At 39.2% G+C, this 72,089-nt stretch overlaps 3 protein-coding genes across 5 annotated transcripts; all 3 read left to right on the top strand.

Annotated features, from left to right (window-relative positions):
• Window positions 1-1,715: 1,715 nt before the first annotated feature.
• Window positions 1,716-16,488, top strand: nags (N-acetylglutamate synthase). 2 transcript variants are annotated; one of them, XM_072693596.1, is made up of 8 exons: window positions 1,716-2,108; window positions 3,700-3,986; window positions 5,965-6,181; window positions 8,579-8,759; window positions 12,598-12,637; window positions 13,445-13,576; window positions 14,021-14,203; window positions 14,553-16,488. In XM_072693596.1, the coding sequence occupies exons 1-8, from the start codon at window positions 1,740-1,742 to the stop codon at window positions 14,728-14,730; spliced, it is 1,587 nt and encodes a 528-aa protein (XP_072549697.1). In that variant the 5' UTR covers window positions 1,716-1,739; the 3' UTR covers window positions 14,731-16,488. The 2 variants fall into 2 exon arrangements, with proteins under 2 accessions (XP_072549697.1, XP_072549698.1); XM_072693597.1 differs by having other exon boundaries at window positions 5,968-6,181.
• Window positions 16,489-22,032: 5,544 nt separating this feature from the next.
• Window positions 22,033-32,105, top strand: LOC140574027 (beta-1,4 N-acetylgalactosaminyltransferase 2-like). The gene is made up of 10 exons (XM_072693712.1): window positions 22,033-22,038; window positions 23,365-23,499; window positions 24,663-24,769; window positions 24,861-24,898; window positions 26,642-26,822; window positions 28,117-28,203; window positions 28,922-29,103; window positions 29,919-30,062; window positions 30,200-30,428; window positions 31,613-32,105. The coding sequence occupies exons 2-10, from the start codon at window positions 23,366-23,368 to the stop codon at window positions 31,786-31,788; spliced, it is 1,278 nt and encodes a 425-aa protein (XP_072549813.1). The 5' UTR covers window positions 22,033-22,038; window position 23,365; the 3' UTR covers window positions 31,789-32,105.
• Window positions 32,014-36,856, top strand: gngt2a (guanine nucleotide binding protein (G protein), gamma transducing activity polypeptide 2a). 2 transcript variants are annotated; one of them, XM_072693714.1, is made up of 3 exons: window positions 32,014-32,033; window positions 36,063-36,138; window positions 36,731-36,856. In XM_072693714.1, the coding sequence occupies exons 1-3, from the start codon at window positions 32,014-32,016 to the stop codon at window positions 36,854-36,856; spliced, it is 222 nt and encodes a 73-aa protein (XP_072549815.1). The 2 variants fall into 2 exon arrangements, with proteins under 2 accessions (XP_072549815.1, XP_072549814.1); XM_072693713.1 differs by lacking the exon at window positions 32,014-32,033 and having other exon boundaries at window positions 36,055-36,138.
• Window positions 36,857-72,089: the final 35,233 nt, after the last annotated feature.

A 72,089-nucleotide genomic window follows, 5' to 3' on the forward strand; every position in this document is an offset into this window, starting at 1 on the left:
AATCAAATGTACATACCTTACACTCTCCCATCACATTCCTGAATGACAGCTCATAGGACCGCTGGGGCGTCATTCCGCTGGCTGTAATAAAAATAAAACCCTGGACAAATAACAGGCTGCTCAGGATTCAGGACACTCCTGTAAAGGTCTGTACACAATTAGGTCTTAAGGTTTGTAGACACCTGCCCATCCAACTGTTCTTCAGGTTATCAACAGGGGAGTTTGTCCCCCCTTTTGCAGCAGTAATAGCCTCTTCTCCTCTGGAAAGATTCTTTTTCTATAAGAATTTGATTGCATTCAGCCACAGGAACACTAATGAGGTCAGGTGCAGTGGTTGAATCCAACTGCCACTCCAACTTATCCCAAAAGTGCTTTGTGACTCCTGAGAACATGGTTCCACAGCTGGGGGTTTTATGCCTCCAACCGATGCCTGATGTTGGGTATGTGAGCATCGGCTCGTATGTGGCTGCTTGTGCAATAGTCTCCCATTCTATTGGCAATGTTTCTTTATGGAGATAATGGCCTACAAGCTGTGTGCACAATCGCTCTCTATTAAAGGGCCATAAAGGTGCGGTGTGCAGTTAGCTAGCTGAAAAGACTAGGTTTTAGCAGGGTTTTTAGCCTAGTGCCCAGGACTAGCATTCACGGGCTTACTCACGATGCACCGCTCATCCCTGCCCACTTCCTTCTCCAAGCAGTGGTTTACCTGGTCGACTTGCGTTTTAGCCTGTCTAGCCTCACTTCCATATTCCCCCGTATAAGTAGCCGTTGTGTTCAGCAGATAACCCCGCTGGTCACATCCCGCATAAGTAAAACAAAGATGTGGCCACGACTTAGTGAAACAAGATCTTGTTCCCACGCCTTACTAAGTAGTGGCCACAACTTAATTATCTCATTCCCATGTCTACTAAATTACTAAATCGTGGCTATGATTTAGTAAGACAGTTTTATTGATGTAAGATGTCATTGGCAGGTTTCGCAGGGGAGGAGTGATGTTGGAGTGATGGAAAGATTTGCATAAAAGCGTCTGAGCAACCAGGCCTGAGGATGGGGCCGCTAGGGTTGCCCAACCTAAAATATGAGTAGGGTTGCTCAGTCTGAAATATGAGTAGGGTTGCCTAAAAGTCCCTTCACAACTGTCAACAAAATATGCGTGGGGCAGCCGTGGTCCAGGTGTCCAGATAAGGACTCTATATAAGCCACAGGCAGAATCCGACCTATTCAGGCTGCATTGGGGAACTGGCTGTCTCAGGCTAACGCATCATACAGAAGTGCTTTGGTCTTTAAACCTTTATGGCTGAATAAAGTTTCGTACCTGACTCCAGTTCTGGAGTGATTTTCTTTTCGTTTTTCGTTTTACCGCCCTGTTCTAGTTTTACAGTTTATCCCTTACATGTACTGACCTCTCATTATTCACATAGGTCCATGAGCATAGAGTTCTCCATCCTATTGGACCCTTAATAAAGCCCTTGATTTCAGATAACCCTGTTTCTGCAGAATTCAGGCCGGCCATGCTGACAGTACACCGTTATCACCCCCGTTGTCATGGCAACCGACCTTGACAGCTGTGGCCCCGCCTCGTGATTCCACATTTTTTTGGGAGGCCACAGATCCACAACCCGAGGGGTGTAACCTGGTGTGCTTCCTGGTGTAACGCCAGAGTTAAAGAGAGTTAGGGAGCCTCGCAGCGCCCGGGACAGAAGCCAAAAGGGGGACGCGGCTGAACGTTGACCAACCTCATGGCGAAAGTGAACGGCGGCACCCCTGGCTGCAGGGCCATTGTAATGGCGGGTCAGTTTTTATCCAAGCCCTCGCCGCTCGCTCAGCGGCAGCACAGCGGGCAGCAGAGATTCGCCAAACTTCAGCGGCGGATGATGTCAGCCAGCAACGCCGGTCCGGGCAGCAAAACCCCGGTGTGGAATCAGCAGGAGGCGCCCGGCTCTGTTTCAGCCAGCGACCGCAACGTTTGGTCTAACCGCACGCTGATATACCGGGACGTTAAGGCTTTCCTCAGTGAAGTCGGCGGGGATCCGCGAGAAGCTCGATACTGGCTGACGCAATTTCAGCGAGCTAACCGCTCTCAGGCGCCCGCCTTCGCGGTGCTGGAGGTGCGTGAGCAGGGCTGGCTAACGCTACGGCTACAGCCAGTGAATGGAAGTGAAATAATGAGCCACGTTTTCTTTAAACACCAAGCTAACTTAGCAAACTAACTTTGTGTAACTTAGCCGATTAGCTAGCTTCGTCAAAATTATGCAGCGCATGCTGGACACAAACCCGGGGGAGATTGTTCTAGTGTCAGCAGCGCCTGTTATCCTGTAACGTCGCCTGTAATAACGCTGAGCTGTGAGCTGTGCCGAGAGCGGTTCAGTCCGGCCAGCTCTCACAGATGCCGGACACACGCTGAGGGTGAGCGGGGACAGAGGGCCTCACCGGAGGGTTCGTGAGACCCCGCTGTCGTTAAAAAGCTCGGGTTTTCACACTTGACATTTTGAAGAGGTGAACGTAAACCAATCCATGTTTCGTGGTGGAGAAAGTCACACGAGGGAGCTATGTAGAGCATCCCAAAACTGCAGCTGTAGACACAAGAAATCCAGGTTAAGTGTCCTTTCAAAAGTGGAAAGACTTTTTTTTTTAGGTTGCCAGATATATTTGGACAAAATCATGTTGCACATATTTTGTAGATCACCACCACCAGTAATATTATTATGCTAAGTTACTATTTTAAAACATAAAAAAAATAATAATCAAGCAAATTATTATTAAAATGTTCCAAGAACATTACATCAACACTTTAGATGATATTGAAGTCTTAAGGATCTGCTGATTTGATATTTGACAGTAATATTCAGCAAAGGTCAAAAGCCAATCAGGACCAAGAGCCCTGCGAGCTTCAAGTATGGCTCGGCTTGACCCGCCATCCCTTAAGACAAGCGTCCCGGCAAGTTCCCCTGGGTGTCCGAACACTGTCTTCAATTGTTGACTAAAGACCCATCTTCAGTCTTTGAGCGAAGTGTAGGACCGAGTATTATGGTCTCCATATTGACTTTTGTGTTTAGTAATGTCTACGCTTGAAGATATCTTTTGATCTTAGTCTATACAAACTAGCTAAGGGTGTTTTCTGAGTAAACCGTGAAGCACTTTTGGATGAGCACTCTGGATAAGAGCGTCTGCGAAATGCCTTAAATGTAAATGTAAGCTAACACCGAGGCAGCACCCAGTGTGAGCCCGCTGAACCCGTCCTGATTCTGATAACTATCAGTACTGATAGGAGATGACACCACACTGTGTTTCCTTTTCTGTTATTGTTACTGGTATTGAAATCTTGCTGATCGTCCGATATTCATATCTGTCCAATATTCTTACTTCTAATCCTAATTTTTATGATGATAAATGATTTTTCATTGAAGCTCTTCGCATAAAGACTAGTCTGCTCAAACTACCCTTGCATTCTTCTACCCTACAGGGGAATTCAGCACATAGATAACAATATCACAGTGAACAGATCTAGATCTGTAACAGATACAGAGGTACAGTCAGAGTTACAGGATTGCAGCAAATACCAAGCATTTTTTCCCCTTCAATATCCAGTGATAATAACCAGTGATCCCAGAATGCTGTCTCTAATGCCGATGTGCCAAACGAGTTTTAAAAGTCAATGGACAGTCAAGCCTGAGTAACATTTTGAACCGTTCTCTCCAGATTGACCCCTCAGTGTTCAAGAGTCGTGAGATGGTGCAGAGCCTGGCCTTTGGCCTCTCCTTCCTGCAGCGCATGGATATGAAGTCAGTGGTAGTGATGGGTCTTCCTCCTGAGCTGGTGGAGAGGGACAGTGGAGCAGATGGGCCTATTTCCTCTGACTGCAGGACTCTGTTGGTGAAGTATTGCCAAGCTCTCGCTGAGGCCCTTCAGCACAACTCGGCCAGCGTCATGCCTTTCTTTAGCGCTGAGGCGCTGCTGCAACTTCAGGAGCCGCAACATGGTGGGAGGTGAGTCAGCACTCTCACCTGGGACGCCATTAAAGATTAAAAACAGGCCAGCTTGAGCCTTCCGTCACAGAGTGTGTATTTGTTGGGTAAGATTTTGTCTAGGTGAGAACACACATGGCAAATCAACATTGTGAATGTCGTAATGCAGAGAAGGAAATAATGATTTCTTTCCTTGATTAACTAAAATTCGCTGACTAAGACAGGAGCTCATTGCAAAATCTACAAAATAACGTTTCAGCCTAATTGGGAACACAATTTATTTAAATTCCATATTATTGACGGCTGAATTTTCCTCACCTTCAGATAAAATGTGTATGATAAATGTATGTGCAGTTTTAAAAACACTTATGGGTAATTCATTAGTCATTAGGACATTAGATTAGATATTGTGGAAGGGCTGACTTCTAAATGTTCTGATATCTCTTTAAATCTCATCCGATATGCATCTACAACCTTTATTCTGAGGGCCTCAGAGAGCTCTTTGAATCTCGGCATGGTGATTCCACTCACTTCAACATTCAAGAGCAAACTAAGGCTAAGTCCCTACTGAGTACTACACACCTAATACTATAAGGTATATGAGTCATTTCAGCATTTAAGCACAATCTCTGTCCACTGTCCCACTGACATTTTAATGAATACAATATACATAGTTTACAAATACATAAAACCAGCTGCACAGTTATACAAATTCTTTGTCTTTGTCAATAACTAAGGGCTATTTTTTAAAAAAGAGGAATTGTCATAAACCCTCAAATGTTCCCTTAAAAATGGAATGTTCCTTAATTAATCCCTTAAAAAAACATTAAGTGTTGCATAAAGTTTAACAGTCAATTACCTTAGATATATTTAAGGGACGCAAAACCTCACCTTAACACTATGATCATGGAGAACATGGAGAACACAGAGAATATGAAATTTCTGGAGGTTTTTGAAGGCGAACGACCAAGCGATGTTCTCATCATCTGCAGCTAATGTGCTGCACCTGATTTTAATTGTAGACATTTTAAGTAGAAATAAATTTCCCTTACAAGAAAGATGTTTTTTTATATTAATTACATTTTACAAATAATGCTTAAAAGACATGTCCCCTGATTTATTTGTTTGGTTATATTACATTCAATATTGGTAAATAAAGAACAAGTGTCTCTATTTTTAAATGTTTTAACAGAGAATGTTTTCATGGGGTGTGCTATTTATTTTCACATGCCTGTCAAAAACAACTTATTTAAAATTCATTGTCATGAAAAGCCATATAATTTAGTCACACCCATTCACATTCATTATCTGCATATATCAGCCTTAAAGACAGAATTAACAGGACTTAATCTAAGGAATACAGAGAAGTAAAACAGCAATAATGTAAACATCAAATATGACTGTTACAATTATGAACATACTGTCACAGGGGAATTCAACAAAATGTAATTTTATAAATAGTCCCAAAAGACAGTATGTGAGGCATTTATTTTCTTTTCAGATTAGATTTTTAATTCCAGACTTACTTCTGTTTGTAAGTGGTTACAAAAAGAGTTGTTTAACATTAGATTGGTTCTCTTATGTACTTTACTTCCATGGCGTTTGGCAGGTTCGACTCTTGGCATTTGGCAGTTGGCTCGAGGTATTTCACTAGGTAGAAATGTTGTGTTCAGAGTCTTGCCCAGACTTGATTTCGCCTGGGTGATGAAAGCACACTCTAGTTTGGCAAAGCATTGGTGGTGTTGGTGTAACAGTTGGTGTTAACACATTAATGTTAAAACATTATAGCTTTTTACCCTTTCCCTTTTTACCTTTATTTAATAATGTATTATGTGTTTAATAATGTATTATATTCTGTATTATAGCTATATCTATCTGTTATACAGTTTAACTACATATTTAGAAATATGGGAGAATTTATTGAGGTTTCCTAAGCCTTTGTTGTTTGATGTTGTTTGTAGTATTTATCTCGCTGTGTGTATGTGTGTGTTTGTGTTAGTAGCAGTCCTTCTGTGGTGGTAGTGGACACATCTCTGTTGCAGTGGAGTCTGGACTGTGGAACCATTCCCGTGGTGTGTCCTGTGGGTCGTGATGCAGCTGGCTGTTCCATGCTCCTCGACTCTGTTCAGGTCACTGCTGCCATCTCGCGAGCCTTACAGCCCCTCAAAGTCATTTTCCTCAACAGCAGGGGTGGCCTCAGCAACCAGAACTGCAAGGTGAGCATACACCCATCAATGTGAACCAAACACCTATTAGTAATTTAACTCTTAATAATAATGTTTTCTGTAACCTTATTACATATATAACATACATTTATAACAAGTTTCAGAAAAAAATAAAAGCAACACACTTCACATTCAACAATTAAAGGATTTAATTCACTTTACTATTATTCATTTATTAGTTTGCTACTGTTTTGCTCAAAACTTGCCTAATGTTACCTTACTACTGAGGTTGCAGCAGTATACCATTGATTGTTATACCATGGAATTAAAATGTATGGTTTACTTGATACGAGTAGGAGGAAAAAATGCAACCAAATAGAGAATCCCACCAATTTCTTTTTTTTCAGATTTTAAAAATCAATGAATCATTGACCATAATGATAAAAAAACATTCTCCATCTCAAATGCCAGTTTCTTATTAATTTATTTTATTTATTTATCTTCATATTTACATTACATTTATTTACATTCCTTTAAGAGTGTACAATAAGAAGAACAAGAAGTGGAAAAACTGTAAAATATTGTATACTGTCATACCATAAAAAACTTAATATTATCATACTGTGAAAATCTCATGCTGTGGCAACCCTACTTCCAACACAGTGTGCTTGTAATAAATGCCAGTTTTCCAAAGACACGGCTTTAACAAACAAAAGTGTTCTCAGTGCTGACATAATCACACACATAAGCCCACCCACACCCACCAAAAGAAAAGATAAGAGATAAACATAATCTGATATTGACCCACATACATCTATGCCCTGCATTTGTCATCACTCGCTTATCTAAGCAGAAGCTACGCAGTGGTGTGCAAAAGTTTGTTTGGGCACTTCAGTCAAAATATCTGAGTGTGAATAGCTGAGCGATAAAAGATCTGACTTCCAAAAGGCATAAAGTTGGAGAAGACGTATTTTAAACAAAGTTACTTTTCCTTTCCGTTTTTCACAGTTTCAGAATAACAAAAAAGAAATAGGTCCAAAGCAAAGGTTTGGGAGCCCTGCATGACCGGTATTGAGTAACACCGTCTCACAGCTTGTAAATGCTTTTTTGTTGCAACTAGCTTTTTAGTTTTTCAATTCTTGTTTGGGGGGAAGGACTTCTCTTTCCGTATATCTTTTTTTCACTCATAATAAAATAATGAAAAAGAAAATGTTAAATAATTAATTATTGCACTCCCTTTTCTTATAGATGATCAGTGAGATGGGTAGATTCAGCATATTCTATATACCTACAAAGAGAGTAGATTCAGTATATTTTATATTGTAATACATTGTTTTAGATATTATAACATTAGAATGTTTTTAATGCACCAATAAAATTATTAATTTAAAAAATGCAGTTGCTATTTGATTTGAGTGACAAGTTTGATTGGATAGCGATGTTGTACCCTGGAATGCAATTTGGTAACTTCACACAGTTTTCCCTTGCCTCTGAACCTCATTGTGCCAGCATGACTTACATTTTCTAATGCTTTTTCTGTCTCTTTTGTGTCACAATTAAAATAAACACACACACACACACACACACACACAATCATTTTTGCGGTTTTTGTTTAATTTAAATGCAGGAGAAGTGCTCATCAGACTGAATGTAATTGATAGGTTAGAAGACACCTAGTGTTCAAACTGCAAACTGCAATCTGACAAAAGACAGTGAAAGAATTGAAAGTCAGTTTCTAAAATCAATTAATGTTTCATGAATTTTATACATTTGTAAATATATGTCCAAATGTTTGGGGACACCCCTTCTAATTAGTGTCGTCAGTTACTTTAGGTTGCAGTTATCGGTGACACAGATTGTCTAGTCCTTGTACAGAGGTATTGCCTGTAGAATAGGACTCCCTGCAGCAGATAAAGCACAGGCCTTATCCCCCCCCCCCCCCCCCCCCCCCCCCGCTTGAGCTGGGACGAGTTGGGGATGAAGCAGGATACACCTCATTTTAATTTTGATTACAGAATAAATAATGGATAAGCAGGTGTGCCCACTTTTATTAGCCTTTTTTTTATTTAAGCTGACACATTGTTGGCAAAATGAACGAACGAAACACACTGGCACATCTCCAGTACTTTCTAATAGCACAGATTTACACTACAGTATTTTGGTACAACAACAAGTACAGAGCGAGTGCACATAATTGGCTCATGCAGTTGCGTGTCTGTAGTAGAAATTGTCTGATTCCGATCTTGTTGATTTCAGTTGTGCACCTGTTTTCTTTCTTCTATATACAGCTATATTAGATGTATGTCATTTGTTAATAAAGCTGGAGGTCTGCAGATGGCTGGTGGTCATCGGTTTGTACACTCCTGTCTTGTAAAGGTTTACTCTTTCAGCTTAATGAAGGCCAATGAACAGATGTGGTGACTTAAAGTGTATTGGTGTGTTTGTCAGGTTGTGGGGACAGTTTCACTGCCAGCTGACCTGCCGACACTGTCCTCAGCTACATGGCTGTGTGCACGGGAGCGCAGACGGGTCAGCGCTATCGCTCAGCTCCTGAACCAGCTCCCGCCTGAGAGCTCTGCTGTAGTCACTTCAGCCAACACACTGCTGACAGAACTCTTCAGCCATAAGGGTGAGAAACACATACACAATCTCTCTCTCTCTCTCTCTCTCTCTCTAGAGTATAGCTAGGCAATATAAATTACAACATACATTATATTACCAATTATTTGTGGACACCCATTCTAATATATGTCTAAGCTTGGAGGTATCTTTTGTATTATTAGTCTATTCTAACTAGCTAAGGCTTTTCTTGGGTAAATAGCAAAGCACTTTGTAAGTCGCTCTGGATAAGAGCGTCTGCTAAATGCCGTAAATGTAAATGTAAATGTAAATATATGCATTCAGCTACCCATTGCTGACACTGATGTGCAAATGCACACACACGTGCCTAATGCCAGGTGTCCGCTGGAGAAGTATAAAGCCCCCAGCATTGAGCTGTGGAGCAGTGAAACTGTGTTCTCTGGAAAGGTTGGTGTTCCATCCAATTTTCTTGGGATGAATTGGGGAGTTGGGGATAAAGTGGGGTGGTGATCATCCAACATTCTGACATATCTAACAATCTTGTAACTAAATGCAGTCAAATAGTCACAGCTACTAAACCCTTTAATACCCTTGATTTCTGAAGAAGCAATGAATAAGCAGGTGTCCCATAACTTTTGTCCATATACTGTATGTCGCAAAGCTCTTCTAATCCTATTTCATTACAAAGAGATCTTAATTTGACCTGGACTTTTCTATAGTAGTATACGTCAGAAAATGGCACAGCAATAAAACATGACTTGGCTAACCATCAGCAGAATGAGACGGATAGGACAAAGAGAAAAGGCAAGTCTTTAACTAGGATTTGAAGCACACGATGGAGGAGATGGAAAGGTTCTGGACTTTTGGTGCCACTTCACTGAAAGATCTGCCACCTACAGACACTAGCGAGATTTTGTGGCATAGACTATTTGGTGATAGAAGGTGTTTTAGATGTAGAGGTTAACTGTTCCACAGTGACTCATCGATTGCTATGTGCCACTGGAGTCAAAATTACTATAGGGCACCACTGCTATGCTGTGTTGATGTGCTAGAAGTCTGTTCTCTATACACCTTTGCTAAGGCAGTTTTAGGACATCCCACTAAGTTAGCGGTTTTTGTAATGCTACCACCGTTCGCCAGCTGTCACAGTCATTTCAGAATAGTATGACCACCCCGGTTTGAAATGAACTCAGTCCGGGATTTCACAGATGCCACAAGACAGGGTTGCAGCATGTATATAAATAATGTAGCTCACCAGTCAAAAGTAGCATAATGCAATGCGGTGGTCATGGGCAAATCACACAATTTTACTGATGTCCTAAAGGGCATGATAATAAGGTACTGGGCAAAGGGTGGTAGTATCTCAGAAACCGCTAACTTCTTGGAATGTTCTGGAGCCGATGTAGCAAAGATGTACCGAGAATTGACATCTTGCACATTGAGTGCCAGTAGTAAAAAAAAGCTTTCTGTGATATCAGTACTGTAAAGGCCAGTAACACAATAACCATTAACAAATGAAACTTTGAGCAGCCTGACCTAATTTCACAGTCAGTAATGGATATAAAGGTCTCAGTCATTTTCCTCTTTAGTCACAGTGCTGAACAGCGCTTTAGTTTTTGGAGACTCAGTTGTACAGAGCTTGATCTTGGCTCCCTATGAAGGTAAAACCTTTATCTCCTGCTTCCCTGGAGCTCGGGTCTTGGACATCGTAAAAAAGACTTCCCATAGCTCTTAGCGATACCTAGTGATAGACTATATTGATAATGTAGAAAGGCCAGTTTTCTACTTTTGCATTCAGGTCTATGTGGCTTTTTTGGTTTTATCGCAGAAGGAAATCAACTGAAAGCGAGTTGAAAATAGGGGAGGGAAGACAACGAACCTGCTGTTTGACTCTTACAGTTATTCCTAATTCCTTTAGAGTTTTTTTTCTCCCAAAAGTTTAGAGAAACTGTGTTGTTACACCTTAAGAAATGTGGGCTTGTTTTTGTGTCACGTGTAAACATATGATACATATGTTGTACTGAACATACAGTACTGTAACTGAACTCAGGGTCACTATTTTTGGATAAAAATGTATCAGCAAGTTCTCAAATATCACAGTTAACACATGACTGTCCTGTAATGGTGCTACATTTCAGTAGTATTTTACATAGCTCCAAAATACAAATACTGATGATAATAATAATAATAATATTGATAATAATAATAATAATGATGATGCATAATAATTACATATTAACTATATATATATATATATATATATATATACAGTCATGCCCGAAAGTATTCATACCCCTGGCAAAGTTTGACTTAAATTTACTTTTATTTAACCAGAAGTTATATTTTTGCCTTGAAACGACACAGGCATCTCCCAGGAGATAACACGATGATGTACAAGAGGCATCATTGTGGGAAAAAGTATTTCTCAGCTTTTATACACATTTGAAAATCCAAAGTTCTATACCATTCCAAATAGTCCAAGCTGTTTTAAAGCATCCTAATTACCCTGATTCATTGGGAACAGCTGTTTTAATCAACTCAACAGGAGAAAAACAGCAGCTCTCTGCAGTTGGTTTGTGGACAGTCATGGCTAAGACAAAGGAGCTCACTAAGGACCTGCGGCTGTGCATTGTGGCCGCTCACAAGTCAGGAAAGGGCTATAAAGTCATATCAAAATGTTTTCAAGTTCCAGTGGCTACAGTGCAAAGTATTATTAAAAAATACAAGAAGTTCCGCACTGTGGAAAATCTCAGAAGATGTGGTCGGAAGCCAAAAGTGACACCTGTGCTGGCCAGGAGAATAGTGAGAGAGGTGAAGAAAAATCCAAGGATCACCACCAAGGCCATCCTGGTGAATCTGGACTCTGCTGGTGGCGACATCTCAAGGCAGACAGTTCAACGGACACTGCACACTGCTGGGTTCCACGGACGCAGGCCAAGGAGGACACCACTTCTCCAGAAAAGGCACACAAAAGCCCGCTTGACCTTTGCAAATGCTCATCTGGACAAAGAAGAAGACTTCTGGTGTTCTGTTTTATGGTCAGATGAAACAAAAATTGAATTGTTTGGCCACAATGATGTGTGCACCATTTGGCGTAAAAAAGGAGAAGCCTTCAACCCTAAGAACACCATCCCCACTGTCAAACATGGTGGTGGGAACCTAATGTTTTGGGGGTGTTTTTCAGCCAATGGACCAGGGAACTTGATCGCAGTAAATGGCACCATGAAAAAAGAGCAATACATCAAGATTCTCAACAACAACAACATCAGGCAGTCTGCAGAGAAACTTGGCCTTGGGAACCGGTGGACATTTCAGCATGACAATGACCCAAAACACACAGCCAAAGTGGTGAAGAAATGGTTAGCAGACAAAAACATTAATGTTTTGCAGTGGCCCAGCCAGAGTCCTGACTTGAATCCAATTGAGAATCTGTGGAGGGAGCTAAAGATCAGGGTGATGGCAAGGAGACCCTCGAACCTCAAAGAGTTGGAGCTCATCACTAAAGATGAATAGGCAAAAATACCAGTGGAGACATGCAAAAAGCTGGTCAGCAATTACAGGAAGCATTTGATTGCTGTAATAGCCAATAAAGGCTTTTCTATTAATTATTGAGAAGGGTATGAATAATTTTGGACATGCCACTTTTTGTTCAAATGTGTATAAAAGCTGAGAAATATTTTTTCCCACAATGATGCCTCTTGTACATCATCGTGTTATCTCCTGGAAGATGCCTGTGTCATTTCCAGGCAAAAATATAATTTCTGGTTAAATAAAAGTAAATTTAAGTCAAACTTTGACAGGGGTATGAATACTTTCGGGCATGACTGTATATATGATCTGATCTTCTCCTACTGCAGTGTTATTCTAACTTCTAACGTCTTTTTCAGGTTCAGGCACCCTGTTCAAAAATGGAGATCCTATTCACAAGTATGTGAGTTTGTGTATTTGTGTGTATTTAATTATTTGTTTATATTATTTTACACAGTTGTATAATGTGAGTATGATTGGAATCAGTGGGAAGGAAAAAGACGTTTTGATTGCAGATACAAACAGATGAAACAGCATTTAGTTTCTAAAACTACTAATAATTTATTTTAAGATCATAAACAGCAAGAGCCCATATATGAAACCTAACTTTAGTCCCTTACTTCCATAACGAGATCACGTTTGCATTGTTACTGTCACATAAAAATGTCATCATTCTATTTTCATTGTTTGATCATTTTTAGCTTGGTGCCAATTTTAGCACAAAGGGTCCTGCAGAATTTTATGACACTGACCACTGAAATGTGACTAATAAAAGTATGAAATTGTTTTTGCATTAACACAACCTGAAGTGATTAGTATTTCATTGATAATATTACTACTTAAAAACTACTGTAAATTATTCAGTTATAAATTAATAAGTACTATGATTAAAAACTAAATAACAAAGCCGTCAGTTTAAGGGGGGGTTGAGTATGACATCTGAAATGCCTATATCGCTGTTGTTACGCAAAAACCTTGCATCTCCAAAATTAAACTTTACCGGAGGAGAAAAAAAAATCTTGAATTGCAGCATTTCTCTTGGTCCATTATGAAATTTTGATATAATGTAAAGAACAAATGACAGTCGAACTATGTAAACAAGTGTAAAATGCAGAGGAAATTACAAGGTTTTTGTGTGACAGCAATGTGTGTGGAATACAGAACTTGATGCAATGGCTTTTAAAAATGAGGATCCTTCTCTTACAGGTACAGAAACCTGGAGGACATAGATGTGGACCGTTTCCTGGCTCTGATCAACAAATCATTTGGGAAGAAGCTGAAGGAGGATTACATCACTTCTCTTAAGGGGAGATTACATTCCATCTACCTGTCAGAAGGGTAAGAACATCCTTGTTTGAGTGGAGTGTAGACTTCAGACATGGTAACTTAAGGTTTAATGTCAGCCAAATTGAGGAAAAGTCTTCTTTACAAACCAGTTACTTAAATTTTCATGACTTTTTTGAATAAGACTCCTGAATATTCCTAGTTTTAAGAGAGTTATAACTTTTCATTACTCAGCTGTACTGGAAATGAGGATTCCTTTCTCAAACAGGGTGAAGAACTGCAGTTTCCTCCTAAACAGTTTCATAACAGAGCTTTGCAGTCAGATTATGAGCTTGGATATTCCTCTTTCTCTTCAGCAGTCAATATGTCATTCCAGTACTTTTACGTTCTGTTCTGTACGTTGAGAGGGTGGGTATAGTGCAGTGTGTGTACAGTAGTTATAGTGTGTTTTTAATTGGGCTGAAGTATTGTGTGCTCACCTGCTTTCTACACTTTTAGGTATAGTGCGGCAGCTATCATCACCACTGAGCCTGTGAGCAGTGGCACTCTGTATCTGGATAAGTTTGTAGTGAGTGGCAGTAAACAGGGCCAGGGCACCAGTCAGCTCCTGTGGGAGTGTATCCGCCAGGACCTGGGCAAGCTCTTCTGGAGGTCCCGCTCCACCAACCACATTAATCCATGGTAAGATAGGTTATTCTCACCACACAGTGTAGTCCTGTACCTGTTACTACACCATGTTACTCAGGATGGTCTAAGTCATAAGTTGATGAGCTAGTTCAGGTTAATGGGAGCGGGAAAAACGCTGGATTGTGGAGGGGTTAGATATTTCCGGATGTTGCTGAAGTAGGGTTTTTGTTTGTAATTTGTCAAATTTTACCACAGTTATTACTTTGGGACAGTTTAGAATACATTGAATTATATTGACAAATCAATGAAATTAATATTTTAAAGTAGCCTAAGAATTTTATATTGGCCAAAGAAATGAGCACACAATGTCACAACCACCCTTACCCTCATCCCGATTCCTCAGGTACTTCAAACACTGTGACGGGAGCTTCACCAATGGCAGCTGGATCGTATTCTGGTTTGGGTTATCCGATATACGTGAGTCGTACGAGCTGGTGGAGTATGCGAAATGCATGCCAGACTCATTCTGCCCAAGCACAGAGACCAAGGCTTCCCTCCAGCAGCCCCCTCCAGGTTCCTGAAACACTTTACACATCAGCATTAAAGATGCCAGTGTGCACTCCACACCACTCCAAAGTGTGCTGTTGTTTTAAAGCTTGAGGTTGATGAAAAATGTGGTGTGAAACGTTTTCCCTGAAGGTGTCACTGCTTGACCAAAATAAGGACTTATGATAAGGTCTTCATCCTCTTCACTAGTGCTGCTGATAAAGTGTGGTGAGATTTAAGCATTCATTTTTAGTTTTTAATGAACATGTTTACAAATCTAATCTTTAGCTCAGACAGCAGGGCTTTCTAAAGTTCAGAAATGTGAAATTTTAGTAAACTTTGTATATTACCTTTTGGCACTGTATATACACTCATTTTACACAATCAGTCAACGGATCTTGGTTCTGTTGTGACTGAAAGAAAGACATTTATGTTTGAGCTACTTATTTCCTCATAGTCCTCAATACTGCAAATGAGCTGATTAGCCAAAGAAATTGAAAACCTTGAGTTAATACATGTTTACGTGTCTCCGTGCCTTAATGACTGCACCAATGGTTTCCTGAGATTCCTGTCCAATTCTCTTCCATGAATTTTGTTCTCCATGTCCCAAGAAGAACACAACACTGATATTCCCACATTCCAGGAGCATAACTGTCTCTGCATGACCGTTTCGTAGACATGATGACGATGGAGCACTGGAACACTTTGACTGACCAGCAGAATCACCAGACCTTAGTTCCAGGCCTCAGTTTGGAACAGCCGGTGAAATGTTGAAATAAGCACATTCATGGACTCTGGCTGAAATGTGCACCATGTTAATGGAAAAGTGGATGAGGTAATGCTTACACGGACAAGACTACCACTGTTCTTAAGGCAGGGGGACACATAACCAATTGTTAGAGAAGAAAATTATGCACTTTTTGTCAGGTGAGCTTATGTAGTAAACGTAGCTTAAATGTGAATTTAGATTTTTTTTTTTTCAATTTTTCAACATAATTATCATAAATGGTTGAGAATTAAACAGTTTAGCATGATTTGATGCGCAGACATTTATGTGCAGGGCTTTTGTGCAGAAACTTACCAAGTACCAACAATGAATTTTTTAGAAGGTGGTGGTCTAAACCAGATGTCTGAAGAGATTTTTACATTTCAAAGTTGTTATTTTGGCCTTAATCCACACAGTCATGTGAAAGGATTAGGACATGTCCTGTACCTCTTGTCTTTCTATAAACAGGTTAAATACTTCATCTTCATTTTAACAGTATTTAGAGCTGGAGGTTATGTAACTAATCATATAAAAACGAAGACATAATTTGTAAAATGTAATTAATTAATTAATGTAATTAATATAAATTAATTTCCTTGTAAGGAAAACATTAGGACACCCCTAAATGTGTTACTACTTAAAATGCGTAGAATTAGAATTAGATCAAAATGTCCAAATATTTAAAAAATATTGAAAAAGACAAGAGTTTTCATCAAGGGTGTCCTAGTTTTTACACCATTTTAACACCGAAAGTATTACACTACAAATATAAAAAGCCAATGAGCCATTTTTAAAGGTAATTAAAAGTTTTATATTTAAGCTGTAGACATGACTCTCTGGCTGGATCACCACCACTGTACAGAAATTAATGCACAATTTCCCATCAAACCACTGTGAATGACTTTGTGTACATCTCAGAAATGCTGTTCTATTTTGAATGTGGACAACAAACTACATTTATAAGATTTGTAAAGTGTCTTTATTAAAAGGTGCTATGTACAGTAACTACTCTTAAAGATTAAACATACCTCTGTTCATTACCATGTGAGTTGCACTTGATTGTACATCAGGTAAAACAATTATTTTTTTTTTTTCATATTTAGGAAGTAAACGTTAGAACAATTGTATGCATTGATTATGATGTGGTGAGTGCAGGGGTGTATATTACAATGACCGAATTGCCCAGGAAACTCCAACAGACCAATCACATGTGCTGTACATATCACACGTGGCCAATCTGATCTGTGTATAATAATAAGCACTGCAACTGACATAGAGGAAATAGTCGAGCAACAGCGTCCAGAGAAGTAAGCGAGAAAAATAGAGAAGTGGAGCACGACTAAGCTTTTGCTGAAGAAAGGACCGACTCGTTTGTCCTGTAATAGGAAATGAGGATGCAGGTCCCTAGGAGTGAGGTTAAAATCATGAATTAGCTAGCACTTTAATCACAGACCTGGGTTCACTCCGGATCAGTTAAGCTCTAAGAGCATTTTTAAACTTGGTGGAGATCCAGTAAGTGGTTAAATTATATAAATAAATCTATATATTTTATATAATTTATAAAAATATTTATAAATAAAGCTGTTTAACGTCACCATTTAGGCCACTGCATTAAAGAACGTAAGTGTAATAATGGTTGATAGTTTCTAGTGATTGGTGCTGGTTATTTACAGTGTGTTTATCTAACGTTTTCAGTAGAAGCCAATCTATGATTAAAAAATCAACCTTACCCTCATCATCGCCATCATCCTGTACATCCGCTGGTTTACAGTGTCCCTAATTATTTTCATATTCAGAAGTCCTTGCCTTGATTCACGGATGTCAGGGTTGCAAAACGTGTCACGTATGTCAGTGACAGGTGTATTTGCAAACAGCAGGGGTGGTGCTAGTGGTTAATAATCTGTAAAAGCAGAGTACGGGTCTTCCCAGTTGTGTCTTGCCTGTCCCCTTTTGATCCTCCTGTTAGTTGACATTTTCCAGCCCCTCAGGACTCTTGTATGTGGATACTCTTGTGGTGAGATGGAGTAGTCAGCCTGGGAGCTGTTCAGATCTTATGGGAACTTATCCATCTAGGCCCGGACAAACAGGTAAGGTAGTTTAATTGTGTTTTTGAACAGCAAGTTTAGAAAAGCCAAGATTGACGATGATCTACTTATCAAGGATTTTTTACAATTATAATTACATGAACTTCTGTTCTTTGAACTTCTCTAAGTGCTAAATTATTTTAGCAGTACATGCTCAGAACTTTGACTTGAGATATTACTTTGTACCGTATTATAATATAATGGCAACATTTGAAGCCAGTGTGCAGCACTGATTGTAAAAAATCTTTTTACAGCTGGAGCATAAAAGGTTCTTGTTTTCAGAGTTAATATATACATCAAAGCTGCTGGTACTGTTAAAATTGCTTGTCAGTTCCTCCCCATTTATGTTCAACACACAGTTTAATGGTGGCCATATGGGGTGCTGTGTGCAATAAAAAGTCAAAGTCCACTTTGTCACTTTATTGCCTGTAGAGGCCAAAAGGGTTCTCTATGGCATGGTGTTGAAAGGAAAATGGACAATAATTAAACCATAACTGCTAGATATTTCCTGTCAATTGAGTCAGTTAAATAAAGTCAGTTGAATAAATTCATATTGATTGTACTATTAATATTATAGTATCAGGAAAAACATGTTTTTTAACAATGAGTTTTTAAATTCAAATATTTTACTACTACTACTGAACAAGGAAATGTGACCTGATTTGGGAGGCAAACATTAAGTAACCCAGATCCTGTTACCGATCCTGTTACCAATAAACCAGTATGAGAGTTTAAATCAAATATAATTTCATATTATATTTGTATAGAAGCTTTTTACAACTGTCCCAAACATTATCTGGAAGATTGTGCCAGAGTTAGAGAGCTTTATAAGAGGCTCTTCCCCCTGCTAAAGCCTTTTGAATTCTGGGATCGAGTTAGAAGCTGCACCGTGTGACCCAAGTAACCATGATGTCCCGTAATAGGAAATGAGGATGCAGGTCCCCAGGAGTGAGCCATTGCAGAGCTTTATACATCAATATAAATGCTTAGAAATGCTTATAAAAGGCTTCATGATTACGAAGATCTAGTATTTAGTGTATTCAAAGTTTTTGAAGTAGTACCTTGCTCAAATTTGTATCAAATGTAAGCCTACATTTCCATCAAAGCACACTGTCCACTGCTGTTTTTTAGGGTTGCAAAATGTGTAATGTAAATTAATTTCTGACCCATATACTGGCTAAAAAGAACAGAGACCTTCCTTTCATTTGCATTTCAGTTTGCATTACAAGCATATAGGGACTGAAGGTTGAAGACTAGAATGGCCGTTTCCCTTTCGAACCTTTCGAGCCAGAAAATTTGCCATGGTTTATCAGCTAACATTGCTAACAAACGCTGGAGTTTGACTTGATGAAAATGAGCCGAAAACAACATAAACATAAACAAGACTGTTTTGACGAATGCTGTATTGCAACGTAAGGGATAGGCTATATCTTAACAATTATTTAAGCACTTTAATGTTTTTGGGCTTGTTTATACAGAGATAAGATTGGTGGCAGTACAGTGATTGTTAGCAGTGTTAACCTTGCATTTCCTGTCCTAAACAAAAGAAGCACATTTCAGATTTTCAACATGACTGAATCTGTTGTCAGTGATAAATTATAATAAATTATTATTTTTTGCTGAACTATTCCTTTAATGCTGGCAATGGTATGTTGCTCAAGAGCTATGGGCTCTGATCTTGTGCCGGTAAATATGAAGTAGAGGAAAAAGCTTTCATACAGCAAAATTCCTATATTTACCTAACGAGGAACAAAACCACACAGCTTTGAATGTACATCACATAATCTTCTATCTAAAGTGTGGCTTTTACAATAAGAATGAAACGTCAAATTTTAAAGCACATCATGCAATGTCAAATTAACTCATTTGTCCATTAATATAGTTGCTTATACAGCACTTATACTGTCCTGTACGTATGCAAATGCAATGTCAGTGAACAGTGTTCTCCTCATAACAGGTGGTGCTGGAGGTTTTACCTGAAGAGAAAGAGTGCTTGGCAGTGAAGCTAGAGGGAGGGTGTGATATAATTGCCGGGTAAGTGTCACTCTTTCTGTTAGTTGACATTTTCCAGCTCTTCGGGATTCTGTAGGTGGATACTCTTGTGGTAAGCGGCAGCAGTCATCCAGGAAGCTGGTCAGAACGTATCTGAACCTATTAATTATAACCTGGGCAAACTCTTCAGAAGATCCTGAAGAACCTGCAACCAGCCACATTTACCATCGGTGAGCTAAAGTCTACGCACACATCGTCTTCTTTAACTGAGGTGAATTGAATGAAGCTCAGCACAGTGTTTATACAGCTTGTGTTTCTAAGGCCACGATGGCTGAAAATCTGTTTATCAGTGTACTTGTTTGTAAATTAATCTTCATCTGAATTTCTCTTAAGCATGAAGAAAAGCTTGAAATGAACAAAGCTTTAAATGTTAAATGAGATTTTGTACTGTACTATAGCAGCATTTGAAGCCAGTGTTGTCCTTATACTTATAACTGGAAGCTGAAAGTATCTTGTCTCGTGATTAGTAGAGTAAAATGTAAAAAAAAAAAAAAAAAAAAAAAAAGGTAGATCCTCAGGTGGTTTTATGGTGAAGTGAAAACATACACCTTGCATGTCTAAGGTGAGAACATGTAGTTTGCCGTGTTCAGCAACCAAATAGATCGCTGTTAGATAATACAATAGATGGCACATCTGGTGACCTGTAATACTGAACCATCCTGTATTTCCATTAGTACAAAAGAACAAATAAAGCACATCGCCACCATGTTTCTTTGTATGTTCGCATGTTGTATTTTTACTTTTAAGACTTAAATAAGCATACAGGACCAGAATTGTAACACTAAATGCACATCGGCATGCAAAATGAGCAGCATGTTTAGTAAAAGACCATCAAAACAAACACTTCAATGGTGTAATAGTGTGATATGTGAGAATGCTTCAGGTATTGTATTATATAGCACTGTTATAGGGAACAGAATTCGACAAGGTAATGCACAATTTTAAACACGCCGTTATGTGTGTGAGCTCATTGCTGTGCAGAAGCAGTGTCGATCGCATGAGCCAGCTAAACGCCGACCTTCCTCAGAGAAGCTACTCGCGAATCTTCAAACCATACAATGCAAAGGATTATGGCTATTCCATGTCCATTTAGTGTAAATTGTGTGTACACTATATGTTACAGTGCATTGTGGGATTGTTACAGTGCACTGCATTGTCACACACCACTACAAAAACTAGCCCACAGTAATGTTCTGTATAGTGAATAGGGCACAGTTCTGGACACAGCTCCTGTGTAATCTGTAATCCTGTGTTGCTGAGCAGTCGTGTAGTGTGCAAACCAGAACCACTAAAAGATTCCCCATTACAGGACAGCTTGAGTAGCGTGAAGAGTACAATGATCAACATTAAATATAATCATCAGGGCTCAGCTTACTTATAGACTGCAACATCCTTAATAAAAAACACAGATAACACAAAAAAGTCGGAATAATGTGGCCATAATTATGTGGACCGTGGTTGTGATTGGGACTCTGAGTAGTGGCTTGCAGGGTTTTTCTTGTTGTCAATTTTATTTGACAATAAAATTTTACAATTGCCATCTACGCAATGTTTTCTGATTGTGTGACGTATGTTTAATGTTCTACTGGTGCTAGGTTCTGTAGAAGTGCTGTGGTTATTGGCCTGGTCGCCAGTGTCTTATTTCTTCTACAATGCCAACACACTTTAGACATGCTCAGAAACAAACAAACAACAAAAACACTCTTTAATGTCGAAGTGAAATTTTTAAAAATATAAAAATATATAATGTAAAATCAGCAATTGCATAAACATTCATGGTCTGCTCTAGACAGATTTACACATGTGCCAAATTCCTTTCAATTCTTAATGGTGGATTTAACTGAACTCCAGGAGATTTTTAGTGATTCAATTTTTTTGTGCTTACCTAAAAACACAGTGCATCCAACAAGAAACGACTCAAGACTAGCACAGCCATTTAACACTGGCCAGAAGATATTGATATATTGAAGTATCACAATATTGTTTTTTACAATATTCTATTGATTCTTAAAATCACAATATTGATTTTTATTAATAGTGTATATGTAGAAATTGGTGGCAGACAGTGGTTCAATTTGTGTTCTGCTCAGTTGCTGCCCACACATACCGGTCACCAACCCTGTTCAGTCTAATGTTGATGTTTGTTTGACCATTGCAGGCCATTTTCCATCATAATGCGATTGCAGTTCCGTTTCTGTTTTGGTCTGATGACTGTTGTCATCTTTCTGATCTTCATCTACTTGAAGATGTCAGCTGACAAGTCAACACCATACCTAAGGTAGTTACATATTTATGGTGTTATAGAAATAAGCTTAGTAATAAATGAGACATTTTTATTGTTTACACTTGTTTAAGTTCCTCTCTCTCTTTTTTAACAGGGTACCTTTTAAAGGGAACAGAAATATTGATTCTTCTGAAAGCTTTACGTTTCCAAATCGAAGGTATTGAACTGATGATTTACAGTCACAATGTGAGGTTGATGAACATGAATTAATATAATTATAAAATGAAGATGCGGGTATTTCAGTCTCAGTTCAGACTACTTGACGATTATAGACAATTAATTGAGGTTATTTTAGCCAATGAGGGAAATACCAGCTCTTAGGACATAGGTTGGCTTAACCTTTTACCTCAATCTCTCAATATTGTTAAAATGAAGATCAAAAATGTGATACAGTGGGTGTCCACATTTTTTCAGATGACTATTTTTGATATTCATATAAATAAAAAAGTACATTCTCCACAGATGTCTGCACATTTTAAAACACAATTACTATTTATTTGCTTCATGCACAAAATACAAAATAGAATTGCTGTAAAATGTATTTTTCCCCCAGTATCAGAATCAGAATCAGAATCAGAATCAGAATCAGAATCTCTTTATTTCACCAAGTATGTTACACATACAAGGAATTTGTCTTGGTGAGAGCAACACGTATGACAAGTAACAAAAAACACAGAACACAGTCTTAAACTAAAGGAAAAATGACACTAAACAATAAATAGGGTAGGGGATAAATTAAAAAAGTAAAAAGTACTAAAGGTAATAAAGAGCTGATATTTACAGAAAGTAAAGAGCTGATATTTACAGAAAAAAACATCTGTACAATAGTGCAAATAGGCAGAGTGCAAAATAGCTGTTCAGTCCAGTTTGGTACAGTTCAGTTGTATGTTTTGAGGTTTACAGTGGGAGGTGTTCACTGTGGTTGAGGAGCGCTACAGCTCTGGGGAAGATGCTGTTAGCATGACGTGTTGTGCTGGTTTTTATGGACCGCAGTCTTCTACCAGAGGGGAGTGTCTGGAAGAGGAGGTGTCCAGGATGTGAGGAGTCAGATGTAATCTTGCCAGCCCGCTTCCTCACCCTGCTGGTGTACATCTGCTGAAGTGATGGCAGGTTACATCCAATGATCCTCTCTGCTGTCCTGATGATGCGCTGGAGTTTGGCTCTTTCTTGTGAGGTGGAGGAACCAAACCAGATAGTTATGGAGGCTGTGATAATGGACTCGATGATCGCTGTGTAGAACTGGATCATCAGGGTCTGTGGCAGGTTGAATTTCTTGAGCTGTCTCAAAAAGAAGAACTATGTATGTTAAATGAAGCCCAATAAAAAGAAAGTGTGTATTAAAATGTGCAGAAATGCCATAATTGTTAAAAAAAGATTTTCTTAAACCTAATATGAAATATGACATATTCTTTTGATGTTATTGAATAATGCAAATTGCAGATAAATCTCTTAAGCAGAACTGTTCCTTGTTTTCTGTTGACAGCATGAGGCTGTTTCTGAGTCTAAGTCGCTCCTCATGCCTCTGCGAAGGGGTTGAACTCACCAGTCAGGTTCTAAAGGACAAACTTCAGGTGGTGGAGGAGCGCCGAGCCAAGGAATTCAACCAACATCAGATAAGGTTATTTTTAGTCACAATACAACCACTTAACCTTAATCTACCTGGAGGATCAGATTTCCTCAGTCCTCAGTTATCCTTGTTTTCCATACTGAATTATAAGCATTAGGATGTGAGCATCTGTGAAGATTAAGGGTATAAATGATACTGATAATGTGGATTCCTGATTGGTCAAAGGCTAAAGTTAGATGGTGTTTGGTAGTGCCTTGTCATGTATTATTTAGGGGAATACATACACCATAGCTGGAATGGTTGATTACCATGAACAGTATTTGCAGCATGTTTTTCTGAACAGAGAAGCCATTGACATCAAACTTCTAATAGATGCCAGTAGGCAGGTACTGAAGCAGCACAAGTGTTCATATTTAAGTATGTAAAATAAAAGTGCTTCAAATGGTTCTCTAAAGCAAAGCAATAGATCAACAATAGTTTAGAGATGTGTGGGTGTGAAGCAGCTTTTGAAGGTCTAAAGAACCTTCACTCGATTTAGGTTCTTCACATATGGAACCAAACATGTGGCATAACCCAAAGAACCATTTAACCCTGTGGCATAACCCAAAGAACCATTTAACCCTGTGGCATCACCCAAAGAACCATTTAAAGCACCTTTATTTTGAAAGTGCAAGTTCAGGGAACTGTGGCAAAATGATTGTTGATGGCAGTCAACTGCATGCTACAGATGTGACAAATGAGGAGATTAGACTGAAATTGATTGGATTATACACCGATCAGCCATAGCGTTAGCACCACCTGTCTAGTATTAGGTAGGTCCCCTTGTGTCGCCACAACAGATCTGAGAAAAAAAACCCTACAAGGCCGACCTGACGTTTAGAAGATCACAATTCTGCCCATTGTTCCTGCATGTAACCCAACACCTTCAGGAACTGACTGTTCACTTGCTGCATAATATAACCCACCCCTTGACAGATGCCACTGTAGATGAAAATAATCGATGCATTTCACTTCACCTGTCAGTGGTGCTAATATAATGGCTGACTTGTGTTTTCAAGATCAGGTTTGGCTATTCTTATATTTCCATTATATACAGCTGTCTAGCAGCAGTGCTCTAACCCTACCTGGTAGGACCGTATCAGATTTCAGGTGTTTTTAGATCTACTGTGAGATATTCATTCTGTCAACGTGTTTTGTTTATTTATTTTTTTTAGGACAAAAACTAATTCGGATAGGATCATTCTTGCTTTGCCCAACTCCCCTCTCCAATATCCGATTCATGGATTCACAGTTGCTCCCATGAAGAAAAGCTTGATACCAGGTATGGCGTAGCTACTTGCTTGGGTGTTTTATGTGCTTCATCTTATGAGGGATGGCCTCTGGGTTTGTGGTAAACATTATTTTTCTTGCAGGTTTAGCTTTACATGCAGGCAAGAGAGAGCAGTATAAGGTATGATTCTACAAAACGCTGTCTATTGGAACAGAAAGCATGGGAGAAGCTTTTCACTGTTCACTGAAGGTGGAGGGCCTGTCACTTTTTCCACTGGTAATTCTCTATTTCTCTGACATCTGTTTTCTTTCTTTTGGTGCTTTACCACTTTATAAATCAGTGAAAATGGGCAGTTTCTTGTTTAGCTCAGAAGTGGTGTCCAAGATTTGCTTCTTTAGTTTTGCACTGGAACTACAAGGCCAATGTTGATAACAAGTAATTAAGGTCCATGACCTGTGGTTGGATTGACTGTTACAGACAATTCTAATAAAATAAAGTGAGCACTTTGCTAAAGGACAGCGCTCACAAGGCTGAATAAGAACTACCTAGGCTTTCCATAACAAATGCCACAAATCTATCTAAACAACAAGGCCTACTCCAAACATCAGTCAGCTTTAACACTTTATATGCAGGCAAATCATATGAGATTCATGTCAGTCCTGTCCACATTGTTATTTGCAAATGATCAGATCGGATTTGCCTGTCCGGACATTTGCACAGGCTGCTGAGATAACATGTCAGTAACTACTTAGGGAAGCCTTTGCCTACTAGCAACCCATAGACATACTGTATATGCATACAGCCAAACTGGCTGTTGGATGCATTGCTGCCATATTGGTCCAGCAGACAACTTTGCATATTTCTTATGTTTCTCAAAAAATCTACTAGAAACATTTGCCTGATTTATTGTACAGTCCAAACCAAATCTCAGGGAATTCCCTTTAACAAGTAAGACCTATCAATTGTTATACAATATGTATACTCTCCACTGTCTTTCACATTTCTGTTGGGTGACTTTATGCCATTCATAGTCTGCAAATTCAGGTAATTCAGCTTTGTTTGAGGAAATGCCTGGAATAAAATGGCTGCCATATACATAGAACTTTAAGAAAAAAAAGCAATGTGTCTCAGAGTTGGCTCCTCATTCTGGAGATTTGTGATGGTTGTGTATTTTATATTGTTTCTATATTTAATTTAATTTTAAATGAAGAATCTCTAAAGTTAACAAGATCGGATTCATAGTTTTAAGAACTCCAACAAATGAAAAGCCCTGCTTGTAAGCTCTAGTGCAAAACTAGATGGAAAAACTAAACATTACAATCAGGGGATTGTTTGGCTGAATTGTTTTATTATGCAAATCTCCTTAAAGTGCCCATATATTACATTTTTATTTTTCCATGAGATTTGCTTGTTTTATGTTATGTTTTTTTTAAGCAGGGGTGGTGATGGGGTGGGGGTGGGGGGTATGTAATCACAAAAAACAACTATATATTCAGACTGTTTTTGCAGGTTAGTTTCCATGTGTGGACTGCATGGACTGAGGAGTGAAAAATATATTGAAACAGTGTTTACAGAAGGAAGTTCAGTGTTTTTTGGCTTCAATACTTGGACATATAACACTAGTCCCGGCTAAATGCTATTTTAAATACTTTTACTTGCTGGCTTTGTAAGTGACAGATTATTAATGCTGGCTCCATTACCGCACTGTAGATTAGACACAACACCTTCTCCTACAGTACATAGTGACATGGTGACAGGATCATTCTCTGATTGTGTTCCATGCCTTTGTTTTAAGACGGTGGAGGTGAAACACAAGAATTAAAAACAAAATAAGAAAAAAATCAAATCAACTAGCATGTGCTCAGCCTGCCACCTATTAGTCTTTAACTGAACCTTCTTTCTGTCTACCTGCTGTGCTGCCAGGTGTCCCTGAGTGTACAGAAGGGTGTGCTTTCAGTAAACAATGACTTGGAGGAAGCAAAAGTTGAGGGGCAGGACCAAACCAAATTAACTATCTCCTCAACCCACCTCAAATCCCTCAACCATCAGCTGAACAGGGTGGTGTATACCAGCACTGTCTACAACATAAGGACAAGTGACATGGGTAATGCAAGAAAGCTTTTTTTATGTGAAAAATACAAAATACAAGCAGACATGTACTGTTACAGAGCATCACTACAATCTCTGCAAAAAAAAGGATTCTATGTATATATCGTCACTGTCCAATGAAAAACATATATCTATTAAATGAAAAATGAAAAAATGAAAAAAAAAAGGCAAAAATGTTTGAACTTTGAATGGAAGTCAATGTAAAATAAGAACTTATTCCAAGTAAGTAATCAAGAGCATTGCTATTAATGGAGATGCATATTTTTAATTGGAGAGCAGTGACATACATATATAGAAACAGTGCTGTTGGACACAGTGTTAAAGAAAAAAAAAACAATAAATATAACTAAACAATGACTTAAGTACTAAAATGCATTGTAGTCAAAATACTAAGAGGAAAACTAAAACTTGGTTAAAAAAAACCCAAAAAAACCCTGTATCTCCAAAATGCCAACATTACAAGAGAACCAAACCTTCTTAACCTTCTTAGTGGAAGTCAGTGTAAAAAGATGTTTTAGGTCATTTTGAAGTATTTCTATTGGTCCATTTATCATGACATATTTAGAAGGTGAATATGACTAAGGAATAGAAATATATAATGTCTGGAGAAATTGTGGAGGGTGAGCAACCAGTCTGAGGCAGGAAACAGTAGCTGGAGAGGTGAGCAGCTGGTCTGAAGCAGGTAGCAGGAGAGCCTGAAGAATGACATCAGATAACACATCAGATAAGCTTTGTGATGCTTTTTTTGAGGCAGGCTGCAAATAGACATGTGAATACAGACATATGACAATAGAGAGCAAACATGAGGACTGATGTCTACAAAGCTTGGGTGTAGGACTGCCTTTAAGAGCAAAATAAACAAATGACTGCAAAAAGGTAGAAATGGACAGGGCTTGAGGGAGAATTTATTTAAAAAACTTCATGCACAAGGACACTATTATTATAGTGCTGATATTTATTTTAATATTTAAAAGGCATTTTACAGGAATATTTAATATGTGTATTATGGATCATATTTCTATTAGATGGGGCATCTAAGCCTAAACCAGGAGTTGGGAATTCCAGTCCAAGAGGGCCATATTTCTGTACAGTTTGAGGATTTTCCACCTCAAGATATCACACCTGATTTGACCTATCAGCTAATGACTATGTTTAGCTGCTGTGCTAGAGCAGGAAAATCACCACACTCAGCTGGACTCTGGACCTCAGTTCCTCACCCCTGGCCTCTATCTAGCCATATATCCATCTGTCTAACTGTGTACTAACCAATTAATGATCTTATTCCTCAGTTCACTTCTCTTTTGAGGAGTACAATGCAATATTCCCCATTACAATCAGCAGACCTTCAGTACCTCTTCTCTACGATCCTGGAGAAGGTGAGTACACAGAAGTCCATTGTTAAATCCTATACTGAAGCTTTCAACAGAGAGCAGGTACAACACACAGGCCATCCTGGAGTCAATGTTTGCTCAGAGCACGCCATACATACACAAGTATGATATATTGTTGTCTCTAGGAGCCGGATTGCTAAGCAGGCCCACACACATATTTCTGGTACTGTTTGAGCTGCCATCTGTCTCAGCCCAAAGTGCCACACAGCCACACAGTGAACAAGTCAGGTGCATTAAAGTTAGTACTGATCCAATTTAGATAAGATATTCTAGGCTGCTATTCATTTTAAAATGCTGCAGTAAATTCCATTCATTTTTTAGGATGTACATGATTATGTACATGTAGGTTTTAATATATTTAATATTGACTTACTGTATGATCCGAATGTAATTGGATGACCTAGTGATTTGGATGTCAGTTAATTCACTGCCATTACTTTAATATAAGTACAACAATTCATCAGTGGTGTCTGTGCAGCAGTTACACTCTGACATTAACTTTTGCAATCCTTTGGACTATACTATTAAATGCTGCCTTATGCTGTCAAGTGTAAACCAGGCTTAAACCAGGCGATGCGGGTGATTTAGGCTCTTAGAGCCCCGTAATGGCTAGGCCTGTAAAAGCCTCACTGTATAATACTGAAATAAATATTATTGCTATGATTAACAATTTAAGGACCCCATATGCTTTTTTTCTCTGTAGATATCAACTCCCTGGTGACCATAGCAACTAAGACTTTTCTCAGGTATGCTGAGTTAAAGGTTCTTATCAGCAGCATCCGCCAGTTTTATCCAGACATTAAGATCATCATTGCTGATGACAGCCTGAAGCCAGAAAATGTGTCTGGAAAGAACATCGAACATTACATCATGCCTCCTGCTCAGGTAGACGCACCTGCTGTTTGTCTGGATTATAATGATCGTTATTGTTATATTCAAACATATGGTTGTACAGGAAAAAAATAGTCAAGAAGATCCAATAAGGTTCGAAAAAAAATACTTTTAAAATTATTAATAATTCAGTAAAAGTGGTTTTGCAGAAAAAGTCAGAATGTTGATATTTAGGGGTAAAAAAAACAGTTATAAGAACCCAGGTTTGGTTGCTGACTTCTCTGTGACTCTGATTTCTCCAGCCACTGTATGAATTTGTTCAGTTCCCTCAGCAGCTCTCATGATTTACTCCAGTGAGGGATTGATTAGGAAGACTAGGTATTAGATGGTGACTGTAAATACTGGCCTTTCTTGAGAAGAAGTTTGGAAATGATTAGGTTAATACACACATCAGATTACAGTGAACTGTGTATTTGCTTATTTATGTGTAATCAAAGACTTTGACTATTGACACTGTGACACAAAAACTTTGTTTCATCCATTTGTTTTTTATAACATTTTGAATCGGGCACCTGTCAAAATGTTATGATGAATAGGCCAATAGAAATGCTCTAAAATCTTGCATTGACATCAATTAGTTCAGAGGGTATTTTATTTTATTAAGAGATTAGATGTTTCTGTACATATTAACACACATGTAGACATGCCATATCAAATTAATGATTATATCTTATATATATCTTTAATTATATTATATTATAATTGATGATTTAACTCAAAAGAAAGCATCATAGAGTTGAGCTTGTATTGTAAACATTCAGCTCTTTGTCTGATCAATACATCTAAATGTAAATGTCCCTCTCTCTCAGGGCTGGTTTGCAGGCAGAAACCTGGCCATCTCACAAGTCACCAGCAAGTACTTTTTATGGGTGGACGATGACTACGTCTTCCACGATAAGACAAGAATCGAGAGATTTGTGGAGATTATGGAGGCCGTTCCTGAGCTGGATGTGGTAAGCAATGAGAGTAATAAGAACAACAGAAAGTGTGTATTGAGGAGGAATAGCCCTTTCTTTTAAGTCTTTGTAGTTTTTTTTAATGATTTATGGTTTGATCATGAATGAATTCATTTCCTCATTTCGTTTCTCAGCTTGGTGGAGACGTTGATGGCAATCAGTTCTACTTCAGTCTTACGTATGACGAGGGGGATGAGGATGAAGGTGGCTGCATGCGGCGCATCCACAACAAGGCCCACAGCCCGCTGCCCGGCTTTGATGGTTGTTTTTTAGTAGACGGAGTGGTCAATTTCTTCCTGGCCCGGACAGATGCGGTGCGGAGGGTTGGTTTTGACCCTTTCCTGAAAAGAGTAGCTCACACTGGTGAGAAATCCTTCTCTGCTTTATATCGTTATATACAGTTGTAATGATCCTCTGCAGAGATGTGTAGTCTACTCCATGCTTAGGGTGGGTGATATATTAGATCACGATACTTACAGCCATTTTTACACTATACAAATACTTAAAAAAGCATAGTCAGAAAAGCATATCATCACTTTATTTCTGGCAATTAGTACTTACATGCTGTCAAAACTTCATTAAAAAAATGGATCAATAGAAATGCTCCAAAATGACAAAGAATTCAATCTATTTTTTTTGAGGTTTGGATATTTGAGGCGACGCTCTACCTCTAGTAAACTGTTGACTCAGCAAAAAGTACAGTACACATATAAGCACCAGAGAAGTAGCTCAAATGTTCAGTAGTACTGTTAAAAGTACATTCAACAAACTGTATCTCAGCGCTGATCTGAAGTTTGTTCGGTATTGTTCCTCTCTTTTTAAATCCTTTTGGTCAGAAATAAACTGAAACTGCCCCTTATCTCGTAGTCAATGTAGTCAATCTGCTTAGTTTTACATTGCATCAGATCAGTAAAGCTAATGCAGCTAAGCTAAAAAGTAACAGGAGGTTATATCTCAAATCAGTTCACTCAGTGGCCATGCAATTATTTCCAGTCATACAAAACCAGGCTTCAATATCTTTGATTGGAGAGAGACCAAAATGCTGAAAAACTAAAGGTTAAATGGCTGTTTTAAGAGCATGTTTTGACAACTAGCATGGTGACCCTCCTCTACTTGCAGTGGATGGTCTCCTCATTCATAAAGTTTCTACCTATAGCCACTCAGCTCCATATCTGCATTATCAAATTATCAAAAATCATTATAAAAAATCTGCCTCAAATAGTGTGATATACAACAAACTCATATAGTCTTATGTCTATGTTCCTGTGTGTTAGAAACATTGCTAAAAGTGCAAATAGCAGCCATTTTAAAGCCAGATTTTTCGGCCAGATTTATCTTGAAGACAGCTGGTAGTATCAGAGACAGTTTTCTTAAGATAGTCTTAAAAAAATACATATTTGCAGAAATACCCTGCAATACTCCTTAAAACACTAATTACAATAAACAGTATATGGAAAACCAGCTGTCTCTTAAAGTCAGGTTTAGACACCTCTAGGTATGACATCTAATTAACTTTTACACTTGTCCTTATCCTACTTCTTCCTTAGAGTTCTTCATAGATGGACTTGGAGCTTTGATGGTTGCAACATGCAATGGACTCTCAGTCGGCCATCAGAGGAGAAACTGGATATCTTTGTATAGTAAATACAGGTACCTAAATGATGAGAAGGGGAAACTGGCCCATCATTTTTTTAAGAACCACCTCAAGTGCATCAAGTACTGAAGCAGCTTCCAGGGGCTTTCCGGAGGTTCTCTCAACAAGCTGTGGCCCCATGTCTGTATGTTCTTTTGACATATTTATTACCCTAATTGGATCAACAGAATACCATAGCCTTTCACAATGACCCCGATGGTGGCAGCTCCAGGTAGCTGCGGCACTGCGATCTGACCTGGCTCCAAAAAGGAATGACAAGTGACACACTGACTGGTTTATTGTTATGGCCAAAACATGCCCATAATTAATTCAGAGACTGAGTAAACGGCTTTTGCGCATTTCGAGCAGCACAAGGTGTACTTTTCCTGTTGGTACGATAGCAAAGACACACACACTAATATTTATTTGAAAGATATTTAATGTTGTTTACATGCAAAAACACATTTTACTGCTGTTTGATGTTTATGGAATAATCCTTACATTACTTTTTGTTATTGTATGCTTTGCCCTATATGTGTTACTTGGAAATCACAAGTCTCAGTCTGTTGTGGTTGAAAACTGTTAACATACATTTCTTGGTGGGAGAAGTGTTTATTCTAATTACTATTAAACTTTGGTGTATTATATCATATTATATTTTGTTGCTGCCTTATGTGGTTAAAAATAATAATATATATTATATATATTTTTGCATACTGTAATGTAGCCTATAACTCTAGAGAATATATAGCTTATTTATAGAGTATTAAGTTATTCTCTCAGCAGGTTCTTTTGCTGGTTTCAAGCATTACTTTTATTAAGATTTTCTTAAAAATGTTTGAAATCTTACAGCAATCTCATACTAGGAAGTATTTCTTATGATCAGTTTGTTCCAAAAACGTTTAAACACTACTTTCATAAATGTTCTTTTTTTTAAGAATGTTGCTAGAAGAACTACATACATGTACAAGTTACATCAGTGCTGCACAATGATCAATACAACCTTCAAGTCAGCTACTATTTGTTTCATACAGACTTAAAAATTAAACATGCTACTAATGGTTATTTAAATGATGCCATGGACGAATCACTTTTGGTTCCATTAAGAACTAAGTTTGTCACAGAAATGCGTGAGTGTGAAGAACCTTTAAAAGACCCCCAAAACTTTCTTTTGCTGTAAAGGTTCTTTATCAATTGAAAGGTCACATTCTTATTATACAAATGTTTCTTTATAGCATCGCACAAAAATCATTTTGTAGCACCTTTATTTTTTAGAATGTACTCTTCACATGTTTATACATATTTAAGGAATATGTCTGAAGGTCTGAACTCAAAATTGAGGCAATCTAAGGTAAAAAGTGGGATTCAGCATAGATTTACTATGCATTTTATAGTGAAATTCAATTCACAGAGGGAGAGGGACAGGATTCTGTCCTTAATCTCTGGGATTAAGAAAGTCCAAACCCTAAAATGAGATTAGAGGAGGTGACGCATTTAAGCCAAGATACTGGCCTCTGCAATAATTGGGCCATTCGGATGTTACCTTTTATTTAAACCAAACTAAAGAGTAGTTAAAAAACAAACCGCTTCAGAACAAGAAATAATTTTGAAGAAAAAGACTCCCAATGTTACCTTAATAACCTTTTTAACTTTTGTGCGTTATTTTAAGATAGACCTTAAACACTGGGAAGCACTGCTACTTACCCCCTTAGCACTAAAGATAGTGAGGACAAGCTATTTTAAACGGTTCCAAAGCAGCCGCCTGTTTCCTGCCCCCTGCCTGGCTCGCCTATCCCAGCACTGATGAGTGCAGCAGAGGATCAGATCGGAGGGGCTGAAGGATTTACAAGCAGCATTTAAGGGGTGGGATCTGACTGTACTGTCTAGCCATCTAATAAGATGATAGATCATAGGTTACTATAGTTATTACTTACTTTCACATCTATTAGAGATCACATGGAAAAACAAGTGAATGTGAGCATTGATGGCACTCATTTCAGGATATCATTGCCATCATAGCAAATACCCTAATTTCTCTAAAACAGTAGTTTTACTGAAAAAACATGCCTGTGATTAAATACAAGCTATATCAATGCTATACCATAATCAGTACAATCTTTATTAGAGAAAGTGAGTAAGTACAGTGTTTGCATTATGTCAACTGCATCTATGGGTCAGTTGCCTTCTGCATACATTTACTGTGCATTTTATAGTAAAATTCTCAAAGGATGAAGGACAGAATTCAGTCCCTAATTTTCTTGGATTAAGAAAGTCCAAACCCTGAAATGAGATTAGAGGAGGTGACGCATTTAAGACAAGAAACTGGTTTAGTTTATCCGCAAAAAAAAAGACCTAAACTGTCACGTTCAGCTGACAGGAAATTGGTTTGGATGGTAAGGAACAACCCGAGAACCACCAAGCTACAGGCCTGCCACGAACCGGTAATGCTGGAACACCAGTGTCACTGTGTGCAGTCAGGCTGGCAGTCATCCATGGACTAACATGGATATCATCAATAAAAAAACAACACCTAAAACAACACCTTCAAGCTTGAATAACACTTGCAGCTGACAACATGTACAAAGAAAAAACCTGCTAGAGGAAGGTTTTATGGTCAGGTGAGACAAAGATTGAGTTGTTTGACCAAAATGACCAGAGGAACATTTAGAGGAGTAACAGTGAGACATCTAACCCCAGGAACACTCTACCAGCTGTGAAGCAAGGTGGTGCTAGGGATTTTAAAGATATATATAAGATATAAGCAGATCTTGGACACAACAGTGTGTTTCAACAGGACAATGACCCCAAACACACACCAATGGTGGTTGTGGAATTGATAAAGCAGGCTATTATTAAGCTTCTGGAAATTCCTTCCCAAAGTCCTGACCTCAACCCTATTACAAATATGTAGATTGCACTTAAAAGTCATGTTTGTGCCAAACCAATCCATTTAAATGAACTCCACCAATTCTGCTAAAAAGAGTGGTCAAATATCCAGCCAGAATTCTGCCAGAAGATTGTTGATGGTGACCAAAGACATCTGGCTATTTGTGCTATATGTATGTTTTTGACCCTGTATGTGCACTTGGGTCACGTCCAGGCCACATGATCCTTGCCCCCACTAACTCTAGATTAATAGGTCATGGCTTTAATCTACGAGATTTCCTAAAGCTGGATGAAGTCTTGCCAGTCCCCACAGGTAGAGGAGGAGTCTTTTCAGGTGTCCTAAGGTTGTGGATGAACAGGCGAAAGTGAGATGCAAAGAAAAACAGGCCTTGAGAACACAGTTGAGCCTTGAGGAACTCCGCTGCCCTGATTCCATTATTTGACCTCCTTAATTACTGAGGTGGCTTAACCTAATCAGATCGGGGTGGTTGGGGATGTTTGTTGGGGATCAGTCTCCACCCTGTACCACCCCTTACCATCTGGTGGTGATCTTGAAGAGGCGAAGACTTAGGATAGGAGTGCTCAGTCCGTCTCCAGAAGTCCTCTCGCATGGTCGCTTAAAAGACTAGCTGTTCTCTCCATCGTCTGCCCCCCCACTCCAGTAGGTAAGTGCAGCACCTGACGATGATATGGACGCCATAGATATAAGCCACTAGATCAGCAGACAGTCTTAAAAGATTGTTCCTTTGTGTGTGTTTCTTTTTTCTTTTTGTGAAGTAGAACTCAGAATGAACTGCAGGCCAGAGGCAGCAATGGGTTGCAAAAAAAATGACAGCTAAAATGTGTTAATAATTGAACTTAATAATTGAATGTGAAATACATACAATACAATACAATACATAACATAACTGCCAAATGTAGCCTGAAATACAAAATTGTACTGACAAACACTCGAAATAAAGTTGCTGCAAATAGTTCCTTGAGTGATATAGAAGAGATGTATAGGTGAAGAATTATGACCATTTTAAAGTTAATGTTCTCTTTTACAAAATGGTTTTATGTATTGCTATATATATATATATATATATATATATATATATATATATATATATATATATATATATATATGACTACAATATAATTTATTCATGTGGGAATGACATACACATTTGTGACAACTGACTTCAAAACATCACCTTTGATTCTTGTATATAATTCTAAATATTCCCATGATATTAACAAGCAAAATTATGGCAGCAACTGGAACAGATAAAGATGTTTAGGGGCACCCTGTCTGTCCAGATTGTTTAAGGGGTAGAAATGGTCTCTATAATCAATTTCTTAGAACTCATCATGGCTATTTATCATCAAGAACTCATCAAGACTATACTATATTATCTCTGATCTATCAATTAATTGTGAATGTCCTATTAAAAGAGAAACCACTTTCTCCTGCCATTCCAGGGCAAGATGGCGCGGGATATGTCCGATAAGGACATCCTGAAAATGGAGATTGATCAGCTTCAAAAAGAGGCGAAGACCGCGAGAGAGCCGGTGAGTTTCCGCATGCAGAAAAGCAAGAAAAGAGAAAGCAGAAGGTTATAGCTTCCGCTTCAGCCATCAATATCTATATTCATTATAATATATAGAATTTATATATGAATTATTGTTCTTATTGTAGACGGATCTTAGACCATTGTGTTTCTCCCAGGGTTTTGTTTTTCCTACGTTTTTTTTTAACATTTTCTAACTATTTTAGATTATTTTAGTTCTGTATTTACCTGTTTATGCAATTTTTTATAATTATTTTTCATTTAAAAATCATTATATTTTCTTGTTTTCTTGTTTATTATTATTTATTATAATTGTATTTTTTACTATTATTAAATCTTTCTTTTATATTTTCTGGAAACTTTGTTTAACCAATCTTAACTGGCTTACATAAAGAATGATGATGATGATGTTGAATACCTTAGTATTGTTGAAGTAAGTTGGCAAAAGACTTTTTTGCACTTTACTATAAACAAGTTAAATAATTAACCATTTCCCTCATATCTTAGCAAACAACTCTTTGTAACCATGCCTTGTTGCTAATGGCATGATGTTATTCCTGATCTTTCTCTCTCTCCCACTCTCTCCTCTGAAGGTATCTAAAACAGCGAAGGAGCTGTGTGATTTTGTTGAAGCTCAGTCGGCTGAAGATCCTCTTATTAAAGGAGTGCCTGAGGACAAGAACCCATTCAAGGAGAAGGGAGGCTGTATAATAACCTAGCCCAGGCTCTGTGCTGGCTCTGTGAATACAAAATATGGGGACTGTTTTTTTGCATCAACCTTCCATCACAAAGACCCCAAAGTCTGCTTCAACTACATGCTTCTCCCCTCTGCACCTGTCAGTCAGAGGATCAGTCGTACAGATCCTACAGATAAGATAAACAGTTAATACTGTGTAAGGCCACTTCAGAGTGCTAGAATGTAAATAAAAGGATGTATGCTGTAACACAGGTGTTTGACTCAGTTTATGAAGTTAAATTAGTAGAAGTGAAATTGTTCTGAAAGTAAGAACCTGGTGACAAGAAAAGTAACTGAAAATAGACAGTTAACCATTACAAAGCAGTCTTAAAGAAAAAACAACACATTGACAGTGCGTGTCAGTGACTTGCACAGACTTCTTCTTGTGACATAGAAATGAATCACTATAAAACAAAAGACTGAATGCCTAACAGAAAGACACCTCGGGGGGGGGGGGGGGGGGATGGTACGACTACACATGGATGGTGACTGATGGGGGAGGACACACCCAATATGGAAAAAAATTATGTCAGGAGCCAATAGGAAAGATGTGTTTTATTTAAAGAGGCTGAACTGCTCAAATAAAGGTTGGTGTATATCATACAGTAGAATCAGCACAACTGACTCAGTTACATGGACCTGTAACGTCAATCTGAGATAATTATTTTTCTTAATAAAAAAAGAATTCATTCGTAATAATTCATCATTTTAATCCAGCTCAGAGCAGTTTGTTGTTTCTGGGTGTGAAACTCGTTCAGTTGATTTAATCTGTCAGTTGGTAAATCAGTGACTGGAGGACACACCCAGTATGCATATAGCTGGGAAAGAAGTAAGATTTACATTTAGAATCAGAATCAGAATTTCTTTATTTCACCAAGTATGTTACACATACAAGGAATTTGTCTTGGTGAGAGCAAACCTGTAAACCCAAAAGTTACATTTAATCAAAGCATTTGAGCTAATTTGTTGCCTGAAATGAATATAGTGTAAAAGAGTAAAATGCAAACTACTACATATGTTTTGTACATTAAAACATGTAAAATATTGTGCACCTATAACTGACTTCAAGTTTATATTCCTTGCCGTGAGAACTGCACTCTAAAAAAACAACATGCTTCCCAATCAACAAGCAGTCACTTGCTCTTACAGTTTTCAACAGTTAGGACAGGCAAGCAACCATTACAAAAGCCCTGAGGACACAAGAACACATTGACGGTGAGTATTAGTGACTGATGGACATGCCCAGTATGGAAAGAGATGGCACCAGTAGCCAATGGGAAAGATGCAGGATTTACTGAGAGGCTGTATTTCACCAACAAACCCTACAGGTCAGTTATTAAATTATTAAGTTATTAAGTTATTAAATCAGCACAGCTGACTCAGCTACAGGAACCTGTTCAGAAATGATCAAACCCAAGATCAGTGCAGATTCTACTTTTGAGTGTGTAGTTTTTAAACCTGCATTAGTCAAATGTCCAAGCACCTTAACTAAACTACTTAACTTAAGAAAAACTCTAGACTGTCAAATCTAACTTCAGTCTCTTACTCATTAAAAGATAAACACTAAACTACAAAAAAAAAACAAAAAAAAACACCCAAACAAGTTGTTCTTCTAACCAACAGAACCAAAAACCAGAGAATCAACCATTACAACACAATCCCTGGAAAACAAGAACACACTGTCACAGACTTATGATAGACAAGTCACTCACTGAATCTATCACTGAATGTATCACTGAATGCATAAAAGAAAAACACCACTACACATGGACAGTGACTGATGGGGGAGGACACACCCAATATGGAAATAAATTACGTCAGGAGCCAATAGGAAAGATGTGTTTTATTCAAAGAGGCTGAACTGCACAAATAAAGGTAATAATTTTTAAATAATGAATATTATTAAATCCAGCTTCAGTGCAGTTTGTTGTTTCTAGGTGTGATTAAGCTTAAGTGTACCTGTAACTTAAATCAAGATTCCCACATCAGCCATATTCACCTTCCTGCAGATCCAGACAACTGCTCAACAGAGAAACCCCTCCAAATTAGCTTCGGCTTCTAATAAGTAAAGAGACTTAAAGTAGCTGTTGTTCACCACAAGAGAGCAGCAGGAGCACACTAATAACCCCAGCAATGTGGAGCAGGCTTTTTAAAGGCTGGTGAAACTTTTTAAATGTTAAACAAAAACAGCAGAAACTGTGACTAATCATATACACGTATAAAGACAATTCACTCCACATATTACTGTAACTGATCCAGTCTTATCAAAGTCATATAATAACAAAGACATGTCTATAGACACAGATAATGATACATCTTTAGGATGAACTAATGCCAGCATTGTGAATACCCCTCACAATGCTGATAATTAAAAATTATAAAATCATATTTTAACCAATAGAGTTTCAGCAACAAACTGAAAGCCTCTACTTAGCAGAGCACATTTTTTGCATTTTTTCTGTTATTAAATATTTTTAAGTGGGAGAATAAGCGGGAGATATAATTTTGAAAAAGTTTCATATTTCACCCTAAGAAAGACCAGAACAAGATGAACAACAACATTGCAATAATTTCCACACATCTTTTCAAACAATACACATTACAATACAATCAAAACAAACACAGAAAACAAAAGTCTGAACAACTGTTTTAAAACAGGTTGAAGCTCAACCATTAGAAGTTATCCCCAGAGAAACGACCACACACTGACAGTGAGTGTCAGTGATTGGAGGACACGCCCAGGATGCACACAGCTGAATTTACGAGGTATTTCACAAACAAACCTGTAAACCCAAAAAAGTTACATTTAATCAAATCATTTGAGCTAATTTGTTGCCTGAAATGAATATAGTGTAGAGTCAAATACAAACTACTACTTATATTTTGTACATTAAATATTTAAAATATTGTGTACCTGTAACTTAAATCCAGAATCACCTTCCTGCAGATTCAGACACCTGCTCAATAAAAAAAATCCATCCCAAGTAGCTTGGAGTATTAAAGAACAAAGTGCCTTAAAGTATCTATTATTTGCCATAATTCATATTAAATCCAGCTTCAGTGCAGTTTGTTGTTTCTAGGTGTGATTAAGCTTAAGTGTACCTGTAACTTAAATCAAGATTCCCACATCAGCCATATTCACCTTCCTGCAGATCCAGACAACTGCTCAACAGAGAAACCCCTCCAAATTAGCTTCGGCTTCTAATAAATAAAGAGACCTAAAGTAGCTGTTATTCACCACAAGAGAGCAGCAGCAGCACACTAATAACCCCAGCAATGTGGAGCTACTGACACCGGTCAGTGTAGAGACTGCTAAAGGACAGGCTTTCTGAAAGCTTGTGAAATGTTTTAAATGTTAAACAAAAACAGCAGAAACTGTGACTAATCATATACATGTATAAAGACAATTCACTCCACATATTACTGTAACTGATCCAGACACGTCTTATCAAAGTCATATAGAAACAAAGAAATAGCATAAGCACATATCTTCGTTGACTTAAATGAATAAGTCAACAAATATTAAGTTTTTAAAACTTAAAAATATTGTTGTCAGTAATTTGTAATACTCAAATAAGCTGAAGGAACACACATCTTTAAATTCAACAGACAAAGCACAAGTACTTAACACTCAAAATATTGTGTAGCTGTAACTTCAACCCAAGACCCTTGAACTTAAAATCTGCTGTAAAATCAAAGCCCAGATCAGTTGACTCAACTTAAAAATTTAAGTTAAGGTCTGCTGAACCAACAAAATGTTTATTCCATGAACTTAAGGTACAAAACATGATATCACAACTAAAACCTAATAATAATAATACTAATAATAATTCCATTAATAATAATTTAACCGAATGTGCAAGTTGACTCAACCATTATTCAGCATTCATCAATCAAATTTTGTTCTTTCATTCTTTAATGAGTTAATATTAACCACCTGTCAAATACAGACAGTAAACCCCTGTATTTAGTCTGTAGCTTTTAGGTGTGATACTTGTTCATCATGCAGTTGGATTCAAACAACCTGAGATATGAATCGGATTTCAATTAAAACGATATTCTCTTCTGTAAGTGGAACCATCAGCAGACTATATCTGTAGTGATGGCAGATGGCAAAAGACCACCACTTGGACAATACACTCTGCAAAATGTAAGTTACCAAGATTAAACCACACAAAAAAGGGTTCTTTAGAGTGATTCCAGGGAAGAACCACTTTTGGTTTCTTAAACAACATTCCAGTAAATTATTCTTAAAAGTATTATTTTAGTAAATGACCTCATTTACTTAGTGTTTGATTTAAAGGTTCCATACCAGGTAAAGACTTATGGACATTAATGTAAAACATGCATAATGATTTGATGGATTTGTGATATATGTGTCCCTTCTGTTGTCTTAAGGGTCAAAAATGATCTGCCACTATGTTTACCAGCACAGAAACCCCCATAAATGATCTTTTTTTAGCATGGAATTAAATGATTTTTTTCTAGAGTGACTCATCACCTTTGTTCATACTTCCATCTAAGCTGTACAACATTTTTTCATTTTTAAACCTTAGGATAAGGGGCTCATATTGAATGTTAAGACCACACAAGGGTTAAATGGCGATTTGGTTGACAGACAACCATGATTTAGCTAACGCTCGTATTCAGAGCAATGTGGATCGTATTACACAGGTACACAGGCAGACCTTCAGAGTCTTGGTAGTAGCATGTTGTGTTTGCTGGCTGGGGAATCAAACCCTATTCTACCACAGAGAAGGCCGTGTGGTTCCCCACTACACAACTCTTTACTGTACATTCAACTGGTGTGGTACATAATGACTGACCTACACTGCGTTTATATGGTCTTACTGATAAGAAAACTGTTTGAGTTTTATAGACCTGTATGTGCTTTATATGATAATAAGGGTCTCATGGTGAAGGTCCAGTTTCTTTGTCACTAACTGAAGATCACACACAAACAACAATGCATTTTTAGTTCAATAAAACAGTGTAAAGACACATTTGTGATTCAGCCAAGCAATGTTTTACACCAGCTGACGCCTCAAAAACACTCCAGCCCAGTTCCCCGTTTTACAGTGTGGCTACTTTAAGAGACTGTGGATGAGGAAGCAGCATTTAAGACTGGAGTTGTGTCTGAAGGCGTGTTAGAGGAATCCTATGACTCATTCCTCAGTTACATTGCTCTGCTTTGGTCAGGCTGTGTTTATACAGGCTGTCCCACTTTGGAATCTGTGCTAAACTAGCCACGCTGTTTTAGATTAGTGACAAACTGAGAAACGTAAATGTAGGTCTAGTCAATATACTGTATATCAGAATGCCTGAGTTAATTCACAGGTTTACACAAAATATGACCTGTAGGGGCATAATGATACACACTTTTACAGACTTGGACTCAGGAACCAAAGTAAAAGAGCTGTGAGTATGAAAAGATCATTTAAATGGGCAAAGAATCTTTACATGGACTTTATAAAGTTAAAAAAAGGTTCATCACACATACAAACCGGCATATATGGCAGTACACAAAGAATCCTTTGTAGCAGCTATACTTTTAAAAAGTGTGGATGTACACCGATGAAGTTCGATGAAGAATGAACTGATGAATCAATCACATGATATGAACTTAAAACTACAACGCAGTAAAATGCAATAGCTACTTTGAGGGAATATGGTGTTGTTGATACTGGAGAGCAGAACATTACCACCAGACACTTCTAGTTAAAGAAAAATGGTTGCAATGTGAACAAGGTCTTGACAGTGTTGGTTGGTGGTACTTAAAACGCAGGTGAGAAAGCCAGGGAAGTCAGGGAAGCATGCATTCATATTCATGCTAGGCTGAGGCAGTTTCTCCTCAACCAGAGTCAGTTTCATATAGCTAGGTTTTGCCAATTAAAACTTTGTCAGATGTCAGATATTTCACAGCATTACTGCACACATCACTACTGTAAATCAACTAAATTTCAAGTACAATGGCACCATCATCCAGTCTGGTTTTAAGTGAGAACTGAGACAGTAGACTTTAATGTAAATGAGCAGCTTCAGCAAATGAGACCATAAAGCTAGACAAGCAGCCTACTGGTTCAAACAAGAATGTGGAATACAACAAAAAATCCTCAGGAACACTTTTAGTAGCTTAGCAGGTTGTTATTACACATTACTGGAGAAGCTCCCTTAAAAATCATCTGAACAGCTGGATAATACATAAAATAAATCTGTGTAAACAATAATCCTAACTCACGTTTACACCACAGTCGTAAATACAAAAAGACATGCTATGAGCTCCCCCACATGTACACATGCATTTCTTGACATGCTGAGAGATGCAGAACCAGGGTCTGAATAGAAGGAAGCATGTAGACCTACAAGACTACGAAATATTACTGGACTTTACACAAATAGGACATTATGCAGAGGTCTCATGCAGCTCCACCAAAGTTACATAGTGCAGTAACAGCGTAATGTTGCTTTCTAATGCACTGTTTCAGGCATTCCTTTTTTCAATTTCTTATGGTACTGTACTGAAATTCTTAATGGACATTTTTAAATAGCTGTCCAGTGACAAAAAATGTCAGAACAGGCCTGTAAGAGTTGACATCCTCTGTAGAAATCTGAAACTGTGTTGTGTTTCTATATTAAGCACCTGTAAGGCAGGGGTGCGTAAAGCAGGGGCCTCCAACTTGGCATAGTTTGGAAAGAAAACAGCTTATCTGGCAAGCCGTCAGAAGCTTACTGCTTCCAGTTTGTCTTTGGTTTGTAGGTTTATTTACCTGTGTGCTGCGGGGACTGATGGTTACTTTCACCACTCACGCTGTTGCCATGTAAAATCTTTAGGTGAGTATTTGAACCAGGCTGAGAATCAAAGGTGTTTCAGAGAGGACTAAGTGGACATTTCCTTGGGGAACATGGAACAGATTGGTCTGGGACTATGAGGCCTGACATGAATGAGGTCTTTTGTAAGAACACCGGGCTCTCCGCATCCCCTCCTTTAACCTCCTTCCTCTTTTCTTCTGTTGGACATTGGTGCTCTCACTGCCATACATTCAGAGGCATCATACTCTAGTGCTGAAATCAGATCAAGTCACTGTAAGGAAAACTGTGCAAAAGTTAAAGACCACCCATTAATTCATCATTAATATCCTCAAAACTGACCCAAAAAACCTCAAATGTTAAACTAAATCTGCCCTGTGTAATCCAATTATTACAAGATATTACAGCATGCATACATAAGAAAAAAATATTTTAGCATCTTGCTAAACAGGCATCTGAATGTATCTTTCTTTAAGCCATCTAGGTTACTGTACACTAGCTATCTAAAAGGACAATTAAATAATGCTGTGTTCCATTTGAGCTGGAAACTCAGTCATATTGTCCAACTTCTACTTTTGGGCATATTTTCATGGTGTTTGGATGTGCAACATATGGCATAATACGTTGTTATTAACCAGTTAATCGCTAACAATGCTAACCTGGAACAATACTAACAATGATGGCACATAAAAAGTAGGACATATTATGATTAAATTTGCCATAAGAAACTGTTAATATGACAAAGGCTGCAAAAAGACTGAAGAAGACATAAAAGTGATAAAAGGACAGATGCCAAGCTGCCCTCCTTTTTGTTGGACTAGCAAATAATAATTTGATATCCAAACAGCTCTTTACTTGTCTTGTGTTTTTGTGCTTTTGTTGTCAAAGATTTCGATCATAATTGTAAGTCAGCCTATTTTCTCACAGTTTCAGCTGCTGCGGAAATCGATACTGGTAATAAGTACTGTTGCTCTCTGGTTGTGCTGGCTAGTTTGCTACCCACATTTTACTTTGTGTCAGTGGAATTCAAGTGTTTTCAGATGTCACAGTAAATAAATCTATGCATATTTGAGTCATATTTCTATACAATCTTGCAATATTAGTTCTTGTCAGTTGACATGGTTCTTTCCCTTCCGATGTTGTCTTGGCCGATTGTCAATAAGTTGTGTTTACGCTAGTGAATTACACTCCACAACTGTAGGGGGAGCCCTGTAGCAAAAAATACCAATTCCCACATAATTCAGAATTTCTAACAAATATCGTAACTTCAAAACTTAATGATTCCTTTTTTTAAATGTTTTGTTTAACTGCACTAGATGCACTAGACTACATGTCTGTTACAGTGTTTCAAGATTTCCACAACAACAATATACTGTATTCTTCTGTTCTTCTACAATATACTATAAGTCTGCAAAAAGTAATTTACTGTATTTATCCACTCTAACGATTAAGGGCATTTTTCTGATATCTTTTGTAGTTGTGATCTTTTCTACTGCTTTAGAGGAAGGAGAAAGCAGGAGCAGCCAGAAAGGCCAAAGGAGGTAATTAGCCAGGCCTAAAATAGGCCTATGAGTGTGCTCTGCCCTTACTTGTGGTCTGAATGGTTTTCAGCCTATGGAGCTTGTAGCCTTGGTTCTGTCCTCCCAGTTATGCAGTAAGAATAGAGTGTAAAGACCTTAAGCTCTGCTAATTTTCTTACACTTCAAACAACCAATACACACTATGTCACACACTAAATGTGAACAGAAATAGCTGTTTTTTCTTCTTCTAAAATATTTGGTGTCAATGTTGTAGTCATGTCTAGAAAGATGATTACCATTGATCAGGTATTATATTAGGCTTTAAACCTTCTGCACCTCAGTATAATCAAGTAATTGAACATTCAATAATCATAGCATCAAGCATAAGAGGTTAATATTCATCAGTGCAATTAAGGGATCAGAGTATAATCACAAAATGAAGCTCAGAACTGATTTGTTGGACTAGGTAGTAATTAGCATTATTATAGCCATCAGTCTCAGCTTTACGTTTTTTCAAATAACGTGTCCAGACACGTCCACTTTTCTCCTGCAATCTGCTGTGCTAACTTGCTTTGAAATATCAGGGGTTGCTGGTGAGTGTGGTGCACAATGGTAGGAAAAAAGAATGTGAGGAGAAAGCATTCAGAGATCTTGGGGTGCTTTTTAAGGTGGGTAAATGATGAATGAGTCTTCTGTAGGGTGAATATACTGCATGCCGTATATCAGCACAGTGCAAAAGTCTAAGACCACCTTTTAACTGTTACTGTCAGTCAGAGGAGATAATTCACATGAATAAAGAAGAGGAAAGTCTTAATAAAAAACATGAAAAAACAGGAGTATCCAAATATAAAGCAGAATATGAATATGAAGATGGATAAGATTAGTGAAAAGACTTCAAATGTAGAAATGTTATTGTTCAGAAATATCAGTATACATCAGCACAGTAAAATAGAAATACATTTGCTTAAATAAATGCATAAATACATTTGTATAAACAAAAAGATACATTTATGCATACAAAAATGCACAAAATAACAATAATTATTAATTGTTATTTAATTTTAATTTAATTTTAACAATACTTTTAACAATACCTATAACTTTTTTTGTACTTCTTACTAAAAGTTACTTTTATAATGCAAAATGTGAAGGTACCAGTGCTAAAGGGCTGTAATATGATCAAAATCACAATCACATGTTAAACTACAGTAAATATTCATGTTATATTTTAGCCTGCCATGTGTGAACCATGTGTTCCTCACTTTCCCTTATGTTAATGTTCATCCTCCAAATGTTTCAATTCAGTCTGTTGATCTGTTCCACCTAAACAATCTGGTGCATAGCAGAACCTATTGCAGAACCTATAGCACAGTCAGGGCAAGACAGGAAATATCGTATTAAAAAGCTCATCCAAACAGCTTGGCATGTAAGTTGGATATTATTACAACATAATGTTTCCTAGATAGTGACATTTTCTGCATGATAATTAAAACCGTACTATCCACACTAATGGTTGCTAACCCCCAAAGCTAATGGTCGAAAAGACTAACTAACCTATACGTTGTGCTAGCCTGGCATTATGTAAGCAATAAAAGTAATTAATTCCCATTAACAGCTGAAGACATAGCTAACTAGCTACCTAGCTAAAATCTAAGGTGACAACCAGGCATTTTGCCACAGTAATGTAAAGGTAATTTAGTTAATGCTTTAAAATAATCAATATTCTGATAGAACCAATATGTATATAGAATAGTCATTTAGAAAATGAGCATTTGTACATTGTAAAATAATGATTTCAGAGGCAGCTCTCACTGCCAGAGTTAGCCTGACCAGCCATTGCCTACGTTAAGAATCAGCAACTTTCATTGATACTTTATTGTTGATCCAGCATCTTAAAAATCAGGGATGTTTCAACATCACCTTGCTATCTGGTAAGTGCCACTTCACTTCAGGTCTGAAAACATCTAAAGGTGTCCTTCTTCTGTAAAAACACTAAGGTGTTCAAAGGATGTGGGGCTGAACAAGAAGCTCTTGCGGAAATACGGAAGCAAAATAAATAGGATATTTTGATTGAACTGCTGAAGCCACTGCTGTCCTCAGAGCCCAGACCTCAGCATCGTTGAATGTGTTTGAGATGACTGGGTTTAGATGGATGATTGTGTTTAGACTGAACCTGCTACAGATTTCTGACATTTTCTGTAAAATATATGTTTTCTGCTTTTTTCTGATGCTGAAAAACGAATGACTTGCTGGCCATTTTTACTAGAAACCAAATATATGCAGGGTGGTCTCTGACTCTTGCACAGTACTGTACACACTAGTGCTTTTGCTATCTTACATACTGCTGAACTGTTGTATCATAAAATCAGGTCACTTTGCTAAAGCTAAACATCAGTTGCTGGTCTGCTGTTTTTCCTTGCTTTGCATCAAGCTCACTTGCACTTGGAGGAAACCAGCACTCTTGCATCTGAACTGTGGTCAGTTTTTTTCTGTCCTGTGAAATCAGGTCAGACTTTGGGTCATGCCTGAAGATTTTCTGAGGTTCTGTGTGAGACCTGCAGTATTTTATATCGCAAAGCCTGTGCAGACTTCCTGTCCCTGAGCATGCTCGGTAGGTTCAGAGCGTGGGTGGTAGAATGCAGCTCAAGTGCTTGGAATGGGAGAGAGTGTGTCTGACCGTTGTGTGCCACGCACGTCCAACCCACCGCAATACACAATTAGCCTGCCTTTGCTGGGCAGTGCCAGGCTATGTATAGCTTCTGAGGTTCTTTCTAATGAAGGCTCTCTGGGACAACGTACCGAGTCCTGCTGTGAGACTCATATGGGGATGTGTCAGAGCAGTAGTAGGGGGCAGGCCTTATTTTCGCGGCAAACCTCAGCGTGACCCCTTGTAGCCTGAGAGATCTCACGAGTCATGTGGTGCTCTATAATTAAGCTACAACTGCAGAAAAGAGTGAGAACAGACTGATAATGTGAATATAAGAAATATAAAAACATGCATATGCAACAATCTACAACCTAAAAGGCATTTATTTATTTATGCCCATTTCCAAACTTGTTTTATCTCTTATAATTAAATAGATTGCTCCACGCAACTCTGAGAAAGTTTATTGAAGATTATAAGTCAGGGAAGAATACAAAAAAATACCTGGAGTTCAAATAAATCCATTATTAAGAAACTGGAAGAAACATGGCACATGTGTAAATATGTCTAGAGCAGGCCATCCTCACAAACTGTCTGACTGTTCAAGGAGGAAACTAGTGAGGGAGGCCACCAAGACACTAAGTGGCACACCTGTCTAAGTGCTGGCCCTATCATTGGGAGATGGAGGGTCAATCTTGAGTGCTATCACAGCCATCCATGGATGGATTGAGATAATAATTTTAATTTTTTTAGAACATCCCATTACGAAGCCTGTCTCTGGATATACATACATCTAGTTCTTCTCTGTCTAGCTGTGGCTAAAGAAACTAGAAAAGAAAGTTTTAGGCTTTAGGCACAATGAAGCGATGCATTTTGCTAAGCACATTAGCCTCACAGCAAAGGTTGCGCAAGATAGAGGAGAGATCACGTGTCTGAAAGCCAGCTCCCACAGTGGAATTGGCCAGATTCATTTTGTAAATCTCCTCCTTAGCACCAGTGGATGAATGCTCTTCCCTGTGTGTGTATGTGTATGTGTGTGTGTGTGTGTGTGTGTATGAGAGAGAGAGAGAGAGAGAGAGAGAGAGAGAAAGAGAGAGTGAGACTGAGGCAAGGACATGTCTGGGATCTTTTTCCGCTCTCTCTCCCCCTTTCTTTTCCCCACATGTGTCTCCCATGGGCAATGCTAGCTGGCTAGCTTGACCCTCTGACGAGACTTCCAGCTGTGATGCAGCCAAAGCGGCCACAGCTGCTTCCAATATGTGTGCTTTTCCAGCAGGGAGCGGAGACTTAGGAGCAACGCGCGCTCAGCATAGATGCAACAAAGCAATTGTTTTTAAAGACTTTCCCTTTTCCTATATCGGCGTACTGCTTTCTTTGGGAAAGTTCGGAAATTCTTCTTTTTGAACTTCAGCCGTCTGTGTGTGTGTGTGTGTGTGTGTGTGTGTGTGTGTGTGTGTGTGTGTCTACTGCCTTAAAAAATCCTCCATTTGTCCCTTTTAAACAGAACAGAAGGCTGGGCCAAGGAATGCTGCCTGTTGAGCACAGAAAATCCAAATTGTCTAATTTTGGACAGTACTCATAAAGCTACATGGCATCTGCATAAGCCTTTCCTCAAAACTTACATAACCCTACACAAACATTTATATAGGTTTATATGTCAGTTGTCAGAAATACTACTTTGGTCACATTAGATGTAATTTCAATGCCTGGTGCTTGTTGGACTGAGCCTTTATACTAAATGTGCCTATAGAGTTATTCCACAGGTGTCATGAAAGGCATATGCAGGTGTTGTGCAGTCTCATGAATACCACCCTTTGCTAAAGAATACATCCATCTATCTAACTTTTTATATGCTCCTTCTGGGTCAGGGTCATGGTAGAATCATTGAATGCAAGACAGGAATACCCAATGGACAAGGTGCTAGAGCGCAGGGTGCCACACATACCCAACGTTTAACACAAATAGGCTGTTCACTTCTCACATTATATACCAGTAGTAGTTATTGGATAATATATCTGGATTATATCTGGATTCCATTTACACAGTAATGTGTCTTCAATGTGGCCGAATGATTTTACTTTCCGGCATAAAAAGCACATCTCCACATATGTAATTTCTGTTTTACTGAGTATTACTTTTTTTATTGTGATAACAATATGCTTTTCTAAGCATATGGAGGATACTGTTAGTGTTAATAAACACTGATCAGCTGCAGGTTTCATTACAAACATTGTGTAATTAGACTGGTTTAATGAGATGAAGAGCAGCAGATGTTGACTAAAAATGACTGTATTCAGTCCGGGAGCATATCGGAATAGTAGTTTATAAGAATCTGTCACTACTGATGTTTTTAGTCTGTGGTTACATGTATTGTGATAAATGTTGTGTATCATGTATCAGTCTTAAAAATATCGTGATATAGTTTTTTTACCATATCGCCCAGCACTAGTTTAAATTCATAAGTTCATAATCCAGTAACTGCAGACCATCTGATTTAGTCAGTAATCTGAGCAACATATTTACATGCATATTTGTCGGAATCGGAATTGCAAATTATCCTTAAGTATGAGGAAGGCACTATGATAAACTATGATAACAGGAATAATACTTTCCAGACACTAACTGTATCACTCCTGTTATCATTGTTTTATTCTCAGATCAGATGTTTGCATAATTAGATCCTGATTACCATCAGAGAAATAACAAACAAACACAAATGAACAATAAACAGACAAAAGAAAAACACAACAGTCTGTTCCAGAATTCCTATGTAAACATACACTGGAGGAATAACATTAAACAAAGTATCACTCAACCCCCATGGGCTAATGCGAGTTATTCGCAGTGTATACAGAGAAGATTACAATATCCAATCTGTTACATAATTCCGGCACCTACATCTAATAAAAGTTGGGCATCTGAATATGTGTCAGATTCATTAGGCTCGAGTATGAGCCAATGTTGACTTCAAACTAATAGTGTTTAGAACACTACTGAGGTGGTCGGAGCCATGGTGGAAAGGCACCCAGCCCAAATGACACCCCAATGCCTGTCAGCCAACGAGTGATTCCAAGCATTTTTACCTAGAGCAAAGACTAAGAAACGAAGCAGAACACGAAAGCACCAGCCACTGCTGCATTTCAAGCCTAGGAAGTCACTTACAAAAGCGTTGACCTAGGGTCATATCAGTATGTGTGTGTGTGTGAGAGAGAGAGAGTTAAAGAGTGTGTGAGCAGGCAGTAACACATCATCAGCTGTGAGCAGCTCTTTGGCTGCAGCACAGATTGTTGTGCGCATAAATAACGTCTGTTATTCAGCAGAGCCAAGCAGGAATAGTAAGAACAGAGGCCTAGAATGGGGAGGAAACGTTCACTGCTCCTCAGAACTGCTTTACTATTACAAACGTTAAAGATCTGCACACTGACTTTTCAGTAGTGAAGACCCTCATTAGGTGACAACAAGTCTACCCTGGAGGACAATTTTATTGCTGAAATGTTGAAATTTTTAGTGTTTAGGAGAAAAAGCATAAGGCAAACAATAGATCTCTTCTAGATTAATTAACTCTTAAGAATTCATATAGATTTTTTTCGAAAGTACAAAAATTACTCAGTAAAACAATAGAATATGTGCAAACCCATTACTAAAACGCAGAACTAAAGCTTTGCAATTATAATTAAACCCATTCACTTCAGCTAATAAATCAACTGTCCAGTCGGTTTAACCTTTTGGCACTGGTATCGCTAACAATGCTAACCTGGGGCATATATATATATATATATATATATATACATACACACACACGTTTGGTAATCTTTCAGCCATTTTCCCCACAATTTGGACCAATTACCCAACCCATACGTACCCCCTCAATACCATGCAATGCCAATGGGACCTCAGCTGCTGATGGCTAGCAGCATGACCAGAATTCAAACCAGTGATCTTCTGATCATAGTGACAGCGCCTTAATCCGCTGGACCACTCAGGGTCATCAGTTTGGTTTGATTCTGCATAAAACTTGAGTAAAAGGTTCTTAAACCAGCTCTGCTGTCAAAAAAGCTTTTATTGGCTGGTTCACGGCACCGCTGCAGCTCACTGTTATAGTATAGTATATTATAGTATCATTTTAACAAAAATTAAAACGCAGTAATTATTTCTCTGTCTTATTGCACTTATCTTAGTGTTGCTATCCTCGCTCTGTGTTTTTGTATTCTCAGCATGCTGAAGAGATTCTAGTCAAGTTAACTTTTAGCCTTGCCCCCACTCACTTCCCCAGGTTTTGAGCCAGTGTTTTCCCCTCTGGTGAGTATTTATCTCCAGTTTGGTTCTGCTGAGGTAGTCCAGCTTGTTTTTGTGGGACATTTTTGCCTAGTGTGATCCCTGTTTGCTTTCCTGACATTTGCTATGTTGTATGCCAAGCCTGAGTTCCCCTTCTGTGGACAATGGTACAGATAACGCCAACCTGTATGCCCATAACTGGCAGAGTCTGGTGTTGATGTGCTGCTCCTTGTGTTCTGATTATGCCAGATTTTCATTTGTAGGAGGACTCAACAGTGTTTGAAGTTCACGATAGGCCAGTCCCATGTACCAAACTCTTATTTATCTATGACACCAAGGACAATACAGTTAGACATTCCCATTAGTGCCGGTTCCCTACTTTTGCATTTTTCCTGCTTTAGCACTGGAGGCTAATTTAGCTAAAAAGTAATGTAAGTTTACATATCCTATTAGCTTATTATCCTATTTAAACTCCATACCTAGACTACCATAAACTTGCCCAAAGCCACACTTTTGTCAAATAAGCTACATATGTGCATTCTAAACTTAAAACTAATGTGTCAATCAGATTTGAGCTAAACTAACTTTTAAAAAGGCTTTATTTATTTAGGTTAATTTGTCATTTAATGTCATTTAATTTATGAAATCACAGCAGGACTAGTGCGGTGCGATTAATCAATACAGGAGATCTCATAAAGACAGAAGTAGGCACACTGCTTCTCCTGAGCCAGTCTCTGATTTCTGATTCGCCCTAAAAGCGTTCTTAGAGAATGGAGTCCCTTCCTCTGGAGGGTGGTTGTGTTTATGCTGGCTAGGCCACAGTGGTTCTGCAGTTTTCTCGCCTTGTCTTACCGCCCGCCCCGGACATGTCTGACCAGCGGGACAGCAACGTCCGCTCTGTGGGTGGCCAGTGCTGCGCAGAGCTCCTCTGCAGGCCCTCTGCAGATATCACATTGAGTTCAGACACCTACAATACAATGCAATACTCATTCTCATTAAGATTGCCAGTGCATATTTTACTGTTATTCCTTCTAACAAGAACTTACACTTAAACATTACCTTTGGAGGCATCAGTTTTAGATCAGAACACTTTTTTAACTGGATAAACCCTCCTCACATTTGAGTGGCTGTGGATACAATTTATGTATCTGCTGCTTGTCCTGTAAAGCTGCCATTTTGGAGATGTTTGTATTACGGTGACGTTATACTCTGAGGGACGCATATCCAGCTTCTGTGGATGCCTCAGTGTTAAATTGGGATACATGGGATAAATGTAAAAATTATGTGAACCACCAACAGCCAAATAACCATGACAAAGAGGCATATAAAGGTGCACGTATTTGTCACTGTACTATGTACAGTGAAATGTGTCCTCCGCATTTAACCCATCTGTGGTAGTGAACACACACACTAGTGAACTAGGGGCAGTGAGTACACACAAACCCAGAGTGGTGGGCAAGCCAACTCCAGGGAGTAGAGAGGGTAAAGGGCCTTGCTCAAGGGCCCAACAGGAGCAGCTTGCCGAGCCCGGGCATCGAACCCACAACCCTGTTATTAATAGGCCGGCGCTCTAACCGCTGAGCCACCACTGCCCACCATATTTGCCCAACATATTTGCTATCACTCACCACAAAACAGGAAGTTTTAGGTACAAACCTCTGCAAACCACTGCATCAGGTTTGCAATGGCAGAGCAAATAACAGCACTAGCTACAGTGGTTTGCAATAATCTATAGAGTTAACTAACATTATTGCCCATGATGTATTTAGGTTACACTACAGCTTAGGTAATACGATCCAAGGAACATCCAACAAGGGGTAACATTTGCTAGCTGGCTAATCTCTGTATTTAATAATGTTAGCAAGCTAATTAGGCTTTGGAGTGAACACTGAACAGAAGGACTGCTGAGAACAGGCTTTGCGCAAAATGAAAAGCAAATGAATGCCACAGTCCTTTGGACCAACATGACTTGGTAGTTGATTAACTGTTTGCAAAAATACACTTCTTAAATATACTATAGGCACTATCAGAAGCCAAGCTGTTTGATGTTGAGACTGTTTATACTCATAAGCGTAACAAACTGACCAACATCACTGCCAGATCATAAACACCTGACACCACAGCTGGGTGCGCTTCAGCTTTAAGGAGGAAGTAAGGAACACACCTCAAAACAGTCTGGCATTCCCTTCAGCCCACCCAGCCAGGTTCTGACTGGCTCCACCCTGGCAGGTGATGCCCTGGGAGATCAGCCAAGATCGGGTATGTGTGTACGCTTGTCTAGGTGTGTGTGGGCAGAAAGGTGTCTGTGTGCACTTGAGGCAATTTTGCTCCCGTTGGGACTGTTGGTGTGATATCATAGAAGAACCAGTTTTGGTATCCTTAGAAAAGTTGAGATTAAATGGGATGTTTGAGGAACCGTATCACTTTACTTGGATGGTCCATCATATATGTCTCGGAGATGCTCACCTGACATTCAACTGAATATGTATTAAGCCTAACCTTTAATGGGTATGGTTAAGGTTTTGGCTTGGGTTAGGGTTACATTCAATGGACAATGATTTACATTCAGCTTAGAGTTCAGTTGCATTTAGTTAGTTGAAAGCCAGGTGAGCATCTACAAGGCATCTACAATGAACCATCCAAGTAAAGTGATGCTGAATTTTTACACAATGTCCAATTCCAACTGCTAGCTAGGTCTCACCATATAAAACGATGTTGGAAGGGGTTCATCTGAGTCACCTGAAACCAACTGCTACATCTTCACCACTGCCACCGACTCCACAACACTGGACATCACAACAGGCTTGGAAGTGAACCCTAAGGCTATCTTCAAATTACCAGACTGAAGCAACTTAAATCTGATTGTTTGCCTTAATGTGACACAGATCAGATTTTTGTTCAGGGATGTGTGGATGTCAAATCCGGTCTTTTCAAATCAGATTTAAATCACTTTCATATGTGGTCTTAGATCAGATCCGTATCTGATTCGTGGGCATGCATCATGAATGTGAATGGTCAGATTGGATTGTGGGTGTGTTTTTGGATGCATGCATTGTGCTTTTGTCATTTGCGACATGCATAGACAGTTTCAATCACATTCCAGACAGCTACAGCACACTTACATTTATGAAGGTTGAACAGTAAAGATGGCCAAATCTGATCTGAGCAGAAAATCGGAATTGATTAATGAAGCTTGGGAATGTGAACATAGCCTTTCTGCCTGTTATGTTCGTTAACAGACGCTCATGCTTGCTAGCATAATGCTGAGTGATATGGGTAGAATGAGGACCATCATACCCACACTGAGGGCAATCATGCTTAGTGTGACTCCTGTCCACAGATGGCTTCGAGATAATGAGCATTTTTAGCATTTTAGTTCAAGAAATGCCACATTTTGAACAGGTTCTATATTAAAGCCTGTTGATGCAGTTGGTGCAGGACCTTGACATCATGCAAAGGTTCCTTGAACCTGTAAACGTTTATTTACAAATTTCTATCTTCAGGGAACCAAAAATGGTTCTTCTGTGCCTTTAGTGGCACCTTTTACTGTAGGTGTTGATTAGTCTGTTGATTTGTTGTGGTTAGTGAATGTACCCACTACCAGCCCCTCACTTTTATGTGTGCCTTAAGCCACACCCACTTTCAATTAGCAATTTTAAACAGGGTTCAAATCAAGGTATCCACAATGGTGTAAAAAAATGTTTGAATGATGCCCAGCCCTGGAGACAGCTGGATGAATGATGGCTGCTTTTCTGTCTCATTCAGTTTTAGGGCTGTAAAACTAATCAGATCTCTATTCTGCTGCCAGTCCTTTTCTGCTGCTTCAGAAAAAAAAGTGTGTTATTTGAGACGTGGGTGGAAAGAGAGAGGAAGAAAGACAGAGAGCGAGAGAGAGAGAGACTATGCCTTCTTTCCCATTCCTGAGTTTTTTGTTTTTTGGACAGCATAAAATGGTGGAATGATTTCAATTACTGTGGATCAACAGCCATCCCCCTCGCCTACTCTTGAATATGTCTTATTCTGTTCTGTTATTGGACTGTTTTGAGGTAAATCTTTAGTAGAATCTTTAAAAAAATACTGAATGCTGTTGCTTGTCATAGCGTGGCCCCCTCCGTCATGTTTATTTCAGCAAGAGCGTTGCAGTGTGCTGGTGAGATGACGGCTGTGGTTGAGCCAGGGCCAGCCTCATGTGGCTTTCTCTTCTCTTCTCCTCTCATGTTCACTTTTTCCACTTTTCCATCCAGAGGTTCTTCATCTCTCCCCCTCCGGCCTTCCATCCGTTGCTTTCCTAAACTGAAGCCCTTATACCTCGTCGACACCTACTGTTATATGTTTAGATATGACTTCCCGTTCTTCTGTAACTCTAGTACTGTGCACTGTGTTTTTTTTTTTACAGCCAGTTTAGTCCATAGATATAGATACAACAAATTAAAGCAAGTATTAAAGCTCACAACACACACACACACACACAATGAATACAACACCACATATTCAATTTGTAGTAATAACCCAAATTGTAGTAATATTAAACTCCCACCCACTTCCTAGGACTCCCCCTATCACACCGAGAGAAGAGAGAGGAGGGTAGCATGTGCTTCCTCCGAATCACAGTAATCGAGCCATTGCACAGCTCAACACGCTTGGAGGTGAGCACTAGCTGCCAGTTCTGTTGCATCAGCTAGCATCTTCTTATTCTAGCTAGCATCAAGCTGAGTGCTGGGGGGAAGAGGGAGGGCTATCCTGCTCTCTGGAACTCCCAGGCATGGATAGCTGTGGCATCAGCAGAGATCGATTTTCAATCACCAGGGGTCAACTCTCAATCTGATGATAGGGTCAACGCTTAGACTACTGTGCCACTCGGGAACCCCTGTTCAATCAAATTGTAGTATCAGAATTGCAATCCTCAGATCTATTATCAGTGCATTGTCAGTCTGCAATCCACACCTCCAAATTCAGCTATCATGGATTTGTGGGGGTGTAAATGTGCATCCATGCATCAGGCTGGTGGTGGGGATTCAACTGCATTGATTTAGAAGGTTTAGAAGGACTTTAATGATTTATTTATTTTTAAGCTTTAGTTTTTCCACCAACACAATTTCTAATCTGTTTTCAAGTGTAAAGAAATCTCTGCAATTTTGTATTTTCGTATTGGTTATTTGCACATACAGTATTCCTCTCCTGTCTAAATAGACCCACACATCACATTTGTGCAATTACTGTATTTTTATTTTTATAACTCTAAATCAAATTGTGGTGAAAGCTAAGATTTCATGATCTATTGAATCAGTTAAAAGTAAAGAATCGCAACTGAATCGCAGAGAATCCCATAAGTCAATCTTCCCCAGCTGGTCCCAGATCAGTGTATTTTGGGCCTGTGTCTATATCCACTCCCATTTCTCGCCTCTGGCTGAACTTTTTGCCCCCTCCCACTTCGCAGACCCTCGGGACAGACCCAAAAGAGACCAGGGATGGTTGGTAAAGCTGGTAAATGGATAATATACCTATGTGTGAACTGCATGTGATCAAGGAGCAGATATTTGTAAGACCTGATATATTTATTTGTGACTCTTGCAGTGTTTTTTTTTCTCACTTGAAAATTTCTAAGGATTCACAACAGTTCCAGAAGGGGGCAGCAGTTTCCATTCACCATTGTGATTTCCCCTGTCTCCACTTTTTCCACTGCTGAGCTTTTAAGTCTGCATTCCTGATTATTACTCATATTTCTAGACAGTAAAAATATTACGGCATTAATGTTTTAGAAAATGTTATTAGACACAGTTATAGAACTGTACATTTACAGGGAATATATCTTAGCTGGTTTCTTTTCTTATTCTAGCTGTTTCTTTTCTGCTCCCAAAAAAAGAGCGAGGAGAGAGAGAGAGAGATAGATAGATAGATAGATAGAGAGAGAGAGAGAGAGAGAGAGAGAGCAGATGAAGGGTTTATGAAAGTAGGCCCAGTTTCCAGAGGTTAACTGACAACAGGGTTTGAAGCTCAGACGGCTTGCCCCACAATAGGCCTGATCAAGTTACATGCAGTGGGAGAGAGCAGGGAGAAGAAGGAGAAGGAGAAAGAAAGAGGAGAAGGGGGGAGAGAGAGAGTGGGAGGGAGAGAGAGAGAGGAAGGAGACTGGAGGAGAGAGGATGGACTCCAAGTAAGCTCATCCCTCTTTCCAAAGAGTATTTGGAATGTGGACGTGTGCTGTATTTTTTTCTCTCCTCTATTGCTCTCCATTGCTCAGTTTCTTCCTTCAGACTTTAGAGGGCAGATGGAGATAAGGCTGTTAGTGCCAGTCTCATACAGTACAAGACGTCTGACACATGATTCTTGAAGTACGTTTGGAAAAGCTTAAAAGCCTTTTCACGCCACGTTAAATTGTTTTGCATAAAAAAATGCTTGCAATTTTTAGCTTCACACCAGCTTTTTGCCATCGGGGCTAGAAACTCCATAGTTTATAGCATTTTCATCCCTTTTTCTCTGCTCCCTGTCCGCTTTTGCTCTCTTCAATTTTCCTCCTCCATGCGAGTACTCATTAGTGACAGAAGTATAATAGTTTAAATTCTATAAACTATAAATAGTTTAAAGGCCAGCTACAGGCTTAACGCAAGTACGCAAAGGCAAATGTCATCCCCAGCCCAGTGCTCTGCAAACGCACGGTCCTACTATACAAGCTCAACGTGTGTTCTTACAGTACTGTACAGTAGGTTAAAAACTCATTACTCATGGGGGCATTAGAGAGAGTGAACAGGGCACAGTTTTGGGCAAAGCTCACGTTGGCATTACAAGACAACTTGGCTGTTGCTGTAGTGCCCCTTGCAGCAACGCTCAGAATGCAGCACATGCTTGTGTCGTGTTATGAAATGTCAAATGAGCAAATGTCAAAGCATCTGCGTTCCTGTCCTTTCATGAGGTACGGGTCCGGCCTAGCGCATCAGTTTAATGCAGAAAACAAAGCAGGCTTAAATCAGTTTCAGATTTGGTGTGAAAAACATCATTAATAAACGAGCAATTGTTTTCAGAACTTGACATTTGCCCGTAAAACTTAGTGTGAAAGGGCCTCAAATGTTTCCCCAATATTCTACCCGAATTTCTCTTCTTCCTCCTCCTTTTTACTTCTTCTTCTTCTACTACTTACTTTTTTCCTCCTCATCTTCGCCTGCTTTCTCCGCATTTTCGTTTTCTCCTTATTCCTTCTTCTTCACAGGCTTCTTCCTGCTTTCTTCTTCTCCCTCCTTTCTTGACCCTTTTCTTCTTTTTCCAGCTCATCTTTTAGTTTTTTGTCTTTTTCTTCTGTCATCCTTTTTCTCCTTTGCTCTTTTGCATTAACATCATCATTATCATCTTCTTTGTCTTCCTCTTCATTATCATCAACATCCTTGTTTTCTTCTTCATCCTCTTCTTTTTTAAATCAGGGGCAGTTGGAATGTCGATAGCACGCTAATTACAAGCAAAACCTAATGTTGGTCATTTATTGGTCTGTAATAAATGGAGTGGCCAGTGTCTTGCGGTGGGTCATTAAGATCCGCTGAAGCCCCTCTGCTGAAACATCGGCATGGTTAATTTTATGGCGGAGTGTGTGCTGTGATAGCTGTGATGACAGGTGGGGGTTGAAAATGAAAGGGCCTGGTTATCACTCGGATTTCCTCTTTGACATGAAGCCTTTTAGAGGCTGCTATAAATTATGGTTTGCAATGTGGGCCAATGTGTGTTTGATGTCTTCTGAGGAGTGGCTGTTTTATGTACTGTGATTTGTCTGCAAGATGCAAATCATTTAAAAACTGCAAAACTGCTTTCTGGTCTATGTGTATGTTGATGGATCTATGTGGTGATCTTCAGTCTTTTTGTATTGTTTTGGTGTAAAGATGAGGAGGTGATAAAATCAGATTAAACAGAAGCAGCAGTGTCTGCTCCAGGTGTCATGGTATGCAGTGCTTTCCTATAGAGTCTCTCTATGACAGCTGTGGAATTGGGTGAGAAAAGATCTTTACGTGTGGAGCTAAAGCTAAGCTTCAGGCAGGTAGGAACAGGCAAGAAGGCAAACCGAGGATAAAGAGAGAAAGAGGGAGATATTTAAGTACTATGTGGGTTGCCAAGTATATGGGGGATGGGTTGTGTCCTGTTATTTGACCTATCCCTTAAGTGAGAGGTCAAAGAAGGGCGTGGAAGTGTCAGGGTAAAGAATTCAGCGCTGTGGTTGAAATGTAAGAGCTTTAAATGTAAGAACTGATCATTAAACCAGAAAACTTATCCAAATCTACCACCTTAACAAAGGGGAGTTCTTCAAGGCTCTATGATAACCCTTTTCAATTCTTTAATGAATGGTTTAATTCACCATTTTTTCAGTTGTGAAGGAACATGAACCCAAATGTAACTCAGCTCCACAAAAGGGTTTTAGAAAAGGATTCTTCATGGGTTCTTTAGTAAAGGCAACAGTGCTATATAGAACCATGACAATTCTTTGCCTGGGTAAAGCATTCTTCAGAATGATGAAAACCCTTTGGTAGATGGTATATGGTCATCAATATCAGTGGGCTGTTATACAGAACCCTAGCTTGGAGTGTATATCCTATACATTATAAATAGCTTCAGATACACGCTATAGTAGGCTGGGTATTAAAATATACATAATATAACACATAATATAAAAATATTAAATATACATTTCTTCAAAAAGGAGCCTTTAAGTGTTGTTTAGTAAAGACAAGGGTGACCTTTTAAAATGGTTCTGCATAGAACAAAAAAGGGTTCCACTATTCTTATGAGTTAAAGGGCCCTTTTTGCTTGAGTGTAATTAATAATACATGTCAATGGGTACAGTGAATTTCCTTCATTCTGATTCTGACTCTAAAAGCCTGTTGGAGCTCATTAAGGACGGATCTCAGCCACATTTATTGTATTGTACTTGATAAATATTATTTATTTATTAAGAGTAAAGAGAATGTGTTTTCTGTGATTGAAAAAATGTTTGAATAGTAGGTCTTATTTTCTTATAGAGTCTTTACAGGAATAGTGGAAATCTATTGTTCCACTGTGTCGTAGAACCCTCACCATTCCCCTAAACTGTTTGCTGTTTCTGGGAGCAGGACAGCTTTGATGCTCATCTGGTCAGTGCCTGAATCTCTGCATGGCCAACCAGAGGAAAGAGGAGCCGTTGTTTATATAATTGCAGGCTACCCATTTTAACAGACACAAAAACTAAAAAAGTTTGTGGACGGTCCTTCTAATGAATGCATTCAGCTATTTTATGTTGCTATTTTATGCTGCTAACACAAACGGCTTGTCTAGTCTCTATAGAGAAGCACTGCCAAAAAAATAGGACTCTCTGGAGCAGATAAACATGCACATATTGGCTCCATGCCTAATGCCAGGTGTTTATTAGATGGGTATAAAGCCCATCAGCATTGAATTGTGGAGCAGTGGAACTGTGTTCCCTGGACTGATGGTCCTCCGGTCAATATTTTTGGGATGAGTTTGGGATCATCCAACATCCTGACCTCACTGAAGCTCTTGTTGCTAAATGCAATCAAATCCTCACAGCAAAGCTCCAAAAGGCAGTAGAAATTCATTCCTGGAAAGACATACAAATAATTCCTCCAACAAAAGCAGCATTAACTCTTTCTAATACCCTTGATTATGGAAGAAACAAACAAGGTGCAGGTGTCCCAATACTTTTGTCCAACCAATGTCCCATCATTACAATTATTTGAAAGATTGAAATGTGGAAAACGTCAACCTGAATGTTTCCCATTCAAATTAAGTTTCAAAATGATTGAAATGTGCTGTTTTACACCAAGTAATAAAATACATTAAGCTAATATAGCTTCCTAAACAGTTCCTCCATGTCCTTCTTTCTCTCAGGCACTCCAAACCCATGATCCCTCCTCTTTAAACCTATCATTCTGTTGGTTTCCTCCGCTGCTAAATGCCTCACTTTAGCATCTCTGTCATCCCATCTGTTAAAGTCATTTAGTGCAGACCCTAGCCATGTGCAATCTCTCTCTCTCTCTCTCTCTCTCTCTCGCTCTCTCTCTCTCTCTCTCTCTCTTGCTCTGTCACCCCTCCTCCTGTTTCTTTCTCCCCTGTTTTCTTTCCCCTTTGCAGGCCTGTGAGCTCTTTAAGCTCTATCCCCCTCTCCTGTTTGTGTGGGAGAATGTTGTCGTTCACAAAATGGCTGTTAGCACGTCACTGCTGGACTGCTCACTGTTTGGATGCCACTTAATCATGGCGTGAAATGTGTGTAATGCAGGGGGAGACCATGCTTTCTGAAGCATGAACACAACACCTCAGGTTTACTTACCTGCTTCCTTCTTCACATCTTTTGTCAGCTGTTGATGCTCCTCTATGCTTCTGTTAGCATTTAGCCCCCTTTGAATCTCATGAGCTGTTTTTCTGGACATGGATTAAGCCCAGTCCATGATTAGGCTTGTTCAGGAAACTCTATGTTTTACATTCAGGGGTCTGTATGTTTTACAGTGGTAGCTAATTAAATGAAAGTACATAAAAAACCTAATAAATAAATGGTTTCTTTGGAGCACTGCTATAGAAGAACCTCCAAAAAACCTTTCTGTAAAGGTATTTGTTTGTAAAAAGAGATGTGGGACAGTGAACCGTCTTCAAGTTTAATTAACCTTCACATACTCTCTTAACTTCACAAACCCTCTTAAAAATATTGGTGCTTCAAATGTTTCTTTGAGTGGGGCCGTAGAAGAACTACTTTTAGTTCCAAGAACTAGCACTTGTTTGTACTAGAGTTTTGTGACAGTGAATGATCTTTATGTCGCTAAGGCCTTTTACATCAAGTGATGGTTCTTTAGTCCTTTAACAGGTTCTTCACACTTATACATCTCCATTACAAACATGGTTCCTTACCTCAAGAGGGTTCTTGAGGAATGCCAGAACCATCTATTGTTCCACCTTGTTGTAGAACCCCCATCATTCCCCTAAACTGCTCACAGTCCCCTTTCTCCAATGTAGATGAATTGGTTTCTGGGACTGTGCAGGGCAGTTATATGTAAATTCATCTACATCCACTCTTATTCTCACTCTTTCTCTCTCTCTCTCTCTCTCTCTCTCTCTCTCGCTCTCTCTCTCTCTCTCTCCTAGAACCTGTAGGAGTCTGTTTTTCCTAGAACCATACATGTAACCATGAACATTCATAACATGGAACGAATGAACTGTGGTTCTTTTTAATGGAATACTTCTGTAATAATACATAAAAGATTTGCTATACTGTGGATGTTGGTGCAGGTGTGCTGTGGCCGTAGGCACAAGGCCAAAGGCTTGTTGGCTATCATTGTGATTATACTACAGTTCTGACAGTACTAATGTTTATTAGATTATCAGTAAAGGAGCAAAAACTGATATTCAAGAAAGTTTATTCACACCTGCAAAGAAATATAGCTCCCATCTGTAACATTATTAGAGTGCTGCTGTATTTAAACTCGTCATCATACAGCCCTTCTGTTCTCCACCTAATTGACCTTGAGGATCTCCTTGTCCATGTTTGGCTAGATTCACTTTGTTCTGATAAAAGATATCTGTAGTGAGGTCAAACATCGACGCGATGCTTCAAACATAGAAATGGGTCGTCCATCCAAACCGCCTCTCCTCAGCTGGCAGCATATAGAAATAGACCTTTGTTGTTTGTAATGGGAATGTTTGGGTTTGTCATTGCCACTTGCTTGCGTTGCGTGCTTTGAGGACATGGTATAACTTGACATGTCATTAAACATAATAGAAACTTTAGTTATTGGAATTTGAAGGTTTACATACAAGGTCTATGTAACAGTTAATATTATGCACTACACACCAATCAGATAACATGTCAACCATCTCATATGGCTTAAAATCAGGTCACCAAAACAGCTCTGACTTATCAAGGCATGGACTCCACAAGCCCTCTGAGGGTGTCCTGTAGGATCTGGCACCAAGATGTCAGCAGCAGATACTTTAAGTTCACTTATCTACAAATACCAACAAATAGTAGGACAAAATTATGTTGAAACCATTTCTAAACATAATATTTTCCGGGGCATGTTTTAAGCAGGAGTGGCTTCCTGACTGTATTGTGAAGTACAGCAGATTATGACTAGGCTAAGATCGAGCCTCACTGTAGGTTACTTCCTGGGCTAATACACAACAATGTGTGCATCTGACTGAGCAGCACAGCACTAAATCAGGTCACTAAATCAGCGAGGTCAGTTACCCTCTCATTTAGTCAGAAATCAATTGGCAACTCATCCTACCACTCCAGTGATTATAGGAGGCTGCGTCTTCCTGTACGAGTGCGTACAGTCAGACGCTCTTTCCTTCCTTCTGTGTTTCTTTCTTTTTCTTCCTGTCTTTCTTTTTTTAAACAGTGGGCAGTTGTGGTACGTGGAAAATAAAATGGTTGACATTTCTTGCATCTTGCATTTGGCTTAGTGGTGTACCCCACCTATTCCACTCTCTCTCTTTCTCTCTCTCTCTCTCTCTCTCTCTCTCTCTCTCTCTCTCTCCCTCTCTCTCTCTTTCTCTCGCTTCTTTTTCTCAGTGGATAGAAATCAGCTGTAAGGCATGTGTCTGCCTTTTTTTCCACCCCTCCTGCTTCAGTTCGACCTCGGGACATCCCACCCACCCCGCCCTCTTTGGATCCTTCCTTTTTTTTCCTCTCTGAAGCTTTCTTCCCACATACTCTGGCACGCTCCTGATGTTGATGTGGCAGTCAATTAGATGAGTCTTTGGGAAAGAGATTGAGAGAGAGAGAGAGAGAGAGAGAGAGAGAGAGAGAGAGAGAGAGAGAGAGAGAATCTGCATTATGTCCTATAATGCTACTGACATAAATGCTTCTTCTCTCTGTGGTTTGTAAGGGTGGAGCTGAGAGCACTACTGCAAACACAGGACCTGCGCTATGAGTTAGTCTAATGAATGAAACTATCCTTACAGTCGTTATATGCTACCTTCAAATAATGAACTGGATATGAAGCCATGTGGCACCAGAAAAACTAAACGTGTTACACGCACTCACTTGTTTGCACACATAAAAGATCCGCCATGATAGGCTGTAAAGCGTTCCCCACAGCAAAGCTGTGCTTTCTTACGGTCATTTATGTAAAACCTAGTGGTACGTAGCCTTATCATCATTAGAAGGGAAAACGACACTCTCAACTTTTAATGGAAGTAAATGTAATAGAATATATCCTCTACACCAATCAACCATTACAGGTATAAGTCCCCCTTGTGCCACCAAAACAGCTCTGACCTCTAAAGGGCATGGACTCCACAATACCTCTAAAGGTGTCCTTTCAGGTCTGGCACCAAGACTTTAGCAGCAGATTCTTTAAGTCCTGTAACTTTGAGGTGGTGGGGCCTCCATGCATCACATCAATGAGCCTTTGGGTGCCCATGACCCTGTTGCCGGATCTCCAGTTGTCCATTCATTGGATATATATACATATATATGTGGAACTAAAGACGCACTAAGATTTACCTGCAGATCAATATTGCTGTGCTGAAATGAATGTAGCAGAATAGGTGTGCATACCTATGAGAACGAATACGAATGAGAACACTGGGCCTGACCCTGCACACATGCCCCTCGGACAAAAGTGGAAACCAGGGGGCTATTGCTGTGGTTTCTGGCAGTATCTATTTCTCTCTCTCATGGTCTCTCTCCCTATCTATCTCTCGCTCCCTTCCCCTATGACCTGCGACCTCCATTCTCCATTAGGCCTGGCCTAATAAACCCTAAGGCTGTGCTGAAAATATCTGGCTCTCTTTTAGCATGTAGCATCCCTACTGGGTCTACTGCAGGTCTCCACCACTTTTGCTGCTTTTAAATGTCGAATTAAGGCCTAGTCTTAATCGGACTGACTTGTTTTCTTTGCTTTTCTTTACTCAGGTACTCTTCACTAAGCATCGTATGACTGAGATCATGGTATTCAACTTAAGAAAATGCTTCCTTTACATATTTGTATATAAATCACCTAAATCTGTGAGTTTAGGTTTTTTTAGTGTGACACGAGTGACTTAGCTGAAGACAAAGGAATGAAAGGGTGAGAGAGAAAAGACAAAAAGAAAAAAAGAAAACGAGAACTAGCAGACAGACCGAAGTAGACCTCATGAAACCACTCATCTTTCAGCAGCAGCACTGGCCAATAGGACAGCTTCAGGCACAAGTATGGCTCCGCCCACCACAACTGAGCTGCTCCAGAGTGTGCTGGAAATCTGTGTCCTCTCCCTTTTTGAGTCTGAATGGATTGTGAGTGATTTAGCAGAATTGTTTGCCCTTCAACAACAACGTTAGCATATTTCCATAGTTTTTACATATTTTGCTCATAGTGTATCATTGTTTATGTGTTTTCTTTATAATGAGAATGAACTTTACAACAAATAAAGACCATTACCTTAACCACACATTTTTTTATTTTGTGTCATGTTCTTATAGTCTGATGTCTTCTTTCTCAGTCCCACCCCATCCGAAACCCATCCATAAAAAAACAGAAAAAAAACCCACCAACATCCACAATCCTCACCATTTCCCTTTCTGCTGTTTTTCATGTGTAATTAACCACAACACCACCACTAGGGGGCAAAGCTTGGGATGCACAGCTGTGGGCTGCTTCCTTTTCTTACATCTCATGCTTTTTCCACTCCCCCCTGTGTAGTCACTATCTACACTGTCCTGCCAACGCAGAGTGGGTTCTGTTGACACACTGTAAGCAGAACCGCTGTTCCAAGATCAGCTGTAAAGGCTGTAACATGGTGGTTAAAATGGAGTCTGAGCTGATCACCAGTTTGGATACAGATGGGATTTTTCTGTGATTTGTCAGAATGACCAAATGACTCATGGGAGAAAATAAAGAATGGAAAAGTAAAGGAAAGGCTAATACAAGAACATGTTTCTGTGCCGGGAGCTCTTTAAATGAGCATGTATTTACTGCATGATCGTTATTCATCTCATTAACAAAAGATAAAATAAAGTGTGCTCTTGGGGGAAGCGTGAGGATTCACAGCTTGCTAAAGCTTTTTGTAGCAGCTAAAATTCAGTTCTTGTATTTGGAATTTTTTTCTCTTCTTCGCAGAAGGCCTTTAGATCTGAGATATTCCTGGGTCGCCTTGCATGCACAGTTTCAGTCAGGGCACTGTGAGGGCCATTCCAAAAGCTTCACTTTCTGTTTCTTTAGGTAGTATTGGGTGTTTTGTAGGTATATTTTGTAGCACTATCCTCTAGTAGAAGCCATCTTCCTTTCAGCTTCAGCTTTTCCACAGATGGTATGACATTTGCATCCATAATTTGCTGTCCAAACAGCCCTGCCATATTATCAATGCCACTGGCGGCAACACAACCCCAAAACGTGATAGATCTACCCCATGCTTCACAGTTGGCAGAGTGTTTTTGGAAAGGCATTCAATCAGAATTTTTTTCCTCCAAATCAACAAGTTCTAAGTCCAAAACTCAGCTGGCTTGTCTACTTTACAGGGTTGAGTTTTTCCATCTTCCATCAAACTTCAGTTTGGGCAAAGCAGTGCTGCACAGTGGAACAGTGCTCCTCAACTAAACGTTCACACAGGTCTTACCAGCATACAAGCAGTTCTCTCTGAGAGTTTTCTTGGTCTCAATTCTCCAGAACTGCCATTTTGTCATAAAATTCCACATTGAAGAAACTACAAGCTTGGCTGTCTAACGTATTGCCTTTCACTTCCTTGTGGACACTGATCACTTTTGTTTTCAGATCTTTAGATAGTAGCTTAGAGAAGCCCATGGTTGCTGAGTGTAAGTGCAAGGTTTGAAGAGTCAGATAATGTATGAAGCTTGGCAATTTGATTCGGCTGCGAGTTCCTAATTATAATTGGTGTCATGCCTCAGGCCTGATTTGCTAATCAAGGGTAGGATCACTTTATCTTGCTAATTAGTTAGTCATTAGGTTGTTAGCTATCTTGACCATGGCAACTCATATTCCCCTCTTATTCATACTTCAGCTTAACTTGAGTTACTTTTGTGGCCTCTGTGATAAGTGTTCATTTCATTGTTTGTAAAAGCTACAGCTTGTAGCCTGGTGATCAGTGTTATTCAGAAGCTTTGCTGGTTTAAATTCCAGAACTAAATGAGTACTCCTGGTTCTACCCTTAGGCAAGGCATTCACCCCCCCCCCCCCCTCCACTGTCATGATGGGAGCTGCTGTGTTGGCAACGCTGTGCTGCTCCCATGTAGCCAAATAATACATTTCCCTTGTACTTGGAGCAATAAATTATAATAAACTATCTTGCTTATTAGACTTTTAGAGCTATAATGAAGATATACTATGTGTCCAAATGTTTGTGGACACCCCATTTAATGAATGCATTCAGCCACTTTAAGTTGCTGACATAAATATACAATTGCACACATATATACACACACACAGCTTGTCTACTGCCTTTAGAGAAGTACTGCCAATAGAATAGGACTCACAGGAGCAGATAAACATGAACCTATTGCCACCATGCCTAGCCCATGTGTGGGCTAGAGGGGTATAGGGCCTTTCAGCATTGAGCTGTGGAGGACTGGAACTGTGTTCTCAGGAATGAGAAGTGCTTCAAACAATACTTGTGGGATGAGTTGGAAAGTTGAGGATTAGGTGGAGTGGTGACCATCCAACATCCTGACCTCACTAACACTCTTGTCATTGAATTTAGAGATCAGATCCTCCCAACCATGCTCCACAATCTATTAGAAAGTCTTCTCTGGACAGTAGAGACGGTTACTCCAACAAAAGCAGAATAGTCTTTTTTTTAATAACCTTGATTTTGGAAGAAACAATGAATGAGCAGGTGTCCCAATACTTTAGTCCATATAGTGTAGCTGGGGATAAAGCTGATGCTCCCTCCTGAAAGTCCCTGTATAATTCACTCTGATCTAAGCTGTTTGGATAATTGCTTAAATGGTTCAAATACTGAAAGGTACTTCCCTACCCTCGTCCTCTGTGACCATTCTTTCTCAGGCCCACCCTGATGTCAGTACAGGTGAGACCCCGAGCCCTGCCTTGCCACGCTGGCTGGTAAACACAGTGCTGCTGCCTCTCAAGGGACTGTTTTTTTATGGGGATGCCTCCTGTGTATTTCCACCCAGCTAGTGGTATGGTCCCTGGGGTTTTTTAAAGCCACTCGTTTCCACTGGCTTGGAAAGTCATAAAAAGACCCATCACACCATCTTCCCTCTTTACCTGCCTTCTGCTGCCTATTATCACACCAGGACCCAATAAGGGGGTTTATGGGCCCATGGGTTATGCAGGCGCAGAAAGGTGATGGGGCACCTTTGAAGTCTCTGGTCGCCTGCTAAGGGCCGTGAGGGACAGACATCACCGTGGGCCCTGGTCCTAATCAGGACCTTCCTCTGGGTCAGGTAATGAAGGCTTCTGCTTGGGAAGAATGACAGTGCACCACTGCTTGTAGCAGGCCCATTTCCTGCAGGCCCACGGGCCAGTGTAGGCCGTGTACAGGCTTAGTACTAATCAGCTCAAGTGGGATGGTCATGTGGTCATCAAGTTTCTGTGGGACAGATGATAAGCATGAGTTAAATTGCAATTTATGTGGCCTTTAGTGTCTCGGACCCTTTGAACCTCATGAAGATATGTTCTTGTAGAATATCGGTGTGGACAACAAATCTCATTGCATGAATGAACTGCATTATTAACCTGTAAAATAGGTGGAAGACCTCAACCACAGGCTTTGCTATTCTGTAGGCAGCTAATCATGCAAATGGTCCTCAGCCCACCAATCCAGAAGTTCTCGAATACCAGTCCCAGATTCATAATGTTCACAGGTTTGGGTTTTTCCTACTCCAATACACCTAACCCCACTTATCAGAATCTGGTTAATTTGTCAATTTGAGTTGTATCAGGTATTCTAGATGAGGGAAAGGTCCATAGTCTTCATAATGTGGGGTTTCGAGGACTTAGATAAAGAGTTTTCTTGGTCTTCCAGAGCACATCTTGACCTTTACTGTTCCCCTAAACTGGCAGTTCCAGGTTGCATTTACAAGCCAAATATTAATTCTAAGCATTAGAGAAACTGGCACGTTACCCTTAGAACTGCACAAGAGGGTAACTTCCTCCAGCACCTGCTATGACAATTAGCGCAAACAATAGAGTTGCTAAGTGTTGCTGGACTCCAGTGCTGACACATGCATCTACCTGTTAGCTTTTCCACAGAGGCAAGGGGTTTTGTTCCCTAAGTCCCCCTTACCCATTTAACAGCAAAGACCCCTACCGATTCTTGGAACCCCTTCAAACCAGTCTAAAGACCCCATACCCCTATTAACCCACCAGGAGCACTCAGCACGCCCCATCTCCCTGAGCCTTGATCCTGGGGTTTGTAAAATGGGCTGGTGGTCATAAAACGAAGGTAATGCTCAAAGACCCTGCTACTTCCTGAAAGATCCGCTACTGTAACAAGGTCCTGTTTGCGGTTCCGACACATGTACGTTAACACATATGTTAAAAACACAAAGCACGCTTTCTTTCCAGCAGTTAAGCTGGCTTTTATTCCTTCGTTCAGCCACCATGACGCCTCATTATCCTAGGGTTCCCTAGCAGTGCAGAATTTGTTTGCAACACAGAATTTTCTGTGTGTAGTTTTAACACTTTTTGCATGCAGAGGATGTTTTAGAGCTAGTCCTTTGGAAACTCCCATCTTGCACTGATTCAGAGTTGTTCATTGTCATGGTCGCTGAATTAGGAACTAAAAGTTATTAAAAAATTGAGATCCAGTTTGCAAAATTCTCATCCACCAGGTCTTTCCTCCTGGAATAGCACTGGAATGCTGAAGGAGGGAGTTTTTTAGGAAACCACTGCAACAAAACTCACTCACTTCACAGCTGCAACAAAAACCTACCTTCAAAAACTAACATTTACAAACTATTGAAAGACCAGCTTATCATTTTTTACGTGCCAGGAGTTTGTTATTGTATCCAAACAAGCATTCTGTTGTTATGCATAATAATGTGGCTTTTTATAACAGTTATATTTAAGAAGTTACATGGTAATGTGAATGTTAAAGTGTCATTAAGTCTTAAAAATATACTTGTGGAGGATAGTGGAAGTGTGAAGTACAGTGACTGTGGTCAAATTAGCAAAAATTCTTGAGAAAAGTCCGGAAGCTCTCTCATTCTTTGAAAGTTCTCCCTCTTGACGTAAAAGTCTTGGAACGCACCGAGGCATATTCTCTGTCCCCATTTTCCAAAGAGCAGAAGCTTCTGGAATCCTCTTAAACTCAGGTTGAGTGTTAAACCTGAGAACCTCTGTCTCCGAGCCCTTTTTCCACCTTTCTCTGGATCTGTATTGTCATTAATTCTGGGATGATGGCTCTTGCTTCTTCCAGAAACAGCAGTGACTTGTGGCAGAGCTGCCTGGCTGAGGCTCGTACTCTCACTCTGAAATGCACAAGGAACGAATGAAGGCTTCTGCTTTTGTCGTCTGGCTTGAGGACTCCCTTGAGAGTTGGGGTAACTTTCTCAACACAGCCCACCTGAGTGGGTGCTGCAGAGATTTAGGAGGATGGTGTTTTTACACTCTGATTTAATTTACACTATGATAGAAAAGTGGATTCTGGGCCACAGTTTTACAGAGTTTGATGTTTCATTCAGACAATCTATCTTTTCAGGGTATATCCATACTGAGGAGAATAATCTACTGCATCTACAGGTGCTGGGATTTAAATGATGTAATGTAGCAAAATAGACATAATTAATATGCTTTTAAATACACACTTACCTTTATATTAATGGATTACTTTGTATAACCAACTACAAAATAATCACAAAAACATCTGAACAATGTAGTTTGTTAAAAGTAGGTCATGGTTGCAAAGAAAACCCACCAAATGCCAACATAAATGGACTGACCTAACAGTGCTTTAAAGAAAGGCTTAGTTGTCAGGAGCGGTTAGTAAAAACAGTGCAAAAATAAGGAGTGAGAAATTAACACCCTGTCTCCTTAGATCATAGATCATAG

This window comes from Salminus brasiliensis, chromosome 12 (genome assembly GCF_030463535.1).
Source record: "Salminus brasiliensis chromosome 12, fSalBra1.hap2, whole genome shotgun sequence".
In the NCBI taxonomy this organism is placed as follows: domain Eukaryota; kingdom Metazoa; phylum Chordata; class Actinopteri; order Characiformes; family Bryconidae; genus Salminus; species Salminus brasiliensis.

What these genes read in the sequence shown, in the direction of transcription:
- nags (XM_072693596.1), top strand. Translation starts at nt 1,740, where the DNA reads ATGGCGAAAGTGAACGGCGGCACCCCTGGCTGCAGGGCCATTGTAATG. An exon ending in CCGCCTTCGCGGTGCTGGAG is followed by an intron (nt 2,109 to 3,699) that starts GTGCGTGAGCAG and finishes CGTTCTCTCCAG; the next exon opens with ATTGACCCCTCAGTGTTCAA. An exon ending in AATGGAGATCCTATTCACAA is followed by an intron (nt 12,638 to 13,444) that starts GTATGTGAGTTT and finishes CTTCTCTTACAG; the next exon opens with GTACAGAAACCTGGAGGACA.
- LOC140574027 (XM_072693712.1), top strand. Translation starts at nt 23,366, where the DNA reads ATGAGGCTGTTTCTGAGTCTAAGTCGCTCCTCATGCCTCTGCGAAGGG. An exon ending in TTCAACCAACATCAGATAAG is followed by an intron (nt 23,500 to 24,662) that starts GTTATTTTTAGT and finishes TATTTTTTTTAG; the next exon opens with GACAAAAACTAATTCGGATA. An exon ending in GAAAAGAGTAGCTCACACTG is followed by an intron (nt 30,429 to 31,612) that starts GTGAGAAATCCT and finishes CTTCTTCCTTAG; the next exon opens with AGTTCTTCATAGATGGACTT.
- gngt2a (XM_072693714.1), top strand. Translation starts at nt 32,014, where the DNA reads ATGCCCATAATTAATTCAGA. An exon ending in ATGCCCATAATTAATTCAGA is followed by an intron (nt 32,034 to 36,062) that starts GACTGAGTAAAC and finishes CAAGATGGCGCG; the next exon opens with GGATATGTCCGATAAGGACA. An exon ending in CGAAGACCGCGAGAGAGCCG is followed by an intron (nt 36,139 to 36,730) that starts GTGAGTTTCCGC and finishes TCTCCTCTGAAG; the next exon opens with GTATCTAAAACAGCGAAGGA.